Below are 65645 nucleotides of genomic sequence, written 5' to 3' on the forward strand. Positions count from 1 at the left end.
AAAGTCTCTTTACCTGACAATGTTTGAGGAAACACAGTTCTGATGGGACTGGGAGTACGCTCAAGCTGAGGACTGTGAGATGCAGGGATCTTGGAATCTTCGGGATCCTGAGAAGTTTGGGCACCCTGCATCGGTTGCCCGATTTCCTCAGCCAGACCACCACTAGGGGGCTCCTCCTCCATAACGGGAAATGCAATAGAAAGGGTTGTAACAGTTTCTTCTTCCAGAACTTTGCCGGTTATAGGAGGGGACACCTCCACCTAAAGAGAAAAGAAAGGAAAAAGCAAATGGTAATAAGTGAAGACAACGGGGTGATACAGACAACACAGTACCAGAGCAAACGAAGAAGCATGAACAAGGGAAATCCATACCACATCATCACCAGAATATTGACTTTTGCCCTTCTTGAAGTCCGACTTGCGTTTGGACTGCAAATGAAACAATCATTCGTTAGCTAAAAAAGAGGAAGTAACTGCAACAATATGAACAAATGAAAAAGAGAGAAGAAGGAAAGAGGTCTTGCCCTTTTCTCTCTCTCTACAGATTCTTTGGAGGTCTTTTGCTTACTACGAGTATGCCCAGAGGGTCTTAAGGGGAGGTGGGATACAAAATCAGAGGATCCTAAAAGACCATGGACTGAAGAAGTCATAGTAACCTGGGAAAAAGAAAACTCTACCTTGGTCTTCTTTCGGGTCCTTAAAGGCAAAGGTTGCCCGACTTCCTTGTCTTCCTGGGATACCAAATGTGTCTGGGATTTCCCAGTTTTTCTCCTTTTCGCCTCAGGACCAGTCTTTACACCTTCTGTACTTTCCTCAACATCAACTGTTTTCGTCTTTTTCGGCCTGACATCCTTGCCTTTACCTGAAGTGGTGGCAGCACCTATTGTCTCCACTGCATCTTTCTTAATAGGTACTCCGAGGGAAGTACCAATAATAAGACCGCAACCTAACCAAGTTCCGGGAAAATCTTGTGCATATGTCACCCAACCTCCCCTGGAGGCATGCCATTTTGCAAACCTAGTCTTGCTACTTACGACAGCAGAAACAATCCCAGCAGCAAGCAGGGATAAACGTCTATTGGATGTCGGAGCAGAGACAATACTAAGACTAAGGGTTTCCCAAACTGAACCAGAGCCAACATAATCAACAAAAGACTTCTGTATTCTTCTCCAGTAACCAGCATAACTGTTAGAAGCAAAAACTCCTCTTTGAGAGTTAGGCACTACAAACTGAGGGCTCCTCCGTGACCAATAAGAGAAGGCCTGCAGTCTCAAGAAAGGATCCAAAGAAGGAAGAGACGGCACTATATCCTTAAAAATTGGTGGAATGTCCTGGTCAAAACCAGACTGCCGGAGCACCCGGTGTGCTGAATAATGGGTATATCTTGGACCACTCAAAGAAGCCACAGGAAGCCAAGAGGTGCTAATGCAAGCAAGATAAGCTAGACTGCCCTCATCACCATGACGCAGATCAAAAGTATTACCTGTAGAAGATAAAAAGGAAGACAACACAGAGTTGCACGCAAAGCCAGGATCAAACTCACGAGGAGATCTCCAACATAAATTTCCTGCTTGATCAAATAACTCAACAAGGTTGAGGCCACCCCCTTTCAATTGATCCAACGAAAGATAATAGGGAAAGCATCAGTCAAATTACCACAAAGACCCTTCACTATATCAGGGGATCCTTGGAATTTATCCTTTACAAACTTCAAATTCTTACACTTAGCCAAAGTGGCTGAAGAACGGTCCCACATGAAAATTTGAAGAATAGCACAGTGAATAGACGAAGTAATCACATAACAAGAATCACCCTCGGCCTCATCTCCATGAAGCTGATCCAATTGAGAATAAACATGACCCAAAAACAGAAGGGCTAAAGGGTATTGAGTACCTCGAGCCAACTTGATTGCTAACGGAAAGAAGGAAGATTTAACCCCGTACCCAGGGAACTCATTGAACAAAAATTTGCTAAGCCAAAATGCTAAGAAACCAACCCACCTAACTTTTTTATTTTTCTCACGGGAAAGGGTCATCACCCATCTCCCCATTCTGGCCGGCTTACCACCGGGAGAGGCAGTGTGACCACCGAAATGGCTAAACAGTTTATCTTCCACCGTAAGATCCTCTTCAGAAAGGCTGATATCAAAAGGACTCTCATCACCAAATACTGGGAGAAGGAAGTTATTAACCACATCCACCAGGGTAATCGTCAACTCACCAACAGAAAAGAAAAAAGTATGAAGAGAAGGGCACCAACGGCGTACCAGATGCCTGAGCCCCTTGGCATCTCTGAAACCCTCAATATTTCTGGAAATTGCCATTGCTTTTAGGATACCAGCACGCTCCAGGCGACCCACAAACTCCGCATTAGATAGTTCCTTATCTACCCAGATGGGCCAACCTTGGATTTTCCCAGGAACAAAATCGAAAAAGATAGGTACCGCCTCTCGAATTCCTTGTCTAATCTGAAGGTCAAAAATCACTCTAGGGTCTGGAACCTGGGCGGAACTAGCAAAACCCGCCTGGCCAGAAAACATCCAGGCATGACGAGACGAAAGAGCCTCGCCATGAGATACCTAAGGAAAAAATAGACTGGGAGAGTACCAGGGGTCCCGTAAAGGAAAGGTCGGACGCTCAGTGACTTTGTGAGATTCACTCGGAGCAGAACTAGAAGAACCTTCGCCCTTAGAAGGGCTTGGGGTGCGCTCTCTTCTTTTTCGAGAAGAAGAAGAAGCCATTGGAACAATGAGAATAATGAGAAGAAAAGGGGATTGAAAGAACGAAAAAGGGAAGACGGGAATAACAGACTGTCTGATAAGAGAGAAAAGAGACCCAAGAATGAAAGACTCAGAGAAGCAAAGTGATAATGTGAAGTGGCCGCAATAAAAGCGCAAAGAGCAGTTGGAGAAGACAGTGTATGGAAAGATGTGCCAGTTGCCAAAAAATTTAATTTTGAAGAAAAGATTAATTAGCAGTTATTAATGGAAGTTACGGGGAACGAGAAAGGTAGGTAAAGGAAATTTTACTCCAAATACTCAACTGCCACGTCCTGTGTAAAGAGGAAATTGTAAAATGAGGGAACATGACACACAGCAAAAGACTAAGATGACAAAAAAAAAAAAAAGCAGCAAGAAAGGCTGGGATCCTGAGTAAGAAAGAAGGGAGTCCAGGGGTAATTAAAAGAAGATCCTACAAAATCTAAGGAACCCTGAATTACTCACGCGTGGGCTTCAGGCAACCCACGAGCTCGGGGGGCTAAATATTGAGGTCTAAAAAAGATCACAGTGCCCAAGCCCAAAGAAGTGAGCCAAGCCCAAAAGAAAATAAGCCAAGCCCAAGGAAGCAGGTGCAAGGGGACCACAAAAGAGAAGGAGTGGCAGGTCTAAGAGGCTTGAAGCCTAAAAGAAGCATCAAGAAGGAAGAGAAGCCCACATCAAGAGATTGAATAAGAAATAGCCAGGATCCTCAGCGACCACCAAGAGGGGCGGATCCTCCTAGGCGCATAAGCAAAGTCAAAGAAAGATTAAGATAGTTCGAAAGAAAAGGACAAAAAGAAAAAATAAGAAACAGAGTAGAAGCCACAAGCACCAAACGACCTAGGAAGAAAAGAAGAAAGAATCAGCGACCTCTTATGGTGCAAGTGGGAAGCGCCTTGGGGAACCAGAATGGAGAAGTACGAAAAAGGGAATGGCAACAGACGACTTTCAAACCAGCAGAATGGGATTCCGCCCGGCTGGGAAAAAAGGCAAAAAGGAAGAACTACCAAACGGTGGGATCGAGAAAGGCGTGACCTTAACATATCTCGAAATACGTAACCAGCCATGGACTTTCAAAGAAATCAAAGCTGAAAAGAAGGGAAGGATGAAAAACAGGGAATAGAACCTGTTGAGTGATGGGCACGGTACATGCCCAGTTAACTAGAGGACAAAACAGGAGAACCAATGGTTCCCCTGGGACTCCAAAATATCACTATAAAAGGGAGGGAAAGGTTGCAAAGAAGGCAGAGATTGGAGGAGTGAAAAACTATTGATGAAATTCTGTAAAGAAGAGAAAACTCAGGGAAAGTTAGTAACAGTACTTCCCGGTATCCTATAAAAGCCACTATTGCACATACTCGGATTAAAAAAGAATCAAACTTTGCAAGTCTTGAAGGTTGGAATAGCCATTGAAGACTGTAATTTTTGAGCTTGCTTGAATCTTGTATCACGTCTTAGTGAGCGTATTGTAACCATAACAAAGAAAATTTCAATGAAACATTTCTCACTGATTTAAGGATCCTTATAACGTTGTTTTGTGCTTTTGTTATTTTGATCTTTGCATTTACCTTGCTGTTTTTGATTTGTCTTTCAATACAAATATCCCTACTTGTCAGTTTACATGTATTGTAGGAAACATGCCCTGTGCATTACTTGATTCTTAAACAGCCTGTTAGCTGCGGTGAATCAAAGCCCGGTCCATCAAACCACAAACTATTCGGCCCGAGATCCTTGGGCCTGAGTGTCACAAAAAAGGCACTCTCACACCCGTTTATATGATATTTAAGGCACATAAGATCTATAGTATAAGAGTTAATGGTGGGCTTAAGTAAACATCTTTTTTTTTCCTTTTTCTTTTTTCAGAAGATGACGAATGTGTTATAATACCATAGTCTGTTGAATAATTTTTCCTTCTTGCTTTTGACATTTGTTACATGATCAAAATGAGTTCAAAGATGCCTTCAGAAAAGTTTATATTTATATTAACAAATTGTATCGATTGATTTGTAACTATAGCGTGAAGACAATGATTTATTTTACTAGGTAAGTTATGGAGGGAATTCACCCACTAAAACATGCTCCTCCAATTAAAAAGAAATGCCAATTAACCTTTTTTTTTTTTTGAGATCAATGCCAATTAACCTTAAGATTATTCATAACATGCAAACAATAATTCGAAACTTTGTAGGACCGCAATGTTATATTTTGCCATTTGTACGTACCAAGGTAAAATCAGTGTCGATTCTAAAAAAAAAAAAAAAGGTAAAATCAGTGTCCTACAGAGAGAGAGAGAAAAAAAAAAAAAAAGAGTAAAATCAGTGTATTAACGTATAGTTACTGTATGGCATATTCTATACGTCCAAAAAATATAGTTTGAAATAATACAATTCTCAAAAAAAAAAAAAATAATAATAATAATACAATTTTTTTTAAAGTAAAAATATATATTTCTAAAACTTCTATAGAATTATTTTATAGTACAATTATTTTAAAGACAGAGTAATTCTTAGGTACTCTTAGAGTACGAAAAATGGTATTGTTTTTTCCTCTCACATTCATGATGAGGTCCAACTTTAATAAAAATCTTATTTATTTTCTAAAAAAAGTAGAGGTAATTTATTAAACTATACAAGTAAGAACTTACATATATTTTGCAATGTCTCATAAAATAAATCAAAACATGTAAATTGAGACAAATAAAAAATATAAAACAATAAAGGAATAATGCACACCACAGGTGTAGAGGAATCATTTGCTACTTACTTCTTACAAGCTACAACATGTAAAAGTTCCTAACTTTAAACTAATTAAAAATTTATCAGATAATGGCTGCCATCTGATTGAGAGCAAAGAGTAAACCTTAAGAAAGAAGATGATGGGATTGGATGATTAGAATCAAGGAGTCACAAAGCATTCCACACTTTATACTCACACATATATATATATATATATATATATATATATCATGTGATGCACCTTTGCCATTATCACCAGTTGCCACCCCAACCTGTGCAGGCTGGATACCTATTACCAACCATTTATGATATATATAACCCACCACCAGCCAAAACCAGTGGGTGACCAAAATAACCTATACCTTTTAATGTTTCAAAGATAGCCAAGCTTGTGATGGAGGTGATGTAAATGTCGTTATAACTATAGCCACATGGACCAATGGTGCCATATGGTCAATTGCAATTTTCCTTTTATTTATTTATTTTATTTTAGTTACAATATAATTGTAACTTATAACATCTGCTTTATGATGATACTAATTAGTTTTTTGTATAATCGGACCAGACCTCAAATCTTAATTATTTTATTTGATAACAAGAGACTTAGGGGGTGTTTGTTACTTTTGTTTAAACAACAATTTTCAGTGTTTAAACAACATTACACGTATATTCACACTTTTTTTTTATCCATATGTATTTTCACAAAATAACAACAACATTATTAAAAATCTCTTACCAAACGGGCTTTTATTTACAATTCTCAATTAGAAGTCATAATTTAATTTTAAGAAAAAAAAAAAAAAGAGAGGAAAATATTAATAAATTTAATAGCTGGAGCTCCTAGGCCAGCTATGGAAAGACCAAACTACCTTTCGTGGGGAGCACGATTGTAGATGCTGATTGCTAATCATATTCATATTTCCATCATATTCAAATCAAATATATGTCACCAGTTTTACCCTCCATCTCCATGAGAAATTCCGCCCCAGAAATTCCGTTGTGTGTGCGACTCAGTCCTTTGGACTTTTAGCCTTTAGGCCATGCAGATGGAATGATCTTTGTGGACACTAGCCAAAAGGTAAATAGTTAGTTATTATAACAAAAGATAACAATATCAATAGTAATTAAACAACATGCTTAATTGCCTACCATTAATTATTCTCCAAATCAAATAACCTTGAATTGCTGTGTATCCTGTATATATATTATCATCTAACTGATTAAGTTTAGTTTTAGTAACTTGTCAAAAACCTCTTGGACTTGGTTCAATGGCATATCAGACTCTTCCCATGAAGGTGAATTTGGATTTGAAGCCCGTGACAAAGTTCTTAATTGACCTTATTTATTCTAGTAAAAGGAAGGAAAAAAAAAAAAAAAAAAAAAACCTTGTCTATTGGGTTTGTTCTTCTTCTGTTTGATACCAATAATATTGTTAATTGTAAATCTGTGTTGAACATAATCAATCTTGTATGAATATTGAATAGACATCACTTGACAAAACCTTTTACTTTGTGCACCATAAATACCATTAAAGAGGGGGGAGGGGGAGACAATGGTAGAACCATCACTTTGACATTGTGATGCATGTTAATTATCATGTATCATTTGCCTGTGGCATCAACGTAGACTAAGTACCTCTACCAAGATAAAAGCTACAGGCAATAAGCGGATTTGTCGCTAAGAATGTCAGGACTGATTGTGGCCAAAATCAAAATGATTTCGTACCAATTTATCTAAAGATTTTTTTTTTTTTTTTTAATAATTTTCTTTTATGGGATATATAGGATAAAATTTCAACTTGCAATCATTCCATGATAACTTCTCTTTATCATTAAGCCAATAATTTAATTGGTTCTTTATGTAAATAGAATTCTAACTCAGATCTCTTATTTAACCACAAAAGTCTTTACATATTAAACACTTTATGTATTATTATATTTGTGCAAAAATATTTCACCTTAACCAAACACTAATATTCTTATTGATGGTATAATTGTTTATTTTCCACGGTTTTTAAAATTTTGGGATCGACTATGAATTTTTTACATACTAATTATGGTTGGCCATATGTATTTTTATTGTCATTATATATGACAATAAAATGATCAAACTTAATATTTTTAGTTCCATGTTTACTATTTATTTTAAACATGAACATTTTCATATTTTTGTCATAATTCATATTTTTTTCTTTGAACTATTAATAATTTTCTATAATTTGGATTATTAGATTTAATTGTCATATATAATAGGGCTAATTACAATTTATCCACCTATGGTTTGGCCGAAATTTAAGTTATCTAATTGTAGTTTAAAAGTTAGCACTTTGCCCACCTGAGTTTTACTCCGTCAAACTTCCGCAACCCACATTTTTACTTTCACCGTTAAAAATACAAAAAACAGAAAAGTCAAGATCTAAAAGTATATTTCTTAAAATTGTGAAGTTTTGGCTTAAGAACATTCTTCCTTTTCTTAAGAACATTCTCAAGCCTATCAATCCAAACAAAATTGTTTAGGGGATAGAAAAGATTGAGAAAGAAATTTGAGTTGTGTTTGATTTGGTTTTAATTTTAATTTGCAGTAGTTGTGGGTTTATGTTCAAAATTAATGAGTTTAATTTTTGGTTTATGTTCAAGATTTCTGGGTTTATGTTCAAAAAAATCTGAGTTTAGCTTTTAGTTTTGATTAATTTTGTGGGTTTAGCCTTTAGTTTCTAACTTCTTAATAGAAGCTTGGTACAAATAGCTATAACAATTGTTGATGCAAGAGTCATGAAATGCCGCATTCATGATTGTTTCCAAGTCGAGACCTGAAAATTTTGCAACAAAAGCATGTCTAGAAAATGCAGGAGGCGAACAATCCAACAAAGTTTAACAAACATAATACCAACATAATTGTATCTCATGTTTGCTCTTTGCTTGTATTTGGAGTTGAAGATCTGCCATCTAAGTTGTCCATTTCAAAATTATTTCATGCTAGATTCAAGTTGCTCAAGGTGCTGGATTTGCAAGGAGCTAAAGTGATTGAACTACCACAAAATTTCAGTAAACCTAGTGGATCTGAGAGCTTCACAATTATTTTTAAAAAGATATTCTTTTAGATCTTGATTTTTATGTTTTTGTTATGTTTTTTGTGTTTTTAACGGTGAAAGTAAAGAGGGGGCTTACGGAAGCTTAACGGAATAAACCTCAGGTGAGCAAAGTGCCAACTTTTAAACCACAAGTAGGCAACTTAAATTTTGATCAAACCATAAGTGGGTAAGTTGTAATTTACCTTATATAAAAAGTATGTGTGATAAATTTTACATAAATGAAAAAATAAATTTAAATAATAATAATGTGAGATGATAAATAATTTTCTTATTTTGATTTATTTTCAACTAAGTAAACGAATGAAGGAATATATTAAACAGTATCCTCTTCATTTACTTATTTGTTATATTGTTCGAAAAATAAAGCCAAAATTTTAAAAACATTCTAAATATATTAAATACTTACATAGATAATTTATATATATATATATATATATATATATATAAAATACCTTATGAAATTATAATTTTTTTTGGGGAGAAGATTATGACGTTTTACTAAGATTACATAAGTGTACCATTAAATTGTAATTAAAAAAAATTCAACATATATAGGCATTTTATTTTATTTTTGAATTTTCTTTCAAATCCCTAATACACTTGTATGCAAGCCAATTTATGTTTTTTTATGCTGAATTTTTAAATCATTTTTTTTAGGAATTGCAGACCTGTTTGTTTGAGTTGAAGAGATTCCTTGAACAAGGTCTCAACCAGGATGCAATTGTTATCCCTGCTGATTAATAAAGTTTTGATGTATTTCCCATTAAAAAAAAAAAAAAAAAAGGTGGTGTGCTTTTGTGTTAAAACTATTTTCTCTTTCATTGTGTGTGTTTGTTTGTCAAAAAAAAAAAAAAAAACCTTTTTGACGAGAGAAAACGTACACAAGTGATGAATTGGATTATTGGTCCCACGAAGAAAAAGATGTGCAGTATTCTGCCTCCAAAATGATCAATTATACATCCCCATTATTTCACTTATTCAATGGAAAATGGAATACTATTGTTATAATTATACCGCTAAATGAAAATAGAGAAGATTAGCTCAACATTGTTGTGGGGATGGGTTTGCTAGACACATGGAAAACAAGGAAGATGCCTAGAGAAAAAGAATATCATATATCAAAATATTTAAGAGGGGCATGTACAAAGCTTAAGAAATCCTTCACGAAAGTACTTAGTATTGATTCACATTAATATTCTTATTATAACTTAGAGTAATGATATATATATATATATATATATATATATAAAATTTTGACAAATTTTTTAACACCTATTGAGTTGACAAATTTTTATTAATTATTATTTGGATCTATTTTTGATATTACGTTTTTATTTATCACTAATAATCTGCCGCATTAACAAATGTTTTTTTTTTTTTTTTTTTCATTTGTAAAATTTCTGTAACTTCTAACGTCACATCTATAGAAGAAAGTTTGGAAGAGGATAGAAACTAGAATTGAGCCGTAATTAATAATTGTATCTAAAAAAAATTGAGAATTACAGGAATATAATTCATTTATCGCTTACAATGCCCCTGGGGGAACCAAAAAAAAGAAAAAAAAAAGAAAGAGAGAAGAAGACCCATTTGGACACGTGCTATCATGGTTGTCAAAATCGCGATCCGGATCGTAAAATCGCACGATTTTACGATCCCACCTCACCAAAAAGTTTAAAATCGTAGCAGGATCGCAAAAATGATAGGATTGTATGTAGGATCGTGTAGGATCGTATAGGATCGTATGGGATCCTACCGATCCTACCATTTGGCTTTTTTTTTTTTTTTTTTTTTTTTTTTTTTTTTTTTTAAGTGTGATTCATTTAGGTAAGATAATCCACCTAAACTCACAAGCCCAAGAATGAATTGAAGTCTCAAATTTACCCCTATGTCAACATAAAATCTCAAAAAAAACTATAGTACTTAAGTTTAACGTTTTCAAAAACAAAACCTAAAATATTTAGATGATGAAATGAGATATGACAATGATAGTGATTAGATTAGAAGAACCTTAGAATGAGAATTCTTTTTTGGATTTCATATTTGTAATTAGCTAGTTTACTTTAGATTGAGAATTCTCTTTTAGATTACATATTGTAAATTTGTAGTTAACTAGTTTTTATATGCTAACTAGCCTAACTTATTTTGGATTTGGAACTTAGAATTTGGAAAACATTTTTCATATGTGTAGATAATATTTTGGTACTTTTTTTTTTTGAGACATAATATTTTGGTACTTAGTTGCTAATTAAACATGTACTGAACTTTTTAGATACATTATGTCAAAAGTTAAATATATTTTGTTTCGTTAGAATGACATAAGAACGATGTAGTGCATGCAAATTACATTTTATTATGCAATTTTTTTTTAATGGATGGATTTATATTTTAAGTGATTATATAACATACAAAGTCACTGTTAATAGGTTTTTTACTTAAAATCTGAAAATAGGTAGAATCTTACGATCCACGATCCGATCCTACGATTTACGATTCTACCTACCTCCCACGATCCTACGTAGGATCCCGATTTTGACAACCTTGCGTGCTACACAAGCTTAATGGTTAAGAATCAACCAAAGTATTTGTCCACTTTGCAAAGTATGAACTAAAAAAAAAAAAAAAAAGGTCTATAGTGAAGTCTAAGGTCTAAGCTTTAAGTTCTACACTCTCCCCTAGTCTCTCTATCTTTGATTGGATGGAGAAGAAGGAAACAGAGGTAGAGAAGACTAGAGTACATTTTTTTTTTTTTTGGCTGAAGACTAGAGCACAATTGGATCATTAGAGTTTAGGCCTTAAGAGTTAATGCTAAGGTTTTTTTATTCCAAAAAGAAAATTATGAGATAAGTGGTAAAAAAAAAAAAAAAAAAATTTACATGGCATTTGTTCTGGTATTTTCCCAATAGTTGGTTTTTAGTATAGAAGGAGGTAAAACTTCAAATATCTTGTTATGGAAATAGAGAATAATAGAGTTTTTTTGGGTGGTTTGACTTGATTTTTTATTATTTTTTATTTTAGTTTGAGTAAGAAACTGAGATATAATATTTTTTCACCGACCGAATGTGTTAAGCATGGTCAAGATATGTTAGGAAAGCCACACCCACATATAAAAACTCCATATTGTAAGTATGAAAACAAAAGTATTCTGAGCTTTCAGTGAAAGAAAATTGTAATAATTTTTTTTTTCTCAAATCATTGTCTCCCATTAACAGTAAAATTTTTGCAGAGAATTTGAGAAAGGTTTTGAGTTTTGACATCATTTTTGTCGACTGGTGAGAGAATCAACTCTGACTATTTTTGTTTCCCATAATGTGTTTACAAAAGGTAAAAGAATATTCATACCCATATATTTTCTATAAATAATTCACCGAGCAACATTTATATTTTACACTCATGGATCAATCAAAATCGTTGAGAACAATCTTAGCAATAAAATCAAATAAAAGTCAAGCTAATAAACGGTTTCAGATCAATTTGTCTGATTTTGATCAAATATCCATATGCTTGCAGAAAAAAAAAAAAAAAAACATATATAATACTTCTTCCAATAATTAGAAAAGGAATGAATGAAAAATGGAGGACCAGCAAACATTTCCAATATATATAAACCCAAATAATTATGTTTTGAAAATTTTAAAGCATAATTTTCTTCCAAATCCCTGTTTATTGTTACAAAACCATTTTCATAAATGAAATTGATATTTACAAAAATTAAGAAAAGAAAAACAAATCATTAAAAAAAAAGGAAAATCTTCAACTTCTATTCTCAGAGAGAGAGAGCCGGCTATATAATCCTCACAAAGAAGACATCTCACCCCTTCTCTTTCTCTCTCTAAAACCTCTCTCTCTAAAACATATGTTAGAAACATATTTGTTCCAATCTGTTTGTAACTGAATTTGCATTTGCTAATCCAATAAGAACCACAACAATTGAAAGAACAAAGAAAAAAGGTTGTGGGGAGGCATAATCTGCTTTCTGTTCTTATTCATTATTGTGCCTCCCCTCTCACTCAGATCTTAGTTTTCTGTAAGATTTGGCATCTGGGTTTTGCTTCAACCGGTGGGTTTTGTGGAAATTTCGATCCAAGTTTGGATCTTTTCTAAATTTTTTGTGGGCTTTTTTTTTTTTTTTGGATCTTGATGAGTTTACTGATTGAAATTGTATCTGGGTTTTTTGCCTTTTTTGTTTTTTGTTTCCAGGTTTGGTTAATTCTGGGTGCGTTAATTGATCGATGAACGATCCGATGTTTTTGAATTGAATCCAATAGTATTGATTATTTTGTTGGAGTGAGAGTTGGTGGCTTGTAATAAATATACAAATAAGGTATTGGTTTTATTGCCTGGAATCTGGATTGGTTATTCATCTGCATTTCAATTCATTTGCTTGGATTCTTATAGTCGATGTAAACCATAATTTATATTCCTGGCAATGCTTTGAATTATGGATTGTGATTGGAATTTTAATCTGACTTTCATTCAATCCACTAGCATGGAATTTTAATCTGCCTTTCATTTAATCCGCTAGCGTGGATTGTTCTAGATAATTTTGGTGGCTATGCTGTTTTTATTTATTTATTTATTTTTATTTTTTATTGTAGAATTGTGTTTAATGGATTGGATCCAATGTATTATATGTTTTTAGAGTTGAATTTAGTGTTTGTGAATAAGGATTTACGTTTGAATTCCTAATAGTGCCATTGGCATTTGTGAGTTTTTGAACTTATAACTGATGGAAGTATCTTTGGCATGTAGAAAAATGCAATCTGATAGTGGCAAGTTATTTATTGGTGGGATATCTTGGGACACAAATGAAGAGCGTCTCAAGGAGTATTTTAGTTCATATGGTGAGGTGGTAGAAGCTGTTATTATGAAGGATCGGACCACAGGTCGTGCTCGAGGTTTTGGCTTTGTTGTTTTTGCCGACCCGACTGTTGCGGATAGAGTCATAAAGGAGAAGCACAACATAGATGGAAGGATGGTAAGTTTTCTCCCTTAATTATACTTTTGAGATTTTCACATGGCATTGAGGTTTTCTATTTGAATTGCTCAAAATAGAAAGGAAAATCCATTTCCTTATCGAGTTATGGGTCCGGAATTGTAATTGCAGGAATTCGTTTTATTGTGGTAATTTCAAATTGGGCCAAGAGTAATCATGTCTTCTCTTCTCACATTGATTTCTTTTAATCGGTTTTGTTCATGTATGTCTTAATTGTCTTGTGATGAGATCTTAGAATTCATAGTTTTGCTATTTGATCGTGTTTTCATGATTGTGCCATCTCTATACTCAGGTTGAGGCAAAAAAGGCTGTTCCTAGGGATGACCAAAACATTTTGAGTAGAAGCAGTGGTAGCATCCATGGCTCTCCAGGTCCTGGCCGCACTAGAAAGATATTTGTTGGAGGTTTAGCATCCACAGTCACAGAGAGTGACTTCAAGAAGTATTTTGATCAGTTTGGCACAATCACTGATGTTGTGGTGATGTATGATCACAACACCCAGAGGCCTAGAGGCTTTGGATTTATCACTTATGATTCAGAGGAAGCAGTGGACAAGGTTTTGATCAAGAGTTTTCATGAACTAAATGGTAAAATGGTTGAGGTCAAGCGTGCAGTTCCCAAAGAGTTATCACCTGGTCCCAGTCGCAGCCCACTTGGTAACTACTATGGTCTGAATAGGGTCAATAACTTACTTAATGGCTACCCTCAAGGATATACTCCAACTACAGTTGGAGGATATGGACTTAGGATGGATGGTAGATTCAGTCCAGTTGGTGGTGGCCGAAGTGGTGGTTTTCCTCCATTTGGTTCTGGTTATGGAATGGGTGTGAATTTTGAGCCAGGGTTGAGCCCAGGTTTTGGGGGGAGTGCAAATTTTAGTAGTAATCTCAGCTATGGACGGGGATTGAACCCTTATTATGGTAATTCAAATAGGTTTACTAGTCCACTTGCATATGATGGTGGTAATGGAGGAAGCACTTCCTTTTTCAGCTCTATGACTCGGAATCTGTGGGGGAGTGGGGGGCTTAATTATGGCACAAGCTCTGCAAGTTCCAGTGCATACCTGGGATCAGGAAGTGGGAGCATTGGGGGAAGCACATTTGGTAATGCTGGAGTAAATTGGGGTTCTTTGGGAATCTCTGCTCAAGGTGGAAGTAACAATGCCCCTAACAATAGTGGAAATTTTGGTTATGGAGGTGGTGAGGACAGTTATGGCTTGGGAACGGGAGGGTATGGAAGAAACAGTGGTACCAATACGGCCCCAACATCATCTTATGCTGCATCAACAGGTGGTTTTGATGGGGACTTTGCAGACTTCTATAATAGTGGTTCTGTATACGGGGACACCACTTGGCGATCATCAAATGCTGAACGAGATGGGTCTGGTCCCTTTGGTTATGGACTTGGCAGTGCAGCTCCTGATGTTTCTGCTAAAACTTCTCCTAGTTATGTTGGTGGTTATAGTGTTAATAAGAGACAGTCAAATAGAGGTAAGAGCCAGTTAATTAATATCTTCACACAAACTCAATAATCCTTTTTTTAGTCACTCACTCAAATATTATCAAGTTTGGGAACTTTACTATCGCTCTGTTTGTTTCAGCATTAACGTTTTCTGGAAAATGATTCATTTTCCAAAGAGCATTTTCTAGAAAACTGTCTTATTTTCCAGTATTTGGTAACGACCTTGAAAATGCGCTTGAGAATGTTTTTTGGTGTTTGGTATGCAATTTTTTAAAAATATTTCTCGTATAATTTAAAACATGTATATTATGTAAACTAACTAATGTAATCATTATAAATAAAAAACCAAGAATGAATTTGGTTTTCATACTAATTAATCTAAAATTTTGACAATAGATACAATCAAAATTAATTAGTTGTCAAATTTTCATGATCTTTACCACTCATCTTGCTCATATATATAGACAATAACGTACGTACACACACACACACACATATCAACCATTTGTCTACTATGATCAACCACAAGTCTTCAATATTACTCTAAATTATGTATTTACATAATGTATTGCATAATATATCATCACTACATAATATTTGCCAACAAAAAATGTATTTGCCAACAAATGCAATTCTCCTAAACAATTATCATTCATTATATAACAATATTATTAGTCCACGGTAAAGATTGTCCCATGTAAAAGCAATTTAGAGCAATATAGGTACTATGTTTAAAATTTTCATCTTTTACTTCTTTCATTCTTTCTTCTTCTTCTTCTTCTATTATTTTTTTTTAAATTTTATTTTTTTGCACTTTATGTACGAAAAAGAAGTAACTTCTTCTTAGAATCCATCAAACCTAAAATTTCTTAGAAAAAAAAGAAAATCGAGCTTGAAATTCAAAGCAAAGAATTGGGATTTTGGTAGAGAGGAATGAAATAATAACCGCTGCAAATTTGTTCTTTTTTGCAAGTCGGAGCTATTAATCGATCAGTAAAGTAGAGAAAAATCTAATCAAAGAATTGTGTTACAGAGGGGAAGAGAAACATGGAGAAAAGAGAGAAGAGAGACAGTTAAAGAGAGAGATCTATGGGAAGAGGAGAGACTAGAGTTAGTGACGGTGAGGGTGTGAGGAGAGAAAAAGCAAAGTGAAGAGAGAAAAAGTGAGAAAACTTACCATGAGAGAGAGAAGGCACCAAAAAATTATGTTTCCCACGGCTATAGACGAAGATAATATTTATAGGAGATGCAACACATGAGAGAGAGATTGTTTTCCAAAAAAAAAATTTGGAAAACAGCTTATAGAAAATAAGCCTTATTTTTATTAGAGTTTTCCATTGACCAAAGATAGTTTTCCATTGATCAGGTTTTTTTTTGTGCTACCAAACACTGGAAAATGTGAAAAATTATCTTTACAGAAGGTTTTCCAGCGAAACAAACAGAGCGTATATTGAACAATAAAACTAAATATATTTTTGACATATGGTAGAAAGAAATAAATATCTTGTGGGAGCTGTTATAGAATCTGGCTCATTTTTAATCTTTTTGCATGATGATCTAAATCCTTGCCTTTCACTTGATGAATTTGGTTGTCTTTGTGCAACATTCAAAAGCTTCACCTCATTTATAAATGGAGCAATTTTTTCCTCTACCACCAGTACTTTTAGCTGACTACTTTGTTTTGGACCATAAGTTAAGTAGCTTTTTATAGAATACTAGAGATAAATTAAGGTGTGGTGTATTGGTGTACTGGGAACTACTTGAGTACTTTATTTACAGAATAATGTGTATACCAAAATCCATTTAGCCCATAGTTTTGGTGCAATGTCCAGCCGAATAAAATGGTTCAGGTTCAAGCACGTTGTTCAATGGATTTAACAAGCATGCTGTTGTATGTAACTTGATGCTTTGTATTTCCTACATTTTGTATGCACTTGTTCTTCTCAAAATTTTGATTAGTCAAGCTGTGAGCTACATAGAAGAATTTAAACCCAAAATAAAAATAAAAAGAAAAAAAAGGCACATTAGTCTATTCTCTGTTTTTTTTTATAATTATGTTATGTTTAATTGATTATTATGCTTTGAGTATTTTAACAGGTCATGGACTAACATGTGACACTAAATGAAGTTGGATGGTTAACATCTAGTCATTGTTATATGTAAGATGAAGGACTACGATTCTAGGGTTACTAAAGGTTATCATAAATAGTCTCTTTTGAATATTTGCTTACTTTGAGCCTAGTTGTCGATGTTTTAGTGTTCCAACTTGAATCCTATTTTCTTCTCCTAGCTGTAATCTTGTTTTATTGCTGGAAATTTCTTGTTAGACCCTTCTTCTAATCTAAACCTAAATTCTCCTCATCAAATCGTTTTCTTTAAACCTCAATTATTGAGGTTTAGAAATATAAAACTAAGGCTCTGTTCGCAGAAAATTGTTTTTTGAAACTTGTTTTTGAGAACGAGAACAAAAACAGCTTATCCAAAAAAAAAAAAAAAGAGAATGAAAGTAAGAACAGTTTAACAGAAAATTGTTTGGGTTAATTGTTAAAGAAACGGTTTTTCGGGAGCAAAAAAAAGCTCTTTGGATTAATACCCATTAATGAAATTTCCATTTAAAGTTTTTCCAACCATTATTTTATAAGTAGCTCTATTCTTGCATTGCCCCAAATAGGTTATTTTAGGCCAATAATATCCAAAGCTATTATCTGGAAGGCATTTTATTAGAAATCAATAACTACTTACCGAATAATGGATAAATGGACATTATCAGTAACATGATAAATTGAAGGTTTCCATAGATAAAATACATAAATATTAGCGTGTTCCAAGGTTCATATTAATGTCATGGGATACAAAATGATGTTAAGATTGATAGTGATGCCTGTCTTTTTTCAGATGACCTCCACACTTTGTACCAAATTAGTTAAGCAGAATATTATAAAATATATAGAAGTCCTTAGAATTTCAAGATATATCTTCAAACTTGGAGCTAAAGGTCGAAGATAACAATTAGTGTACTAGTGATGATTGGGGGTAATTGTTACATAATTATGTTATCATAAACAGTTATTGAACAGCTGGAAATACCAAATATGTTCTTCAGGTTGTTCTACGGTATTGGAACATGTTCATCCACTCAACCATTTGTGTCCTTGCACTTCTGCTGCACATGTATGCTTCGCCCAGTTGCTCACAAAAGGCTTATATTCCAACTAATTGGATTGTTGCAACTATTTCCCTCTTCAATTACAATGCAAAGCATTGCTTGTCACACAGATACATGCTGATATTGATATAGATAGGCAACAATATATATTCTTTATTTATCCTGTTCTCTAATTTCTAGGTCATATCATCTTCATTCTCCCCTTATGGATTATTGGTTGTTTGTTACAAAATCCTTATATTAAAAAGAAGAAAGTTTTTTTTTTTTTACTGAAGCTGTGGCATCTTTAGTGGTGGTTTGTATATGTCAACCTAGAAGTGCATTGTGTTGGACCTTGATTATTAGGATTGTCTGATCTGTTGATATATTAGATTATTATGCATTGCACCAATAAGAAAGAGCAAGTTTATCCAAGTTGAGGGTACGAGAAAAGGTAGAGGAAGACCAAAAATCACATTAGTAGAAGTAATAGAAAATGACATGTCAATTAAGGGAGTAATAGAGAGTAGACTAGGGGAAAATATGGCTGACCTTAACTAATTTGTCGAGGATCCATAACCCACCCCAAAATTTGGCACTAAGGCTTTATTTGTTGTTGTTGTTGTTTGGTAAAACTTGAACCTAGAACCTATCCCTAACCCCATCTCCCCTATGGGAATTTATAGGCTGTGGACACCCCTTAAAGAGTGCTTTTTTGCTCTTTTTATGGGGTGGAGCTCCCAACGAATAAGCTTGAGTTTGTTGTCTTGAAAATTGTCTCAGTTGCTTCTGGGATTGGCCATTAGCTCTTTTCCTTTCTTGGTTGTTCTTAGATATTTTTGGATGAGTTGTTTTTGAAGTGGTGCTCTATGTTTTCACTTTTTATTTTATGGTAAGATTCCTCCTGTACACTGTGAACTTGGGTTGTGCTCCCTATTCTTTTTTAAAATTATTTCCTTGCTTCTGTGCTGGTTATCACTTATTCTGCAATTCCTTAGGTTGATGTCTCGAGTTGACAGCCCATGCATGAAAATCCTTGACCCTGTCTTTGCACCGACCCTGCAACATATGCTTTTGAAGGTTAATAAGCACCATATTTATGATCTCTCTTTTTTTTTTTTTTTTTCATAACTTTATAATAGTTGCTTAAGTAAATAGCCTGTTTTGTTTTGGCAGTGTAGACTTGAATGTGAACTTTTAATCTTTCACACACCAATAGTCACTCCTTTGGTGCATTGAATTAAATGTATAGCTAAATTTGGTGTTCTGAGGTTCCCTCTCTGAATTAAAAATTTGTCCCTTTCAAAATTGGTTGGTCTAGGCTCTTCTCTGCTATATATCCATTAGTTTTGCCATGACTTACCTTTTCCAAACATAAAAGCTAAGTTGGAAAGAAAAGAGTTTGGACTGACGATGCGTGCCTCTCCTATGTACTTACAGAGGCATTCTCATCACTGTTTTTTGTCAGCAAACTTATGTATTAAAAGTTAGATCATAATAACTGGGGTAGTCTTTCTATATTCCTCCTGTGTACTTAAGTGTTTTTGTTTTCCTATTTTCTTAATGAAATTCTTTACGCACACTCACCCACATATATATAATTACATATATTGTGGTGAGCCTTACAATCTCACTATATGTGTATTCAAGTTCTCCTTTTCACTAATGATATTCTTTTCATGAAACATGTTGCTTGTCTTGATTAATTTTGAAACTTACAAGTTCCTTTTCCCACTTGCTTCAGGAATTGCTGCGTAGGAGGATCATTTGGATTTCACAACATTGTAGGTGAAGCAGGTGAATTGTGAATTTCACACACCTTCCTCGTTAATATATTTCAGTTAAAACTTAAGGAAGTTCGGTTATCTAGATCTAACTGGAGTGCCTCTGTCGAAGAATCAAATTTAGAGATAGAAGTTACAGGAATTTTGTGTTAAGACTTGGGTTTTGAGTTACCATTTTAGGTTTTTTGTTCTTGGTACTTGAGTGAGATGTAAAATCAGATTGCGGGATATAGTCAGAAGTGTATCATGCATCTCTGGTGAGGCGGCAATACATAAAAAGATAGACATGATATTTTTTTTGTTTTCGTAGATTTTGATATGGTATCTCTGGCAAAGTTGTGGGTTCTGGTCAGGGATGCTTTGATTTCTCTTTGTTTCCATCATTTTGGTTTGTTTTTGGGCAGATTGTACCGAGGCTTTTGTTGTTTTCCTAGTGTGAAACATTTAAGGGATACCTATCTTGGAATCCCATGAATAAGTTACTACAGATGCCGATTCTTTTTCCATGAGAATATTTTATGCAACAAGTTCGAACTCTTCTTTGGTCTTTTTGTGATGGAATATAATTTTTAGTGTTTTTATTTTTTATGGAAGAGACCAGATAAACACATACAATCCTTTGATGAATCTTTATGTTGTGTTAATGACTGGTAACGTTAGTGTTCAGGTTTCTTTCGACAAGTTAGATAAGGACACTGATCAAACTTGGTGGAATATTGCACTTTCAACCATGTTCTTGCCATCATCACATTGCACTATTAAATGGAAAATTGCTTTTCATATTTCCCATCAAATGTAAAGTCCATCATCCATTTTATCAGTTTACTCCTATGCCAGCATACTCTGCATCCTGTTGAGCTGAATGGCATAGTTTGCCTGTATTTGGAAGAAATTATTTTCAAAATTGTATATTTGTCAATATCTATTTCAACTGTGTCGGTGGCTCGGATTAGGATTATTTCTGTTGTATGTCTATGGATGGTTCATGACTCTAAGCACATCAATATATTTGGCCTAACCACAGTATATAAGCATCTTATATTGTTTTCCCCAAAGAAACTCTCTCTCAGGCTCCCTGACTTCAAATGAATAAAAGATGTATTAAAAAATTATCTTGAACTCGACAATGAAGGTTTTTTAGGGAGACAGGGTAGGCTGTCCATATTTGCCTTATTCAACAAAAGCCAACGTCACTTAGAGTCGCTCTTTCCTGTAGTAATAAGTTGAACTCACAAGTTACAACCCTTAGTTGTAGAATTTGAGGCCACTTTGTGTATTGTATGTGGTAGGTATCCTCTTTATCTGTCTTGCTTGAAGATTAAGAGGGAAAGTAAGGTAAAGTTGTTTGATCATATAGAGCTGGTATAAACTAAGTCATAAAAGTCAGGGTGAATGAGACGGCCACATTATTTATTTATTTTTTTGAATAAGATGGCAGATTTTGCATCGTAGAAACACACACACAGAGTCTCCATAACAGGGATGTCTGAGAGAGACCAGGCATAGTGTGCCTTGAAGTAGCATGATTCAAGGAAGTAACCTCACTAACTGAATTTACTTAAGAAAACCACAATGTAATGATAGAGACACATTAAAGAGAGACCAGTTTGCCTAGTGCTCTCATTTGCCTACCCCTTTGCTTTATGTGATTCTTTGATATTTCTGATGATATGAAAGACATTTAAAGTGGGAAGAAACTGGAATATATTATAACTAATGGCCCAAAAGTTCAAAAGTGAAGAAAAAAAGGATTGGAACATTGCCTTTTTCTTGACTTTGTTTTCTTCATACCTGTGCTGTGACTCTCTCTCTCTCTCTCTCTCTCTATGAAATGGTGGGGATCAATCAAAGTCCTACTTTTACAGGCTGTAAATTCTGAAGATCTCAAATTCTCAACCCCACACAAGCAAACACATGATACATAATGAGAAATCAATGGAGCGGTGAGCGGAATTTTTTCCATTTTGACTGGCCTGCCAATGCACTAACTAATAGATGTCCCACTCCAAAGAAAAATATATGAAAGTAGAGAGTGTGTTGATTGTGATATCAGAATTGTCAAATTGCTAAGTACCTTGTACATCATCAACCAAAATATGAACAAGAATAAACTATAACAATGAATGTTGTCCGTTGACTAGATGACCCACAAGTGGCTTTTGATTGCAATTTTCTAGTATGAAAGAAATTTTTATACTAGTGAGGCACAGGGTTAAGTTTCCAAGACAAAAATATAGGAGTAAATTCAGAAGGAACATTCGTCATATCTGCTAGAAAAAAAGAAGTTTTGGACAATAATGCCTTGAGCTTAATGAGCATGAACACCTTGACAAGAAAGCAACCAGCAACAAACACCCTGCACAACCTGGATTTATCAGTTCCAAACCACAATTACAAGTTAACGTTAACCTACATATTAATAAGCATGTTCTCTTTCAAAAAGAGGTTTCATACAAGCTTATGCAATTCTATAGTCCATAGGCCCATACAACGTTGAATACCCATCAGTCTCAAAAGCTTTAATCTTTTATGGTCCCAACAATGTGTATCAAGATAACGTACTCTGGGATTTGACATTATAAGAAATAGGGACGGAGTCAAAAGTTTAAGTTAGAGGGGTGAAGTTTAAATTAATAAAAAGGCACATAACAACACTAGGCACGTAGCATAACACTACAATTAACAAACTTTATTAAATATTAACAACTAACCATTAAAATTTCAAATCATGTCAACTAAAAAAAAAAAAAACAAAAAGACAAGCACCACCATTAATTATTTGTTGCTCCTTTATTCATTGATATTGTTGCTCCTTTATTCATACGGGCATATGTTATAAAAATACAAAATCACCCATTCAGCATATGGGTAGTTCATAAAAAAATATATAAAAATAAAAAACACCCAATGGGTCCAAACTCCAAACAGTAAAAGAGTCAAAGTATTGACAGTGACTCTTCATTTAGCAACAAAACAGGAAAAAAATTAAGAGAGTTCTCCACCTTCCATTGAAAAAGAGAGAAGAACGTAAAACAGAGCACAAGCTACAGAACAGAGCACAACCTTCAGCTCTAGCTGTTATGAATGAAAGGTTCAGTTTGTTTTCAAAAAAGAAAAAGAAAAAGAGAGAAGAGAGTTAGAGAGAGAGTGAGAGAAAAGAGGTTCTGCCTTTGCTCAACTAAGATGAGAGAGGGAAATACCGTGCTGGTGCTTTCTTGGTCTCTCTCAGAAGTAGATCTGCTATCGACGTGCCGTGCCATGCTGCTGTATTTTTGGTCTCAGTCTTCATTCCCTTTGCCCCCCTAAGTCAAAAAAAATGATGATATGGAATTGGATGACGAGGTCGAATCCTTTCAGCAAGGGCTTACAACAGTGAAGTTCTCCAAAGAGTTCAAGCAACACATTCGGACTCCTTGGTCGAAAGCCCTTATTGTCAAAGTTTATGGCAGAACAATTGGCTTTAACTTTTTGCATTCAAGAATCCATTCGTTCTGGAAACTAGCTGGACGTCTAGACTGTGTAAACCTAGGTCATGATTTCTTCCTCATTCAATTCTCTCTAAAAGAAGACTTCGAAGCTATTTTGAAGAAGGGCCCATGGTTCGTTGGGGAGCACTTTCTCTCCATTAGGAGCCTAACTTTAAACCGTCCACTGCAAATGTTCCGTCAATAGCGGTCTAGGTTAGACTTTATGAGCTTCCCATTGAATACTATAATGCTAAAGCCTTGCAACATATAGATAAGACCATTGGTAATGTTCTGAGAGTGGATACTCACACGGCAACTGAGGCTGGAGGCAGGTTTGCACATTTGTATGTTTAGATAGACATCGATAAGCCACTTATTACTGCTGTTATGATTGGGAGGTTTAAGCAGCCAATGAGCTATAAGGGAATCCACAAGCTTTGTTTTTCTTGCAGATGAGTTGGCCATCGGCAAGAAAACTGTCCGTACTCCATCCGGGTTGAGAAGATGGAGTGGAATGAAGATGCAAAGTTGGAAGGAGAGAGGGTAGTTCATGCATGCGATAACCATGAACCTGGCAATCCTAAGCAGGGAAAGGGGACCATAGTGGGAGTGCCTGAGTGCACCTATGGTCCATGGATAGTGGTTGTACGAAAAAAGAATGGGACAAAAATCCGAGTGGGCTTGAACTTGGCAAGACACAAGGCCACCATTTGAAGGTACGTGATGTATCAGTGAATGAGATAAGATTAGGTGTTGACGTTAACAAGACGACTTTTAGTAGTGGATCCCCAAGAGAAGGGAAAAGGAAAATGTCTCCCATCAAAGCACCAACGGGCCTTCAGCTATTAGAAGCCCTACAAAATATTGGCCTAGGCCTAAAAGCTAAAGCCCTAACAGGATCAGGTAACAACCATGGTTCTTTGAAGCCCAATGCTAGCCCATCTATCAAGGGCAAAAAAGTAATTTCTTGTAGTAGGACAAACTAGCTTTCCTTTAAAGGACCAGTGTGGGCACAACGCTTTCCTCTCGGAGGGGGGTACGCCTCGGCCGAGTGGACCGGGGTGGAGGAAGGATGCTTGGAGTCACCACCTAGTTTAGGCCTAGGAACCATATATATAACGCCGTTACGTGGAAGGACTGGTCTTACTACTAGAGTATGGGTTTAGAGTTTTGGTATGGGGATGGGAAGATGTTAGACACCTAACCTTACCCGACTCGTGGGTTAGCTTCTACCCATTGTGTCTTACATTTTAATCTCATTAAAGGCATAGCCAATATTGCATTCTATACTTACGCACACACTAACAGTCATCTAACAATTAACATTGCATCAATCATCTTAAAACCCTAACATACATCTATCATGCATACCATATTATCTCGTCTAAGATAGCAAATAAACAATATATCACAAGGGCAGAAACATGGTCATATCAATAATCAAACAAAACATGTTGTCATATTTGAAGCATGGCACATAAACATGCATATTCATTTCTAACAAAGCAAAGTAAGATCATATATCAAACCAAATGTGTGTTTATGTGAATACATGACTTAACTCCTTACCTCACTGCATCACAGCATCTATGCATCAATGCATGATTATATCATATGCATGCTCATGGAAAAACAAAGAAAGCATTGAAGTTAAACCCTAATCTAACATGTTAAGGATAATAAAGCAAACAAATAAAGAAACAGAGACATATACATGTGGAAATAAGCTAGAACAGAGACATATTAAACAAAAGAAATAAGGAAACAGAAGCAGAAAATGTTAAATTAGGGTTTCTGGGCTCAAGTATGCATGCGTATACATAGGGCCTGCGTATGCAGCCTAGTTATATGTGTACACATACTTCAAGTATGCGTACGCATGCAGAACACATGTGTATGCATATACGCCCAAACTCTTCTCCCTTAAAAGTTACCATGGCTTTTGAGTGAAGTTGTGGTGTACTTTTATGTTAGAACCCATTTCCCTCTCCCTTGTGTGTGTGTGTGTTTGTTTCTTAAAAAAAAAAAAGAATGGGTAATTGTCCCACATTGCTTAAGAGAGTGTGTTGTGTGTAGAATAATTTGCACCACCCTCCTTTTAAAGTTACCATGGCTTTTAAGTAGAGTTGTGGTATGCCTTTTTGTTAGAACCCCTTTCCCTCTCTCTTGTATGTATGTGTGTGTTTGTTTCTCAAAAAAAAAAAAAAAAAAAAAATGCAACATAGAAAAACAAAGCAGAACTTAAAAATTATAAATCTAACAACCTAGCACGCTTTAAAACAGAAAACTACTAAACCCTAGGCCTCCTAAACATAAATAAAACAAGAAAACAAATAAAAAGTAGAATTAAAACAAAGAAAGGAAAAAGAAAAGGTTAGAACTTAATACCTCAAACACAAAACTTTTCAAACTTGATTTTGAGCATTCTCCTTAGTCAATCTATTTACAACCAAACAAATTGATTAGTAAACTTCAAAACTCAAAGATCAAGGCCAAAAAAGGTCTCAATCATAGAAATATTGACTTGAGGATGTTTTGTGAAAAACTCCCTCTTTGATCTACTATTTTTAGTGAATCGTAGGTTTTCTCTTAGGATTTTTTGTGTGTTTCTTGAAAAGGTACCATGTATAGCTTTTTATATTGAGAAAATGAGGGTTTGGAATGGCTCCCAAATGATGTGGTATTCATTCCAAACTTTAGCTTTAATGCAGAAAACTTGTCTTTCATAGTTTCTAGAACCCTAACATGCATATGCATGCCCGTGTATGCGTATGCATGCATGCATGCACAGGTCTAGAGCATGGGTATGCATACGCGTGTCTGCGTACGCATGCCCTAGGGTTTCCATGGCCTTTATTTTCCAAAAATAGTTTTATTCAGCTCATAAAAGAGTTATATCTTCCATAAAAAAACCTTCCTTAAGTCAATTTCAATCTAATCGGGCCCTAAACCAACCTTGAGCTTTAGAATTTTACCATCATTGGTGATTGAGGGCCCAAGTTGTAAGAATACAAAATGCGATGTTTACAACCAGCTACTGCTGCCTCACTACAACAAAATGTATTTTTAGTGACGAAAATTAGTGAGGAAATATTTTTCGTCACTAAAAATACAGCTTTAGTGACGAAATATGAATTTCGTCACTAATAATGAAAAAAATTATAACATTTAGTGACGAAAAATAAATTTCGTCACTATTGTGTTCTGAAAAATGGGCGCCAATAGAAGGAAATTTTGGCGCAAATTTAATTAATCTATAGTGACGAAATATTTCGTCACTAAAAGTTGAAATTTTTAGTGACGAAATATTTCGTCACTGTAGGTATTACTATGGATAGTATTAGTGACGAAAATCCTATCGTCACTATAAGGAAGAATTAGTGACGAAAAATATTCGTCACTAAAAATAATAATAGTTGTGCACTTATATGTTTTTAGTGACGAAATCATAATTCGTCACTAAAAGTATAATTTAGTGACAAAATATGAATTTCGTCTCTAAATATCTTAACAAAGCCCGGTCTTTAGTGACGAAACTGGAATTCGTCACTAAAGACTTCAAGCCTAATTTCAATACCCAGCACATGCACCAAAAGCTTTTAGAGTTTTTTTTTTTTTCAACAGAGCACTATATCTAAATAGTTGAAACTCTCTTCAAAGCCATATTTCAGTCAAAAAAAAAAAAAAAAACAAAGAGCCAAACAACCTCACCGTCGCGATTAAGCTCAACGGCACCGTTGAGCTCCCACCGTCGCGATTAAGCTCAAACCGTCGCCGATGAAGCTCAAACCGTCGCCGATGAAGCTCCGTTAAGAGCCAACCGTCGCCGATTATGCTCAACGGCGACCATTCGCCTTCCTTCGAACCGGCGACCATTCGACTTCCCGGCGACCCTTGGCATTCCTTTGAACCGGCGACCCTTCACCTTCCTTCGAATCGGTGACCATTTGACTTCTCGGTGACCCTTCGCATTCCTTTGAACCGGCGACCCTTCGCATTCCCGGTGACCGTTCGCCTTCCCGGCTTTGATTTTTTGGCGTCCTAATGCGCATGGTGGCGTTCACTCTCGCCTCAATACGTCGACGCTTCAGCCTCTCTCGAATCGGAACTAGAAGTTTGCCCATCACATTCGAGCTTCGCCTTTGGAGGTATTCAAAGTTTTTTTGGTGCAAATTTTGAGCTATTGTGAATGAATTTCAGGAAAAGATGGTGAATTTTTATGATTTATTTATTGAATTTTAGAATGTGTGAGTTTCTTATGTTAAATTTTACCTTTTTTGGGTTTTAGATATAGAATTAGTAATTTGAGAAGATATGCATAGTGTTAGTTTTGAAAGTTTTGATGAATTCAGTTAAAATTGAATGATTCTTTAAATTTAATGGGGATTCTAATAGTTGATGGGAACATTGTAACTGCGCTATTGTTTAAGACTTAAGGGGAGGAACTTGTAATCAACTTTAATTGTACATGGCTTTCTTATCTATTCAAGAAGCTCACAATGTGGGATTTGTTTTAGACAAGTAAAACTATGAATATTAATTTGCTTCCACTTTACATGCAGAACTTTCTGTTTTGATTAAAATGTCTTTTTTTTTTTTTTTTTTTCAAATTTTGAAAAATTGTCTTCCATTTTCTTCCCTTTCGTATGTGGGATTGCACAATTTGGCACAAAGTTTTGATCTTCAATTTAGGAAGTTCGTCTTTGCATAACTGATTTGGAGATAGATTTAACTTCCAACAATTTTGGTGGGCTCAGTGTATCTTCGCCGTTTCCTACTTCTTAGCTCGTAAGTGCTTAGTTTTGGCCTTTTCTATTATGCCCATGAGCTGTTTGATTATATTTCACTGACTAAATCATGTAATTATACTATAATTTTTGGAATGGTTTTTGTTTGGGCTTGCTTTGATTTGTATCTAATATTGGAAGCTTTTAATAGGAACTTTGAATCATTGTGGGAAAATGGTTTGTTGCGTTTAAATCACTTTCTTGTATCAACTGCTGGTTGTTTATCTGTATGCAGTAGATGGAAAATGGTTACTAAGGAAAGAAATTTAGAAACTTCCACCATTATGTGACATAGAGAGAAGATGGAAAAGTCTGCCAGCAATAGATTATCAAAATTTTGAATAGGCGAAATCAGCTAGCAGCTAATACTTTTTAAGGGCAGTGTTCTTTATTGGAATTTAGTGAGCTTTTTACCCTTTAATCTTTTATGATAATAATTTTTTTCCTAGCTTCTTGCACCTCCTTGATTTTTGTTAAAGTATGCTTCACACCATAATTTCTTGTTATTGTCAAAGCATCTTGAAGGTGAAGGACATTAATAAAGTAGCCCTTTACATGGGTGGCGGTTATTGAAAAGATTCTTAATATGGACAATTTGAGGAAGAGAAGTATTTGTATTGCAGAATGGTGTTCTAGATGCAAAAACAGTGGGGAAATCTATGGATCACTTTCTTCTCCTTTGTGCTTATGTATAAAGTTTATGGTCCTTGGTGTTTTGTTTGTTCGGCATCACGTGGTGGTGCCTAAGCGAGTGGTGGACTTGCTGGCATGTTGGAAGGGGTTTTTGGTGGTCATAATTCTGCAGAAGTGCAGATATATGGGGTGCTATCCCACTATGTATTATGTTGACTATTGTGCAGGGAACTAAGGCCATATGCTATATCTAGTAGACGTGCTGTACCTGCTCATATTGAGCTTCCTGACTGGGCAGCTGATGTGAGTTTTTTAACTCATTTCTTTTTAAATGTTGAGTATCATTTTTTACACTCATATGTGTGTCTTTTTCTTCTCACTAGAGGATTTTTTGTCCACAAATATGGATTCACTCAATATTTTAGATGGACTTTGTCCTTGCTGATTTGATTGTAGTTCGGCAATTGCTGAAGCTGGATTTTGTCTTTTCTAGCTAGAGTGCTGTGGGCACTGTCCACACCCACGCTCTTTATATTGAGTCAAATGTGGTTTTCATGCAGCTTTTCTTGCCGTTTAACTTGTAGGGTATCCCAAAAACTGAGCCCAATAGTGATCTGCAGCATGTTGTTGAGGTACACTTGTACTTAACACTTTTTAGTGGAATTTAATGTGTAATAAAATTGGAGTGGTTCATGATGCAACTATTGCAGCTGCTATGAGCTTTTTCATTCTTTAGAATATGTTAGTACTTTTATTTTTTCCATTTTTTAACCCTTGAATCAAAATTTCCTTTTAAGCATGCAATATATGATCGATTAGATTATTTTAGCAATGATATGTCTCTCGAGGGGTACTTTCAGATATGATCTTTTAAGGGTTGCCATTATTTTTGTTTAATTTACCTTTGTTTGTGTTGTATTTTAAATTTGTTTTTTGATGAGTGAAACTGAGTGGGGATTGATTTGTAAAGTCCTCCATCCTATATGACAAGGGTGTGGTGTTTCTATCTTTATCTTTTTGTTTAATTAGAGATTTTTTTTGGTGGGGAGGGGGGGCGTTGGGGGATAAATAAGAAATGCTTTATTAGAAAAATAAAAATGAAAAGAAATTATGTAGCGTTCACTGCTTGAATTTACGAGGAGTCATGGATTCTAGGCCAGCAAGCCAACTATTCCACAGGCCACTGGGCCAGAAGTCCAATTCTCCCAACTATTTCAAGCTCACTGCTTGAATTTTTAATTTATAAAACCAAGCCTATTGCCCAAAATTGACAATTTGTATTATGAATTTTTAATTTATCCTCACTGTTTGCTTATTGGATCAGTAAAGCCCAAATTGCTTTTTTCTTTTTCTTTTTTTTAAGTAGAGCCCAAATTACTCAATGATACAAATTGATGGACACTTATTGCACTCATTAGTCCGGACCGTACCTAGTCAGTAATATTTCTAACCAAGCTAAAAAAAAAAAGAAAAAGAAAAAAAAAAAGAAGGTCAAGGTCAAGGTGTTTGATACAATGAAATGAATTCCATGCTTTCTGGTAGCTGGCATATTTAAAGCTCCCAATCTAAAATAAATAATACATACAAATTGTAGTCATTCTACCTTGAGAAGGGATGGGTTCACGCATATTGATGATTGCCAACAGAATATTATTATTATTATTATTATTATTATTATTATTATTATTTGCTAAACCAGTACAATTACCATGCAAAATTTCTATTCTATTGTTGGAGAGAAACTTTTGAGTTATATATAGAGGTATGCATCAAACTCTTTGAGCCAGAGATCATTCGTGAAATTTTTGCTTTTTTTATTTTATTTTATTTTTTTAATTTGGAACCTATGCCTTTGTAATTTATGAAAGGATCATTTGCAAGACTGAAGTACTTATAAATTTAACTTTCCTTTTGCAAGGTAAATACACATTGTTTGCAATAACTTTGGATTTTTTTTCTGAAAGTTGTAAGCTTAACTTGAGCAAAGTAATAAAATTTTAGTTAAAAACTTATAAAACTCTATACTTGTAATATTAGAAATTGGATTTGTGGTGGTATGTTGTGTTGAAGCAAGTGGGTGGCTTACATGGTGTTATAAGGTGATTTAAATACATATTCGGAGTGTTTTTCAATTCTTGCAAATGTGAATGAGTATTGTTGATTAGATGTGATGAATAATATTTTATTTGGTTTAAATACTTGTAAGCATTATAGTTGTGATGTTGAAAATTGGTTTTGTGGTGGGTTGTTGCATTGAAGCAAGCGAGTGGCTTGCATGGTGTTATAAGGTGACTTAAATTCATATTGGTAGTGTTTTTAGTTTCTTGCAAATGTGAATGGACCTTGTTGATTAGATGTGATGAATAGTACTTTAATTGATTTCAATACTTGTAAAAACTCTATACTTGATGTTTGTGATTGGTTTTGTGGTGGATTTATAAGGTGATTTAAATTCATATTGGGAGTGTATATTTGTGTGTGCAATGTATATTTGTTTAAGTATTAATATAGACTTGTGCATTCATGAATGGGATAGAACTTTATCTAAGTAACTTATAGACTTAGATGTTAAAATACATTATGCATGAATTGTCTTTATTTTATTAAAGTAGCATTCGCCTTGCAATTGTAGTCAAACATGGATAAAGCTATAACATATGTAGTATTAATATTGTGATTGTTTGTTTCTTTCTCTCTTTCAAATGATAGGAAAATATTCTCAAAGTGCAAGAAGATCATTGTCAAGATCCTAATGCAATTCCCCTTATACAAGAGGAGATCTTAAACTTGGTTTTAAGAAAAAGTCCGGTATTGTAAAAGGACTTGGCCTGAGACCTTCCTCTTCTCTAGTAACCACCGCCTCATCTAATTCCTCGGTGGATTATATCTAACGGCTAGAAAATGAGATAATTGAGCTCAAAGAGGCAAGAGTTAGGGATCAAGAGGAGCGAGCTAGGGACCAAGAGGCACGAGCTAAGTAAGAAGAGGTCCAAAAGAATTTTCTTAACTTTTTGAGGAGTAAGGGTTATGATGAAGCTCTTACCAATAGGGGTGGTTCAACTTCAAGTTAAAACACTTATTGTATGTGTTGCAAACAATTATTGTATAGAAGAAGTTTGAATTGCATACTTGTTTTATTTTTTACTTGTAGAATGTATGGATCTTTTTTTATAAATGTGTTGTTGAAATAAATGTGTTATTCAAATGTAAGGTTTTAATAATGTAATGACAGGTTACAGGTTAATATCAAAGCCATGAAAAAAAAAAATAGAAAATAAGTTTTAGTGACGAATTTTTTCGTCACAAATATAACAACAAAAAATTGTTTTAGTGACGAAATATTTCGTCGCTAAATGTAGCAAAATTTTGTAAGAAATGATTTTAGTGATGAAAATTTTTGTCATTATATGTGCCTAAATTTTCTTAAAAATAGTTTTAGTGACGAACTTTTTCGTCACTATATGTACCCAAACATAGTTTTAGTGACGAAATTATTCGTCACTAAATATGATTTAATAAATTAAAGTGTTTTTAGTGACGAAATATTTTCGTCACTAAATAGTTCTTTTAGTGAGGAAAACATTTAGTGATGAAAACGTTTCGTCTCTAAAAGTTTTTTTTTTAAAAAATCAAATCGGACTTTTAGTGACGAAATTTTTCGTCGCCAGGACTTTTAGTGACGGGGCTACAGTGACGAAATGATTTTCGTCACTAAAAGTCCAATTTCGTCACTAAAGGTCCTTAGTGACGAAAAACTGGACTTTTAGTGACGAATTTTTTCGTCACTGAAAATACATTTTGTTGTAGTGCCTCCCCATAATCTCTATCAAACTTTCACACAAAGGTATCCCACAAAAATGCCAAGCCACAACAGAGAGATTCTCATGAATTTTAGCTCTCAACCCTTTCTTGGCCAGAGGTGGGCTGTCAATTTAGAGGGAATTGTGGTGGAAATTTTGGAGGTGGTAATAGCCAAAATCTGTGCAAATCCAACCCATGTAATGAGGTGGTTCAATAAGAAGTTTTGAAAAGCATGGAAATTCATTTTTTCCACTGACAATAGTGAGCACTAGAGAAGCGTTGACGGACCCAGTATGGCAAGAAGCCCTCAATTCCTAGTGGCACTTCCTCACAGATGTTCCATCTCTAGAGGAAGAACGGAGAAAGAAATGGGAGACGTTGTCCCAGATATCATCAATTCCCCTTCTATGCGAGGTGAATCCGAGCAAGGCTTTTTTAAAGTAGCGTTTGCTAGAGGGTTAACCAATCTTATCCTTCATCATAGGGAACAAACCCATATCAAACCTAATACAGGTGTTTCTACCTACGGTGGAGTTCAATTTCAATGTGATGACTCAAAAGATAGAGGTGGGAGTACTCTAGCACAACCTGACTTTAATTCCCTAAAGGGATAGACAACGGAGATGCTGAGAAGGATTTGATGGAATTTGAGAGAGGAGGTGAAGTCACTACCTCCCTATGCTGAGTGCCCTACCCCAATCCATACCACAGTCATGAATATTATTGTTTGGAACTGCAGGGGCACTTTGAAGCCCTCCTTTCAAAATCATGTTAGGGATTTGGTGAACAACCACGAATCGGTGATTCTAATAGTTATGGTGACCAGGATTGGAAGAGATAGGGCTCGTGAAATTACGGATAGGCTTCCCTTTGATGGAGACATCCATGCTGATACAATTGGGTATACTGGTGGTCTCTGGATGCTGTGGAACTCTGATAAGGTGGAGATCACCCCTCTCTCCAACACAGAGCAAGAAATCCATGTAACCATCATGGTATGAAGCTCTAACTCTTCTTGGATTCTCTCTACCATTTATGCTAGCCTTAGAAGTGTTGAAAGGCACATTTTATGGAACAATTTTTCTTAAGTTGCAGACCTGCATAATATGTTGTGGGTCATAATGGGTGATTTTAACGAATCCCTAATTGGCGAGGATAAGTTTAGAGGCAGACCTGTGAGTGTGAATAGGTCCTTACTTCTGAAAAAGTGCTTGGATAAATGTAATATGATCGATTTGGGGTTTTCGGGACCGCGTTTCACTTGGACCATTCGAAGAGAAGTTCAGGGTCTAATCGAAGAAAGAATTGATAGATTTTTTTGTCAATCCAAGCTGGTGTTTGCTTTAGCCGGAAGCAAGAGTAACTCATCTTACCAAATGTCACTCAGACCACTGCCCAGTGCTTCTTGAAATGCAGTCTAGAGCCCCTTCGTTCCAGGTCAAGCCTTTTAAATTCCAGAAATTTTGGCTCTCTAATCAAACCTTTCTCGAGGTGGTGGCTAATTCTTGGAATCAAGCCCTATTGCTTCGTGACGCCATTGATAAGTTTCAGAAGGAAGCCTCCCTCTGGAATAAATCTCACTTTGGAAACATTTTTGCTAAGAAAAAGAAAGTTATGGCTAGGCTGAATGGGATCCAACATGCTACTACTATTAGACCTTTGACTTTAACTCAATATTGAAAATGAGCTTCGTCGCGAGCTAGATGTGATCATTGGGCAAGAGGAGGATTTATGGGCCCTTAAGTCCTGAGTAAATTGGATGATTCAGGGAGACTAGAATACGCCATTCAATCATGTGTCTACGTTAGTCAGGGGGAAGAGGAACCAAATCCTAGCCATAAAAAAACTCTGTTAAGGGATGGATCCAAGAGGAACATGAAATCCTAGATTTTATCAGGAATGGGTTTAGGGACATTTATACTTCTTCCCTTACCTCTTCTTCCAGAGTTATGCCTCCTTACTCCCAATGGCAAGCTTGGCTAAATGAGGAAGAAAAAGAGAGTATAGGAGGTCAAGTATCAGTGGAAGAGATTAGAACGACCCTTTGGTCGCTAAAAGCTTTTAAAGCTCCATGTTCGGATGGTTTGCATGCGGGCTTTTTCCAAAGGTTTTGGCCAATAGTGGGAGATTTTGTAGTGGAGGAAGTTAAAAGAATATTCATAGAAATAAAAATCCCTGATTACCTCAACCAGATCCTTGTTGCCCTTATTCCGAAAGTTTAGGGGCCTGAGACTCTTGGAAATTACCGCCCGATCAGTTTATGTAATACAGTTTATAAGGTGGTAACAAAAATCATAATAGCTAGACTTAGGCCTCATCTGGGGAAACTTATATCCCCTCTTTAAACAGCTTTTGTGTCGGGGCAGAAAGGAATTGATAACGCCATAATCATGCAAGAACTTATCCATTTCATTACTAGAAAGAAGGGAAAGGTGGGTTATATGGCAATTAAAATCGACTTGGAGAAAGCATATGATAAACTTGAGTGGAGTTTCATCAGGGACATGCTTTGGAGGATTAATCTTCTAAGGGACCTTATAGATCTTATTATGAGTTATGTTTCATCGGTATCCACCTCGATTCTGTTCATCTGCAAAATCTAGAATTTATTTTTCCCAGAACGTGGATAGAGATACAAGGGAATCCCTATATGATATTCTTGGGTTTGCTTCCACACCGTGGTTAGGAAGTTATCTTGGCATTCCCATTAAACAACTTGACATCTCTCCATAAGACTTTAACTTTATTCTGGATAGAGTAAAGCAAAAACTTGCAGGATGGAAAGCCAACCTGTTGTCGCTGGTGGGAAAGGCGATCTAATTCAGGCCTTTCATCAACCATTCTGTCTTATGTCATGCAATGCTCCTATCTCCCTAGGAGAATACTTGAAGGAATGGATCGAGTCAATAGAAATTTTCTTTGGGGCACTACGGAGTCAGTAAAGAAGATTCATTGGGTTGGCTGGCATAAGGTAGTCAAACCAAAAAAAGGAGTCCTGGGATTACAAGCAAGAAGGGGCAGAAACATTGCCCTTCTCTTAAAACTAAATTGGAGATTTCATGTTGAAAAGGAATCTTTTTAGGCGCGGGTTTTAAGGTCAAAATATTGTACTAACCGCAGGATGAACTTAAGCAATGCTAACAGGTTCCTTTACTCTCAAATGTGGTTTGCGATGAAGAAAGGAATGAAAATTTTTAACAAAGGTATTAAATAGGTAGTGGAAAGAAATAACAATCTTAACTTCTGGTTTGACCCCTGGATAAATCATGGAGTGGTGTGGCAAATGATTCACAGTCCTCTCTCTCGAGAAGCATCTCAGTTGAAGGTCCTAGATGTTCTTTAAGATAATGGTTGGGATTGGAATTAGCTAGGCTTCAATCTTCCCCAAAAAAATCAAACTTATAATCCAAGCTACCCCAATGCTTTGGTTTCAAGAGTTGAAGACACGTTAGCCTGGTCAGGATATCCTCAAGGAAACTTTGATCTCAAGTGTGCCTACAGGATGGCCATTAGGGACGACTCAAAGGCAACCTTCTCGGCCAGCTGAATTTGGAAATTTGACATTTTGCCAAGAATCCAAACTTTCACCTGGATGTGTGCTCACAATAGCATTGGAGTTAGGGAATGCTTTGGGAGAAGGGGAGTTCTGGAAGAAATAAATTGTCCCTTATGCAATAGGGAGACTGAATTAGTCCTTCATGCCTTCCATGATTGTGAAAAAATTAAACCTGTTTGGATCTAGTTGGGGATTAAAATGGACATATCCCTATTTTTGGACTAGGGATCTCCAAGATTGGCTAGAATCTAATGGGAAAGCAGTAGAATGTCTCTTCCCTCAAAACTCTCCTTGGAAATTTGTCCTTCTTCTTTTCGCTATTTGGATTATTTGGAAGAATGGGAACCAAGTGGTCATTAAAGGGAAAAGCCAAAACCTAAGCCGAGCAACAGAAACTAAGAATCGAGTTGCGGAATATCTTTTTTATGCATCCTCACCCAGAAGTGTTAATCGGTTAGTCCTGAGGCAAATCCGATGGGAAAAACCCCAAGCAGGGTTGAAAAAACTGAACATTGATGGGTCCTCTATTGGTAACTTGGGGTTAGCTGGTTGTGGAGGTATTATCAGAGATGCGCATGGTCACTAGGTTAAAGGGTATGCTAGAAAAATTAGGATCACCAATAGCTTTATTGCTAAGCTCTAGGGTCTCAAAGATGGCCTTCTTGTTTGCAGCAATTGTAACTTTGATTGTGCTGAGATTGAACTGGATGCAAAAGCTATTATAGATGTCATAGCCAATCCTAATTATGTAAATAACATTGTGTCTCTTATCTTGGATGATTGTAGGCAACTGATTTCCAATCTTCCTCAGGTTCGGTTTAGTCATTGCCACCGTGAAGCGAATCGTTGTGTTAACAAACTTGCCAGGATAAGATCTAGCCACAATTTAGATTTTGTTATTTATGACAATCTGCCTATGGACTTGCTTTTTGTTTTTGAGGATGACCTCCATGGGATGTACCTAAACAAGCTTTGCCCTAATATTCATGTTCTTGTTTAGTTTAAATTTATCTCCTTTTCATCAAAAAAAGAGAAAAGAAAAAAAAAAAGATCAGATCACCAAAAAAAAAAAGTGCATGTGGCTTTATGTTGGCCATAAGAACCATAATGAGTTGTAGCCATCTTTGCCACAATCTCCAAGGTGCTTTTGTCAATCATCATTTTGCAAAAGAGATAGAAGGTGTGCATTGAAGTTTGAAGGTTGTGAAGTTAGAAAAAAATTAGAAGAAGAAGAAAGCATGCAAAGATGCAGCCAGCCAGAGAAGAAGATGATGGTGGTGGTGGTGCCCTAAAGGATTATTTTGCTAAGGATTTGTCATTTGTAATATTCTTGTTGGTTTCTAATTATCCGGGTTTAAGAATTATTTTGTTGGTTTGTCTAATGGATTTTCTTGATTTTTTGGGGTAATACAGCAAAGGGATGGTTTGATTAAAACAATTTGGGAAACTTCATGGGTCAATTTGTAAAAAACTTTTTTTGGGGGGGGGGGGGGGGGAGGACAAGTATATACAATTTAGGGTCAAAATTTATAATTTTGTGTGTATACTACTTGTTATTTTTTCAAAATCTGGGGGGGGGCCATGACCCCCCCCCCCCCCCCCCCCCCCAACCAACGTGTAGTTCCGTCTCTGCTTTGATAGCAAGTTCACTTTGATTCAAAAACAAAGGGAATGCATATAATTGGTATTTAAACAAAGCCAATGCTACCCAAGACTTTTTAATTTTTTAAGTTTGTACCTACAAGCTTATGTTGCAATCCATTATAACTGCTAAGTAAAATGCATGGAAAATGCTAAAAATACATTCTTTTTTACAAAAAAAAACTTTACAAATTGCTGACGTGGTGAGTAGTTATTGGTAAATGAAAAAAAGATGTTAGCTGTGGGCCCAAATAAAAACCAATAAAAAGTTGGCCACAACAATAGTTTGTAAAAATATAGTAAAATAGTTTGTGACTGTAGCATAACTTAAAATGAATTTAGAACCCAAAAATCCAAAAGTAATGGACCAAATACCCATGCTCAAGATTCTAACTTTAGCTAAAATAAAGTGAAAATTCTTAGGTACTCCTAGAATACAAAAAAATATACTGTATTCTCTCACATTCATGGTAGGTCTCACCATGAATTTAATGAGTAGACCTTACCATGGATGTGAGAGGAGAGAATACCATTCTACGTGTTCTATGAAAATTTAAGAATTACTCAAAACAAAGAAAAGATTTTGTTTGAAACACACCAAGTAGGAATGACATCGGGTTTTGGGACACAAAAATATTCCAAAATCAAACCTACGAAATATTTAACCTACCAAACTCTATTAAATATTGGGAAATGTATCATAAACATATCTTATTTGATATATGAAAAACTTAACTTGTTCACCAAACCCGAAATATTTAACCTACCAAACTCTATTAAATATTGGGAAATGTATCATAAACATATCTTATTTATATATGAAAAACTTAACTTGTTCCCAAACCCGCCTGTTTATCTTGCCATAAGTCCAAACAAATGGGTGGATTAACCCAAAATTAAACATCGATAATATTAATTAATAAAATTTAAGAACTTAGTAAGGCCATGTTTGGTACACTGAATGTAGATTACGACAGGAATATAATCTTTATTACGGAAAATAAAATTTGTTGTACTAGAATAACTAAATTTATTCATAAGTTTAGTTTTGAGTTGTAATATTAGAATAAAACTTAAGATATATTTTAGGAAATATCTTACTTATACTATTATATTTTGTAGAAAATAATATTTTTTAAATTGAGAGAGAGATGAGTTATTTTTTGATAATTTTTTATTTTCATAATTGCTATGTACATATGGAAAGATTGTTTATTTAGAAATATATTAGATTAGAAATTATTACATTTACTAAGGAATAACTATTACAATCCTTTTAGAGAGGAATAATAATTCCTCATTTTAAAGAAGAGTAACGCTACAGACATAAACTATTTTATAACATTTTTACAAAATGTTGATGTGGCAAGCTCTTATTAGCAAATCCACAAGCGGATTTTCAAACAGTATAAAATTAGCATTTTGCTTAGCTCCCTTTCTAGCTGGATGCAAAAGCTATTATTGACATTCTTGTAAATCCCACCCAATCAAACTCTCTCGTCTCCCCTTTGTTGGATGATTGCAGAAAGCTGGCATCCCAGATCCCGCAGATTCAATTTAAACATTGTTATCGTGAAGCGAACAAAGTTGCTAACCATCTTGCTAGAAAGGGAGCTAAGCAAAATGCTGATTTTATACTGTTTGAAAATCCGCCTGTGGATTTGCTAGCTATTTTTAACTATGATCTTACTGGGTTGTACTTAAGCAGGCATTGCCCTGTTGAGACTTTGTCTATTTAGTTTTGTTAATGCAATTCCTTTTTACCAAAAAAAAAAATCACTCACTACATCAATAGTTTGTAATTTTTTTTTGTAAAATAGTTTGTATCTCTAGCATTATTCTTTAAAGAATAGCTATTCATAAGGATTAATTATTTATTGTAATAAAAATATAACTAAACTATAAAATAACTAAACTATAAGAATATCTATTTTATTATAGTCTACCAATCATGCCCTACATAATTTTATAAAAAAGTAAATCATATTTTAAAAGAGAAAGAGGCACATACTTGTTTAGTTATTTTTATTTATAAAAATGCTATTTTATTTTTTGTGAAGAGAATATAATAATAAAGGTATTTTAGTATTTTAAAAACGTAATTTAGTTGGGTTCAGGTACTCATGGGCCATTGCATAAAATCTAAATCTTTCCCAAACTTGCAAGCTAGTTTAAATATATGAGCTCAAATCCACCCCAAAACCATTAAAACAATCTCAAACCCTTATTATTAAGGTCGGGTTGGATTGAACAACCCATTAAACCTGACTCATTGCCATTACCATCCTTGACTACAAACTGCAAGTGCTTACTATCTTCTATCTTAACCTTGACCTAAAGTCAAATCAAGATTCCAACCGTAGACGAAACAAAGACACATTTTCACACTCCTTAAAGATAATAATAGAAAAAATAAATTGACTATATTAGTAAGCACATTCTTATATTTTTGGAGAGATTATGGCTAACTTTAGAAAAATAACAAAACCATATTGGTAAGTACAATCTTATATTTTTAGATAGATTATGACTAACTTTAGGGGTATTTTCTAAAGTTATTAGGCGAAACTACATTATTAGTTCTTGAAGTTTACCTTATGTGTGCAATTGGTCCCTCAAGTTTTAAGTGAGCACAATTGGTCTATCAAGTTTTCAAGATGAGCAATATAAGTCTTTTGATTAACTTCCGTTAGTTGTGTTACTTACGTGATTAACGGAATAATGACCTAGCATTTTTTAAAATGAAGTGGAATTTCTTTTTATTAAAAACGTCAACCACCATGGGTGAACTGCAAGTAGGTCGTGAACATGCACTGGAGCTACAAGAGAACAAGAGAGCACAGAGGCTACTACTGTTGCTGCTGGTGACTGTAAATATTGTACTGATGAATGAATCAGATTGCAAATGGAGTTTTTTTTTTTTTTTTTTTTGGTATCGGGTTAGGATAAAGATATGAATTGGAATGGGTCTAGTTTGTAAGTTTAATTTTGTAAGTTTTTAATAAAAAGAAATTTCAAATCTTTAAAAAAAATGTCAAGTCATTATTCCGTTAGCTACGTAAGTAACACCACTAACAGAAGTTAATCAAAGGACTTGTATTGCTTATTTTGAAAACTTGTTGAAGGACCAATTATGCACATAAGATAAACTTTAAGAACTAATAATGTAGTTTCGCCTAGTTATTATTAGAACCATATTGAATCAAAGGTTGAATCATCAAATGGGTGAATTGTATGAAATTATAAATAAGTACAAAGGAAATGATAGATTTACAAATGGAAAAAAAAAAAAAAAATTATTGAAGCACAAAAAAGCAACAATTTTTTAGAAAAATATTGAACTGCAAGGTTAGGTGTGTTAATATTATGTTAATTTGATCAAATACTATATATATATATATATATATATATATATATAATTACTAATTATTAATCTAATGGTTGGATTGTAAAAATAAAAAAATAAAAAATAAAAAAAAGAAGAAAAAAAGAAGAAGAAGAAGAAGCTAATGGTTGAATTAATGATTCCAAAGTGGAACGAGTGAACCATTATATAACTTCTTTAACAGTTCAATAGTTAGTATGGTTTGGTGGGATACAGTTAACTGGTAAAGTTTCTGATGGTTGAATAAAAGATCTGGAGTTCAATCTTTGCTTACACCAAAAATCAATTGGTATCTTAATTTGATGATAAAGAGTTATCATCAGGAATGGATGTTTGAAACTCTCAAAAAAAAAAAAAAATAGTTAATATGGTTTGGAAAACGATAATTATAAATTATTCCATTCACCTAGAGGCTTGGAAGTAAGGTGAGGCATTTTTGTTTGTTAAGTAAGGAAGGAAGGAAAAAGGAGAAAAAAATGGATGGATTACTAGAAGACAGTTGCAGCAGCCAATAGACATATGGTGAAGTTTTGTCCACGGCTAAGGCTAAGCCCATATTGGTAGGGGGTACGTAGCCAATTAATTAGACAATAAATTTTGTTTATAGCGATTGAAGAATTAATGAGTAGAGATATTTCAGACAAAGCTTTATATGCCTTCAGATAACAATTTAGATATTGATACCCAACATTTGTTAATCTCTTCATCTGTTCTTTATGTTGCTATCTATTATTGTATAGATTAATTATTTATTTGACCCAAGCTTCAACAAAGTCAAGATGGCCGAGTTGGTCTAAGGCGCCAGTTTCAGGTACTGGTCCGAAAGGGCATGGGTTCGAATCCCATTCTTGACATCTGTATTTTTATTACTAGTATTAGAAACAAAATATTGTTTTGTTTAAACCAACATCGCTTTGATAGTTTTTATCTTCGAATCAAGGCGATTATTATAGAAGAAGATAATCATGAATTGGGACCAATCTTGTTTTGTTTGTGAGAAATCCCACCGCAACTTTATAAGCAAAAGAAGAAAATTTTGAAATTGTAAAGAAGTTCATACATTTCTGTTGGTGCAATATACAAAAGAAACAGAATAAAAATTTTACAATAAATTTATTTGAGGAATATCAACAACACAATTGGACTTGGACTGACTCACATGAGAAATATCTCCTCCTTTTAGCTTTCTCTTTGATTGGCTCATTTTCTTGTACATTATTACATTCTAATCCAATATATATATCTTCGTGCTCATAAATTAATATATACTCATGAATTGGGACCAGTCTCACTTCTTATTAATATGGAATTCCAAATTTGAACACACTAACTCCTCATTTATCGCATTGATTAAACTCCAATATCTTTTTATTAAATTTTCCAACTTACCATTTAATTAATTTGTTAAAATATTATTTTACTATTAAAATTCTACAGCAATTCCCAAATTACCAAATCTGCTAGGTGACAGTATAAATTTGCAATTTAACAAGAATTCCAACTCTGTATTGAATAAATTTGGATAAACATGGGCAATATTGCAACACTAAGAAACAATATTGTTTTAACCTGTAATCTCAACTGTGGATTCCACTCCCTTTATCAGATCCCCCAATTAGTCCTTCTCTCCTCAGCTTCTCTTCCTTCGATTTCCTACAGAAAATGACCCAAGAATTTACCTCCAAAGCTATACACACACCAAGCAAGGTAGAGAGGCCCAAACAGTAGCCCAACTTAGCATAAGACCTGCCTGCTCCCATTACTTCAAATCCTTGAAAAACATTCACAACCCCAAGAATCACACAAGAATATCCAACAAAATGGTGGTAAGATTTCCAATACTTCCTAAACTTGTTTGTAGTTTTAGGCCTAAACAATAGTGCAAGTGTTTGTAGCGCTCCTAAGCAAAATGCTGCAAACCCAAGTTTCCTGTGAAGTCCATATTCCACACCAGGTGACAGCTCCCCAAGCCTAATTCCAATTGCAAATCCAACAGTTCCTAGGAAAAATGCAAACAATTGCATGCCTGCATGAGCATAAAACCATGCAGGGCCTAGTGCCTGAATGTGCCTAAGGTAGCGTGCTGTCACGGCTCCAATAGGCAATATAAGGCCCCATGAGATTGCATTTATGATACCATGCACGGTTTTGAGTGTTTTGATGTTGTCATGTTGGGCAGTAGCTGAGCCTGAGAGGACATCTATAGTGGCAAAGGAGGAAAGGTCGTTAGAGGTAGTGGGATGAATGGTTGGTGAGTAGCCTTGGACATAGAGTCCACGGTTCCACACATGGTTGATCTTTGTTTTATTTGGTACAAGTTTGAATGTGGCATAGATTTGGATTGTGGCACCATTGTGAACTGTGGCCATTTTGCCACCATATAAGGTGGCAGAGGAAGAGAGGAGGTGGACGTCAAGGGGCCGAGAAAGGAGTGGGTTCTTTTGGAGCTTTACAGTTGGGTCTAGGATGTATGGCAGTAGGACAATTTGGCCGGAATTTGGGTCTGGAAAGGCGATTAAGGCACGGGTTCCGGTCATCTCAGGGGAACTAGGATTGATGCCCCATCCAACCCAGCCTGAGGGTGAAATGAAGGTACCAAAGAAAACAAGGTCTAAAGTGGCATTGTGGGGGTGGAAGGTCCATGCTATAGAGGCTTGTTGGGTAGGGAGTGTCGTGCATTTTTGGAAAGTTTTGGTGGCAGTGGTGGTGGTGCAATGGGCAGAAAATGCAACATGAAGGTTAGAGGATAGGAGGAGGAGGAAGAGGAAGAAAACCATGGTGATGGTAGCTAGAAGAGTGGTGAGGAGTAGAAGTGGCTTGAATGGGGTGGGTTGCTTTTGTTAACATTTATGAGTTTGGTAATGATATTTTTGTGAGGAAAGGAGAGTGATGGGTCATTATGGCTATTATGCATTTTATGAGAATAAAGTGTGTGTGTGTGTGTGCTTATCTTTGAAGTAAAGGCAGTACTTAGTGTTTGTTTGGTGGAAATAGGAATGAAAGTTTTGTGTTGTAATCGATTTTAAGTAGTGGGTACATAATGTGGTTATACAATGATGTGATTATACATGGGTTTGTCCTTTGCGCTCCTGCTTATTAAAGACTAAAGAGATGTAACTTTCTATATTTTTGTTGGCTAAAATGGGTAGTGGAAGATTCTCAATATATTGTGCTTCGCTTTGAAGCTAAGTTACCGATGGTGAGTAAAATAGTGCAAGTCTTGATTCTATAGTGGGGGTAGCTCTCACCAATGGGATTATGTCTATGAACATTTGCAGTGATAGATGCCCAGTTAGGAACTCTTACCAATTACCGCACACTGCTTAACTTGTACTTACTAATATTTCCTTATCTTATAATTTTCATGGTAATTAACTTCTTGTTGCAGTTAATTTGTATGCCGGTTTTAACCTCAGCTCAAGTATAATCATTTTATGATAAATTTGTTTTAAGCTCGTCTTAGTTATAGTGATATAATAATAAACCTTTATTGGAGCACTGAATGGGTGCCAAGGGATGCCCAACTCTAATTATTTTTGAAGGAACAATGATCACATGTAACCAACATATTTTGGTTACAACTTACAAATGGATTAATTTATATGTTTTATCTTATTATTTAAATTAAATAACGGGTTTTATATTGATCCAGGTTGAGGAAAGATGTTCAAAACGCTTTTAAATAAATTAGTTGTGCCAGCGTTGGCTCAAATGATAGATGCAATGAAAGGTAATTCTCAAAGTGTGTATAATCTATAGTTAGAGAAGAATTAATTACGTAAAATTTCTTTGCACTACATCAGCTAGAACAGAGGGGAGTTGCGTTAATTTGTTTTGGCAAAAAATACTTTTTAGAATGATCTAGAATATATTTATATTCTTCAGCTTGCTTATAATTTCGTTAATATATATTAACCTCTTCACATGTTCTATGCGCTTATCAAGATGGGCTTTTTCTTTTCTTTTAATTTTATTTTATAGTAATAAAAATAACATTTTTAAGTTGTTACTGTACATGAATAATTATAGTTTAAGACTGCAAGTATAAAATGTGTCTTAATGACATTAGGGTTTTTTGGTGTGCAACTATATAGGCATACATAATCCCTAAGTGTGTAAAGCTCTCCGAATATACGTTTCATTTAGAAAATAAAGAACCACACACACTCTCATTAGCACTCTCAAATCTCAAGGTTCCATCACATGAGCTCTGAGTCCTGGCCTACGAACAAAGAGTAGAATACCCTATTTGTGGTTTCTATCCACTAGGAAGCCATTGGAGATTGTGGTGGCTGTCGAGGTTTGTGGGAAGAGCTATGGTAGACTTGTTTTTGCTACACTAAGGGTTTTGGTTAGGATTTAATAGTAAACCCAAGTGATATGAATTGAAACTCTTAGAGTATGTTTGGTAGTTGTTTTTTATCTATGTATCATACAATACAGACAATTTTACAATATGATACAATTCATGAGCACTTACAATACATTGATATGATACGAAATTTTTTACGCACGATATGATATGTATCGCACAATACATAATATGTATTGTGTATTGTACAATACAGACAACTATGCTCACATCAATGTGTGAAATAGTCAAGGGTGCAAATAGTTTATTGGATTTTTCTTTTTTTTTTTAATCCAAAAGGCGGAGTGCTCCTAAAAGACTTTCATAAAATAAGGAACTAAGTTGGCCTACAAACCAATGGTTACAAACTCTCCTTTTATATATATATATATATATATATATATATATATATATATTTTTTTTTTTAAATGTAAATTTTGACAAATCCATCGTTAGATTGCACTTTCTTAATAAATCTTCTATGTTTGTAAAATTTCAAAAAAAAATAAAAAATCTATATTTATGTCATTAATCAAATGTTTTGTTTTCAAGTTTTTAGTCTTAGGGTGCATTTGGCTCAAAATTAAAAAGCCAGCTTATTTTATTATTTAGCTTATTTTTACTACTATTCATGGGCTCCATTACACTTTTTGGTACTATTCATGGGTCTCACTATATTATTTTAGCTAACTTTTACCTTTATCTACAGTACTTTTAGCAAAAAGTTTTCAGTTTCAGCAAAAAGTTTTCAGTTTCAACAAAATAAACGGATTCCAAACAAACTCTTAAATTATGCATAAAAATAAGTTTATGGATCAAATAATAAATAATATCTAATTTGAATGAAATTGGACATGCATGTTGAGAACATAAATAATATGCAATCTAACGAGTAGATTTTTAAAATATGTAAATATGATAATTTTTTAGTGGGACTTTGTATCCATTGCCTACAAAGTTTGCAGGCAAACTTTGTTCTATAATAATTTTTCTAAAGTTTGAAAAGTGTTTGGTTTGACGAAAATTGATTTTAGGAAAATATTTTACGCATTTGTGGGTGTTTGGGGCGACTAAAAATGTAAGTCAATCCGGTTGATTGTAAAATAATTGCATTTATGACGAAAATTGATTTATGCTTTTATATTTTATAAAACTTTTTCCACATCACCCAAAACTCATCAACAAAACTTCTACCCACCATTGTCAGCCACCCAATCACCACCCCTACTAATTAATGTCTCCAATCTCAAGTTGCCAACCACCGCTATTGCTAGACTCCGCCACCGCTAGTTGCGGATCTCCACAACCATTGGTTGTTGGCCGTCGGTTTTCTGTAGCATTTTTTTCAACACAACCAAATATTTGAAAATATTTTCGGGAATATAATGCAACCAAATACTTGAAAATTTTTCACTTGAAATTAGTTTGTGGTCCAAAACTATTTTCTGTCAAACCAACCATAGCTAGAGTAAAAAAGAGAGGGTAAAATACAGTTAACACCCTTGAGATTTTAACTAATGCTAATTAAGTCCAAAACTTTTTAAATTTGACAAACTTAGTCCTAAACTCAACTTGGATCTTAAATCGTTACTTATTTTTCTCATCTCTCTCATTGTGATTTGGGACCAAGTTGATTGGTTTTGGATTTGGCTGACATTAGTCCAAACCTCCACCACCATTGGTTGTCGATCGCCGGTTTTCCACATCATTTTTCTAAACACAATCAAATACTTGAAAATATTTTCATTTGAAATTATTTTTTGGTCCAAAAATATTTTGTCAAACCAAACATAACTAGAGTTAAAAAAAAAAGGGTAAGATATAGTTAATACCTTTGAGATTTGAACTAATTCCAGCCTTTTTAAAAGTGACAAACTTGGTCATAAACCCAATTTGGAACCTAAACCGTTACTCATTTACCTCTTTTTTCTCATTGTGACTAGAGACTTAAGGGCCTGTATGGTTGTGTTGTTTAAACATCAATTTTCGTTGTTTAAACAACAGAACACGTATTTCTACAATATTTTTTCACCTATATATATTTTCATAATATTTAAACAATGTTACTAGAACAACGTTATCAAATAGTCGCTTAAGTTGGTTGGTTCGAAACTCCCGTATTTAAAAAAGAAAAAGAAAAAGAAAGTGTTAAAAAGGTAGCGTCGTTCTGAAACGGCAGTCGTTTTGAGGAGAACAAAACAGTAGCGAAGAGGCAACAGAGTGAAGATTGGCGTTCAGATAAATCTGTGTGGGAGACAAAGAGTTAGACAGAGAGAGCAGTCAGTGTGGGGGAGTGTTAGATAACAAGAAAAAAAATGGAGAAAAAGAGAGTGAGTTTGGAAGGAAAGAAGGTGATAATGGTACCGTACATGGAGGCACACGTCCCAAAGTACCATGAGTGGATGCAACACCCGGCTCTCCTTCAAGCCACTGCCTCTGAGCCCCTCACCCTTCAACAGGAGTTCCAGATGCAGCTCACCTGGACCCAAGACCCTAACAGTTCTCTCTCTCTCTCTCTCTTTCGTGTGTGCGTCATATTTGATCTTTCTGTGCACCGACTCAATTTTTTGATGAATGATTAAGGTTTTGGATATGGGTTTTCTAAATTTTTCAGCTGGGTTTGTTCAGTTTTGATTGTACATGCATATATGTATCTGCTTGTGACACCAACTAATATTGGAGGTGGGTTTTGCAGAGCAGACTTTCATTGTATTGGATAGGGAGATGGTTGTTGGAGAGTTCATTCATGGAGATCCCCATGTTGAAGGTCAGTTAATCAATTACCCGTAGTTCGTTTGCTGAGAAAATTGCGGTCGGAAAAAAAAAAAAAAAAAAAAAACTGCAGGATACTAGGTCTTTTTAAATAAACAGAATTAATTTGGCTTCCCATATACAAATATAGTAAAATTCACTTGAACTCTAAGTAGCTTGTTTCCATGATAGTCTCTATTAATCTATTATAAGGGATTGACAGCATGCCCTTTTCCAGCCATGGTCGGTGATGTGAACTTATACATGAACAACTTCGATGATCCCAATATGGCAGAGATTGAGATAATGATAGCTGAACCCAAAAGGTACACTTACCCTTACTTTTGGGGATAAACTTTCAAATGAGCTCTAGCTCTACTGACACCTCCTCCACTTATAAGTTTTAGGTGGAGGCTGAGGTATTGGGCTCAAGACCCATCAGGTGTGTGTAACTTACCAATTAACATAAGTTAACAAAAATTCTGATGATAAACAGATTTTCATTTAGTGGTGGAGGATTGTGTGATTGCCAAATGCCTCTTTTCATTATTTTTTATTTCATTTATATGCATATTAACAACGCTTTTGCTGGGATTTGGGTTTCATTCATTTTCCTTATTGTTTTTGCTTCATATTCAATTTTACAAAAGGGAAGCTGTGAATATAACATATGCATATAATGAATTGAGGAATGCAGCTAGTGGAGTGTGCTTTTATATGCACGAACTTCATATATATGTAGTTAGTGTGTGTGTTTTTCATGATGAGCTTGGGGTTATGCATATGGATTTCATATGCATATAGTTATATGAACTTCATTCACACATCCTATTCTACTTATTAGAGAAAAAAAGGGAGGGGTGGGGGGTAAATTACACCAACCTCCCTTGAGGTTTCAAGAAATGACACTGCCTTGAAACTATTGAAAAATAGTACTCAACCCCTTGAGGTTTGTGATGAAGTTAATAGATAAGTCCTTTCACTCTGACGCCATTACTTAAGCAGAATAGTTCAAAAAATGATTCCTACTCAAACTAACTTTACTCTGTAACCCTTAAACTATTCTTACTCCTAGGATTCTCTCTCTTCTATTTCAACCCCACTATGCACTTAAAAAGTTGTTGGTTCAGTCTTAATTATAAGTGTGCATTTGGCATTAGCTTATTTAGCTTTTTGTTGAAAGTGTGTTAAAGTATACTTATACCTTGAAAAAGTGAGAAAAAGTAAGGTTTTAAAAAGTTGTACATAAAAGCTAAAAACTAGTAAGTAAGCTGGACACAAACAGACACTAAGTTTAACTAGAATGAGAGCAATCTGGTAATTTTCAGATTTTCTGGAACTCGCTGTCTGTCATTGGCTGTAGGAAAGGACCATGAGTATTATTCAAAGTTTTGAGTCTTCTTTTTTTAATATTTGGTTTGTTTCCTTTGTTATTAAGATCCTAATCTTTGTAGTAATAGGTTATTTAAGTCTCCTAGTCTTTCGACCAGAAAAAGGTTTAGAAATAGGCTTTATAAAGTCTTTTTTGTAGTCAATAAGACTCATAGAGTTCTTGAATTTAATAAAATTCGAGCAATATATTTTAAGCTATGAGTGTGTGATTGCCTAGGGTTTATCTTTCTTTGTTTTTAATTCAACTATTCATTGTTTTAACCCTAAGAAGCCATCAAATTTCTTCAAAATCCAATCTTTTTATTACCTAAGTCTAACCCTACCTAAACCCTTAGACATCAAAGTGTATTCAAGAAGCCTTCAAGATCTCATCAAGAACAGTGGTGATTCCTAAAGATTCTACATCAAAATTGGTAGCAGAGCCAATTAAGTCCTCTATCCTGTATCAGTTTGGTATCAAAGCCCACTTTAATTGTTTGTATTGCGTCAGTTTGGTATTAGAGCTGGTTTTTCCATGACGTATCCACACCATGGGAGATAATATACTAGTGGATTTACTTGCTAGAATGGTAGAACAGCTAAAGTGCCACAAAAGGAAGTTGGAAAGCCACAACAGGATGCTGACAAATCAGAATAACTTTCTAGGATGGTAGAACAGCTAGAGGAGCAAGTAGTAGACTCTAAATGGCAAGTTCAAGAGTCAGACAATATTCAAAAAATCCTAGACAGCCGGAAAACAAGCAAAAGAACCTAATGAGCTAGCTGAAGCGCCTAGACAACTTGAAGATGAGTCAAAACAAGCGATTTGAAAGTTTAATGGAGGAAAGTTTTGAAACTCTTGAATGCGGAAAAATAATTCGAAAAACCAGCTACTATTCAACTATTGTTGTGCCAAATACATCTTAGCAAGCCACACATATTTTTCTATAACAAGCTAAAGCTAAAACAAAGGAAGATATCATCATGAAAGAAGAGATGAAAGAGATGGAGAAGCTTTTTCCAATACTTCAACATGTTCATAAAAAGTAAGGATGTGTCACTTGCAATGATGGTTCCCATTATTAAATTGTAATTCCTAAAATGTTTAATCCCACTAGAGAAAAAGATGTTCCACTGTCATCATGATTTTAAGGAACAAAGAAAAGAAAGGAAACTCAAATTCAGCCCTTTTATCATATGTCAAGGATGCTAGTGATTTTATAATTGGTTGCAATTATTGAAGGGCAAAATGGTGATTTCATTAATAAGGTAAAGGTAAGATAGAACCCTTACTTTAACCAAAGGCAAGTTTGTCCCCCCACCCCCTATTAAAAAAAAAAAAAAAAAAAAAGAGTCTAATGTCCTGACAAAGTTAGGTCAAACATTCGTTTTAATGTTGAATGTCAGTTATCTAATAGTTGGAGGGCGTGTTTTTTCTTAATTCCTCAAGGGAGGTTGGTGTGAGGACATTTTTATAGTCCTTAACTTCCCTTCAGTGATTATCACTATTTGTGTTAGAGATTTAATAATCATGATCGTAGTTATTATCTTGTCTTTGCAAGTCAAATTCTCAAGGTTTTAGAAACACAAATGTCATCCAAGTATATTTAGATCCAGTCTTATGATCATAGCAGATACAGCTATAGATGAGGTAGCAGAATTTGCTATATTAGCCTTTTGGGCCATTGGCTGGCTCCAAAATATCATCACTTCAAATTTGTGTTTTGGATTGACCCTTCTACATTAACCCAGACCAGATCATCAACTAGTGATTTAACAAATCATCTACTTTAAAATATATTTGTCAATTAATCTGTGGCCAGTGCATTAGGAAAGTCTGATTATTGACACTCCATTTTGAATGTTTTGACTGAAATGAATGCTAACCTTCATCTTGCTCAATTTTCTTTTGGATTGGCTGTGAACTTTATAAACTCCTTTACCTATTAAAAAAGGGGAAAAAGCTCAATTACTTTCCTATACTATAATATAGTTCTCAAGCTTATATCTTATCATTTTGCTCTTGCTAGCATAGTCGTGGGAAAGGACTTGGAAAGGAATCTGTCTTGTTAATGATGGCCTTTGCAGTTGAGAGCTTAGGGATACACATCTTCCGCGCTAAAATTGGGGAATCAAATGGAGCATCTCTTACCTTGTTCCGGAAATTGGTCTCTCTCTCTCTCTCTCTCTCTGAAGCATGCTTTTAATTATATATCTACACATTCTTGCAATGCTGGCCATTCGTTTGAACAAAATTTCCCTTGTTCTTGCCTACATATGAATTGGTACACATGTACTTATGGTTGATATCAGTTTGGTGTTGAGAGCATTTTTTGCACTGAACCAGTGCTGTTGGTTTTGCAATATTTGGGAACAACATTGAACTGCTAGGAAGGACAACCGGACTGGGCTGACTGTACTTCAGTTGGTTCAAAAGAAGATAGTTTTCACTCATATCAACTGCCACCACTACCACTGAAATAGGGAAAAAAGAAAAAGAAAAAAAAAAAAGAGAGAGAGGGGGGGGGGAGAGAGAGAGAGAGAGAGAGAGAGAGAGGGTACAGCAAAGTCAGAGTAATGTATGTTACCTTGAGCCAAAGCTAACATCCCATAGAGAAGCAGAAGCGCAAGACCTATCATTACAATTCTCAAACCCCTGATTTGGCACTTGAAGTAACGTCCATGTTGGCTTGTACTCTATTTAATATGAAATTTAGCTCATTGTACTCCCTTGACGTTCATTTGAGAGTGAGAGAGAGAGAGGCTTAACGTCCATGTTGGTGGGGGAGGAAGGGTTGTGATGCTAGGAGAAATTAGAAGTAAGATTAAGGTTTTGGAATGTTAATATATAAGGTCTATGCCGGCACCTGTGTGGGGTCAAACCAAGGACTCTTGATTAGGATACTGGTGACAGAACCACTGATATAGGAGAAGGTACTCATGAATGGGCCTCCCTCTCACTTTGTAGGGAGGATGCATATATCCCATGCATGAGATAATTATTGAGGATATAAGTGCTATGGTTATAAAATTACATATATATCAGTTGGTGTTGGCATAAAGAATTCCAGTAATGATACCAAAAACTGATTTTTAGAACCAATACCCAAAAAAGGCCAAAACCAAAAATTCTGATAGGTTTTTTTTTTTTAACATTTTTTTTAAACACCCATATGTACTTACATGGTCTGCATTTTATCCCTCCTCACCCCCAACACCTTTCTTGTTTGTGTGCACGACAGATGACACTTGCATTTACGCTTTGTCCTTAACTAAACTCAATTGTGATTGGTGTAGGGATTCGAAGAGGCTTCTTATAGTGAAATCTTTAAAGAGGTAATATTTTCGATCCTTACAAACACCAGTACACATAGCTGTGCAGTTGTGTAATTGTATTGGCTTATAAAGAAGTTAAATAGACTACAACCAGATCATTTATATCACCAAGTGTTTATGCATGCATTTTTTGTCATTGGCTTATGAAGAAATAGAAGCTTCTTGATTCTTGATATTAATGTGAGGAAATATTCTTCCCCCAGCATCAACCTTGTAATGGTGCAGGCCTGGTAACAATGGAATTCCTACACAGTTGAGCTTACGGATTATTTGGCTGCTCCAGCCCGTTTAGTATATAATTCTTAGTAATTTTATGACATGTAAGTTTGGTAAATAGTTCAGGATCCTGTTATCTAATGGGTTGGGTCTATCTAATCAGATGAAATCAGCTTAATTGGATTATTTTGACATTTAATTTTTATCAAATTATACTGGAAAAAAAATTGTCCAAACTGGTTGATTGACAGTTACCAGGAAAGTTGTCAAATATTGAACTGGATCTATGTGGTTATGTTCTTTTCATTGTTCTAATGGGGAATAAGACTTCTATAATTATGAACAGGTTGAGCTGTAAGTTTTTGCTGAACTAGTTGCCTTATTTTTCATAAGCATCCAAGATAGCAAAATTTTACATTGGCGGAATATAGCTTCAACTGTCCTCTTCATAATCCTGCCACTTAGCGTATATTGTTCCTTATTTGACAGGTGACTTTGGAGTTACAAGTAACAAAGCCCAAGCATGAGGAGCTCCTGCATTTGCTGGGTAATGTAGTTACTCATGCATAACTTTATCTGTGTAGACCAAGCAAGTATATTGGATTAACTATGGTTTGAGGATGTACTTACTCATGAGATGGCATTTCACTTGAATGTAGGGGTTATGAACTAAAGAAAGATATTTTGATAGATTATTTTTGCTAGATTTGTAATTCCTGATCTTTTGGCCCTTTTCATTCTTTTTTGTATAGACCAAGTAAGTTTATTGGATAAACTGAGCTTGTAAAAATCTTTGCAAAATGTGGAGCATCCATGGGTAAGAATATTTGCAAGTAGTTGATGGTGAGATGTAGTAGAATGGAGCCAGTTACATTAAAGTAGACGTCACTGAAAATTCTTATATATGCAGTCTACATTAACGATCATGTGAAAGCATGTAATGTTGGTAAACATATTCATAGGAAAATTAAAGTATTGAAGGAGGCAAACTTGAGGACAGCCATTCTAGAGTCTAATTTTTGTTTCTACCTTGAAAGAAAATCTAGAATACCTACCGATTGAATGTTGGGGCCTGATGTTGGATGCATCTGAGGGATACTGTTTACAACTGAACTTCCAGCTTGCCAGACGTGATTAACAGTTGTTCCATTGTTTAGTGGGCCCACAACACCAAAAATAGTCATTTCATTTTTGGCATATGTTGCTGAGATGATTGAAACCCGGAAGCTAAGAGCTGCTTGTTTCATTGAAGGGTTGTAACTGGTTATTGGTGTTGTATAAGCTGACATTAGTCCCATTAGCATTGAGAAAAGCAACAATAGCCTGCGATCCAATCATGCTTGTTCCAGTTGGATTGATTGCCCATGCAATCCATCCTGTAGAAGTTTGAGTTGCTCTGTAAGCAATCTGAATGCTTCTGGTGGATGGAATGTAGTTCTAGTGCGGATGGCTCTGTAATATTGGAAGGTCAATGCAGGAAATGAGTACTTGGTTAGTTGAAAAGGTGTAGTTTGAGCAAGTTTGAGCAGAGGAAATGTAGACTAGAGAGATGAGAATGCAAATTATCAGGATGGGTGTTGAGGTCAATGCCATGGGATATTGATGAATATCTAGGAGCTTAGGATTACAATGATATTCTGCTAGGGAAGAGGGTTTGAGGATTTGGAGTAAACTGTTGGGTCAAATAAGCTTTAATGCTGAAATATTTTCCAAAGAGCTTGAATGGAAACAAGAAATTTTTATCAAATTTAGACAAGCATTCGATCCTTGATTTTGTAAAAGCTAGCGGCTGTTTTGATAAAAGCGTAAAAGGGTTTTTCTCCTTTTTAATAGAAGAGTGTAAAATATGGTTGGAGTGTGAACTTTTGTGAATTTTTGCAATCTCAGTGTGAACTTAATGAATTGAAGTAGAATAGTCATGAGAGTTGTCTTCATTATAGCATCATGAATTCTTCATTGACATTTCTCCTATGTTGTAACTGATTTTTTCCAACCCAACACCAATTCAACAATAAAGCCTAGTCCTAAAAAGTGGGCATAATTGTTTGATAAACCGACAAGGGATTAATGGGAACTTATAGGTGAAATGAAATACAAGTTTTTTGCATTAGACATAGTCTTTTCTTTTTTCATAGACATAGTCTTTTTGAAACGTCGAAGTAGCATTTATTTATATATTAATCTTTAAACTTTGTTCTTCACAAGAACAACATGTGCTAGGTGCGTGTCTATGAAGCCAAAACAAAAAGATAAGATAAGAATACAGAACGAAATATGTAATAGAAAGCTAGTGAGTTTTAGCAAAAAAAAAATAGAAAGCTAGTGAGACAACCTATTAATAATTTAAAAAAAAAGGTCTTGTGGAGTAGAGCGGAGGAGGTAACTTTTATAGTAATAGACTGAAATCAAATGTGCAGGTAACTAAACTTATTAATTGCACTGTGCTCCAACTCCATCATCCATAGTTATTAAATTCGAGGGATCAATTTGACTAGTTGGACCAGTAAATTTTGATGATTCAAATCCTATATCGGCTGTTTAAGCGTACGAGCCGATTAAACCTAGTCACACGCACCTGGTGGGTGTTTTTTTTAACTCGTTCAACGCGAATGAGTTCTTTTCTAACTTGTTCAACCCGAACAGGTTCTTTAAAACTGACCATGTACTCTAAATCACTCATATACTTCTTCTTTGTTTTTTTTTTCTTTTTTCTTTTTTCTTTTTTATTTTATATTACAAATAGTTTGGCATTTTGGTCTTTTAAAAGAAAAATGTTATATTACGAAAATAACATCTTCCATTATTTATTTACAATTATTTCCACAATTACATTTCTTAATTTATATAAAGTTATTATGAAGAAAATTATAATTTTCAAAATATGGTTTAAATTATTCTCATTCAATTTTTTTTTTCAATATTTTACTTTAATTTAATTATTTATACTTTTATCTGTGTTGAACTTCTTAACATATGTATTTATTTATTTATTTTTATTTTTAATATTTATATGTTTTGTTTGGTTAAAATTTGTATCTTTTTATTATATTCCTTATTATAAATGAACATTTTAAGGACCTAATTTGAATCTCAAGCCCAAGTGTCAAAAGGATCTTGGCCCAAAGAGCCCTATACAATGAATTTGTAAAGAGTGGATCAGAAAACTAGGCTCTAATGAATTGGACAACAATTATGGTGGGTCTAGATGACCTGAAAGCAAAGATAAACAGGTTTTATCCACAGAAAATCGTCATCGGCCCAATTCGAGGATATGTGTTCTTATATATATCTCTTTTGAATTTGATTATAAGTCTAGTTCCTGTTGTAACACTATTTTTCCTTTCTTTTTCTCGATCCCCTTCTCTGTGTATTCTTTCTCTTTTATACTGTCTTCCTTCTTTCATCTCCACCCTTCATGTGTAGACCAGGTTTTTGATGTTGATCCCTGTCCCATCAGTATCTTCCTAAAATCTCTGGGAATAGTTGTAAGGTTGAAAATTACTGTTCAGGTATCACTTCCACATTAATACGGCCAGAGAGTTAGTTATAGAGCATTCAATGCAATGGTAGCAGCTTTTTCTTAGATATTTCATAGTTCTCATTTGTCCTGTGCTTCTATGATGTGTATCCTTATCAATAGAATCTTCCGAAACGTTGCTCTGGATGGCTAACTACACCTTCTGACCTTTGCTTTGCTTAGTCAAGGAGACATTCTGTTGAGGTACAAATTTTCGGGCCTTAATTTCATTAGCCCACTCACAAAAATACCCATATGAGCCCACATATTATTTTCAACCCACATAAATATTCCCCATATATATTACCCAAAATTCTCCATGCTATTGGGCCCTTACAAATACCCCATACACAAGCTCATAAATTGCCTTGGGCCCTCTCACAAATATTACCCATTATAGCCCACATATTATCAAAGTTGGGTGTTCACAAAAATGCTCACCATATTGCTACCATATTGAGCCACAAAATTATACCATCTCTATAAAAAGCCCAGAAGCACTTACCTTGTGGGAAAATCCAAAAACCCCAACAAAACCCTCTACAAAGCTCGTTGCTACATGGCACCCTAAAGCCCGTTGCTACACGACACTCTTACAAAGTCCGTTGCTACATAGCACTCTTACAAAGCCTGTTGCTACATGGCACTCTTACAAAACCCGTTGCTACACAGCACTTTTACAAAGCCTGTTGCTACACGACACCCTTACAAAGCTTGTTGCTGCACGACATCTCTAAAGCCCATTACGATGCGGCACCTCTAAAACCCACTATGATGCGGCCTCTCTAAAGCCCGCTACGATGCGGCGCCTCTAAAGCCCACTACGATGCAGCATCTCTAAAGCTCGCTACGATGCAGCACCTCTAAAGCTAGTTACGATATGACACTTCTACTAAGTTCGTTGCTACACGGCAATATTTTTACAAAATCCTACAAAGCCCAAATACTAATTTGGCACTATTTTACAAAGCCCAAATCTCATTTTGGCAACTATTTCATAAAGCCCAATTGCTATTTTAGCACTATTTTTATAAAGCCCAAATATTATTTTGGCAACTATTTCATAAAGACCAAATGCTATTTTGACACATATTTACAAAATTCAAATATTACTTTGACACTTGTTTTACATATACTAAATCTCTCACTCATGGGAAATATAATTATTCATCCCTCAAGAAATACCTCTCTTACAAGATTTATAGAAGCCCATGTATATCCCATGGCAAAACTATTCATTTTATAGGAACAACCAAGCCCAAGGAAGTTTAACTACAAAGTCCAGCTGGACCAGCCTAGCTCACACACAAATTCCAACAGCTAGAGGTCACGTGACCTGACCAGCCAAAATTCAACACAACTAAACAGCTGGAGCCCATTCCTAGTCCTAACTTGTCCAATCAGATCAGAAGAGGACACGTGTCCATCACCCTTCCTTCACAAGCTGAAATTCCATAATTTCTCATGTGACATAAAGCTGAAGGCGATGTGACCTTCAACCAACTGTCACTAGCTCACACACAAATTCCAACAGCTAGAGGTCACGTGACCTGACCAGCCAAAATTCAACACAACTAAACAGCTGGAGCCCATTCCTATTAAGTCCTAACTTGTCCAATCAGATCAGAAGAGGACACGTGTCCATCAGGGGTTAAACCCTTCCTTCACAAGCTGAAATTCCATAATTTCTCATGTGACATAAAGCTGAAGGCGATGTGACAGAAAGCTGGGAAGCTTCAACCAACTGTCACTTTTTTCTTCTCCAACCCATTCAATCAAAAACCAGAAGCAGCCACGACCAGGCCATTAAAGCTCCTAAAACAACTTGAAATCAATTCATTTTCATACTAAAAACGTGTATTCTCTGGTTCATGGACCAAGCACATGAACCTCAAATAGGGAAACTTAGGGAAATGTGATTTAGAGGGCACTAAGGGGATCCTAGCAGAGTTCCCAATAAGGGCTCCAAGATTGACACTTGGCTTAGGGTGATACAATCTGCCTAGGGAGCTCTGATTCTAACAACAGCATAACCAAGATCATTAGCCTAATGCATGCTCTAATCCCATCAACCAAGACCAATCAGCATTCAATGCTGGGTTAGAATCCCAGCTGTTATTTCCCAAAATAGCAAGAACCTTCTAAAAGTTGAGCTTACCACTCTTAGCTAAAATCCTAAGAACGATTCTCTGAGGATTTTCTGAAGATTGAGAAAGATTTTGCTGAGATTATTTGCGAATTACCCCTTAAAAAACCCAGATATAAATGGAACTCTTCATTAATGCTTAAGGGGGAGAACACACTAAGACATACACTAGGAAAGATTTTTCCTTAACCTCTCTGTTTAAGCCTCTTCTAAGCTTTGAAAAAAAAGTCACTGAGTTCTTAGTTTCAAGCTTAGAAACTAAGTCCCTAACTCCTAGTTCAAAAACACTTATCTACCCCTAGCAGAAAGCTCCAACAGCTTTACTATAAACTTTCACTCATTACTCATACTACTCACAAATGACTCTCTCTACTCATTACTCACTATATTCATAAGCATGTCTTGGCACCATAATGATCTTGTTGCGCTAGCTGACTTCTCTCTCTCTCCCTTCATCTCACACTAAGTTTTCCTTATTATTTGTTATAATGGAACCCACGATATTTACTTATTATTTTACTATTAATGGTTATGATGTAACTGTTACTATAGAATTTTTCCCTCATATTGTTGTATTAGAAGACTTTTATCCAGAACTAATAGATGATGAGTCTGAAAATGTAGATATTTCCCTTAGTTTGTGAAATAGCTAACGGCTGGAGGTTTATCCTATTTTATCTTACTTTACTGCTGGGCTATTTTCTGCAGAAACACCTTACCGCTAGGCTATATTCTACAAAAACACTTTACTACTGAGTTATTTCTTACAGTATGTTTTTTAACCATGCCCGCTGTAGGGATTGTTTATGGGCCACTCTTGTCAGTCTCAATCTAGGCCCAAGGCATAAAATATAGTGGATTCCTTGGATCTTCACCGATAGCCTTTGGGCCATGCATCAAGTCCATCATCGAGTTTCAGTTTAGACCCCCCAAACCAATATAAATCTCATTTGTCAGAAAAGAAACTTTTTCGCCCCCGACACATTCGTCCTCTAACCACCATCTCGAACCCTCATAACCAGACCCCATGTCTTCATTCACTAATGTGGACTTCCATGATAGCGTTTACCCGTCCTCAGACTACTAGATGTACTCGGATTGGGCCCCCGACCTAACATATATATGGATATATACTACTGAGCCTATCATACCTACAACTAATATTCTCTGATATATTATCATGATTTTTTAATAGAGTTTGTAGTATGTTTTTATGTTAGAACCTCATTTTCTCTTCTTTGTATGTGTATTTAAAAAAAAAAAAAAAATTAATTAATTAGATCATTAAATTTTTTTTAAAAAAAGTTGACTTTTTATGTTGACATAATTGGTAGAGTATAAAATAAAACCCAAAAAATGGGATGAGAATAGACAAAGAGTTTTTAGTAATTACTATTGCGTAAAACATGCTATTATATGCTTAAATATTTATTATTATTATTATTATTATTATGCTTTAAAATTGGTTTATCAAATTTTAACCCTTTTTTATAGATTTTTTTTTGTTGGGTAAAATATTGTTAATTTTTATATAAATTTTAGTTAAACATGTGGTTTGATTTTGTAAATATATAAAAGTGTTAATTAAATTACAAGACTCTTAGCAATGTTGTATCATTTATCTATGATTATTTAAAAAAAAAATTAGAAAATTTATTTAGCTAAAGTTAGCAATGTTAGTATTATCTACCTATGATTACTATTTTTTCTAAAGGAAAAAAATTAGAAAATTTATATATATAAAACTTTATAGAATGATGTAAATATGACCGTTTTATTCGGTTGATTAGCTAAACTAGAAATCCTTCTTTGAATTATCTAGAAAGACGAGAAATTTGTTTTTCTCAAATAAATTGTTTTCCTCCAATCGTACGCTTGGTTTCGTCATGTCAATTGTCAAGTTTAGGGATTCGTGGAGTTGAAGGGGTTAGAGCTGAGACAATTTGGAATTTTGACTAGGCATTTTGAATTTAGATAAGAAAAATTCGGCTTGACTTTATTCTGATAGGTTGAATTCTTGAAGTAAAGCTAAAGAACCTGTAGTAGCTGACGACTTTACGGACATGCCCGTAAACGACTCTAAAAGCTAACGATCCATCTCAAGATTGATGGGTATTCCTGAAGGCCGTTAGTGTATGGATTAGAGATGACTAGAAGGCATTGATGGAAGGAGAAGTTGACAGGATGAGGCTGACGGGTTCAACATGATTTTACTTGATCTACACGTATAAGTGTATAAGGAAATATCTTGCGCCCCACACTTAACCCTAATGAAGAAGACTCCTACAAGGAAAGAATTCCGTAAGATACACAGATTAAAGAGGTTCTCTCCCACAAGGAAACATCTTTTTAGCCAAGAAACTAGTATCAACCCTATGCTACCATAAAAACCCCAAAACCCTCAAAAACCAAGGTACGCATAATTTACCCTAACTCTGGCACTCTAGAGTTGTGAAAAGTTCTCTGACTTAACCTTTAGAGGGTCTTTGGCCGGTACCGCACCAATACTCTCCTAGGGTTTTCTTTGTCTTTGTTTCGCAAGTCTTGTTTCGAGCATGTGAATATTGTGCGACTTATTAACGATTTTTGGCATCATCAGTTGGCATCGTCTTTGGGAAGCACTTACAACTGGTAAGCCATATTATCGCTTCCCAAACAAAAAGTTGCATGATACTCGCTCAATGGTTACCACTAACAACGCTTAAGGACACGAACCACGCACGACCGCCCTCGAGAGACAGGTTCAAGCTCCCGCTGCTGCCGTGGAGCGCCTCACCAAATAAAACCATGACCTGGAAGAACAGTTGCGCCAAAAGAATGCAGACCTTAATACTTAAAAGGAAGACCAAGAAGGCACCAGTGGTGAGAGAAGGAACCAAGCTGGGCCGGAAGGTAGCAATGCCCTAAGCAGACCAGAACGATGGAACACGAGCTGGTCATCCATCACCGATACGGTTCCGCCTCACATAGTTGCCGAGATGCAGATGATGAAGGAATGGATGGACTTTATGATGAATTGCCTCAGAGGACGGGTGTCTAGCGACCTCAATGACTTGGTCCATTGAACTGATTCGCCATTCATAGCGTCCGTCACCTCATTCCCCGTTCCACCGAAGTTTCGTATGCCGCCAGTGGAAAATACGACGGATCCAAGGATCCCTTGGACTACTTGGAGTCTTTCAAGACCTTAATGCAGCTTCAAATGGTGCTAGATGAGATCATGTGCAAAGCTTTCTCCACCACGTTGAAGGGACCCACAAGGATCTGGTTCAGCAGGCTGACGCCTAACTCCATTAGTACCTTTAAGGAGTTAAGTGCCCAGTTCGCCTCCTACTTCATTAGGGGGCACAAGTATAAGAAGTCCACTGCATGCTTGATGAACATTAAGCAGCGAGAGGACGAGACGCTGAGATCTTACATAACTCGCTTTAACAAGGAGGCCTTCTCGATCGACAAAACGAACGGCAAGATACTCGTGGCGGCATTCAACAATGGGTTATGGAAGGGTAAGTTCCTATTTTCTCTGTATAAGAACGATCCAAAGACTATGTCAGATGTGCTTTACAGTGCGACTAAGTACATGAATGCGGAAGATGTATTATTGGCCCAAGAAGAGAAGCCCAAAAAAAGGGAAAGATAAGAAGACATACGGCCGGACAGGGGGTAGAAGGTGGCAAGGATCGCAGAATGGCGGGAGGACAAAGGCTTCAAGCCCCCCACAGGGAAGTTCACAAGTTTCACTCCACTGCCTGCCCCGATCGACCAAATCTTAATGCAAATTAAGGATGAAGGAGCTTTGACCTTTCCTAGCAAGCTGAAGGGGGATCCTAATAAGAGGTTTAGAGACAAGTACTGCCACTTCCATCGTGATCATGGCCATGACACAGCTGACTTCTATGACTTGAAGTAACAAATTGAAGCCCATATTAGGCAAGGAAAGCTGCAAAGGTTTGTCAGCAATGAAAGGGCGGATCCACCTCAAGAGCAAGCTCCCTGACAAGAAAATGAGCGTCCTAGGCCACCATAGGAGATATAAGAATGATTGTAGGGGGCATAACGGCTACTAGGTCGTCCAAAAAGGCCCGTAGGACTTACCTCAGGATGATTTAGAACGTCCAGTTGACGAGTTCTGTACCAAAGATGGCACGGATCGACAATCCTATCATCGAATTCTCGGAAGAAGATGCCCGATGTCTTCACCACCCATATAACGATGCATTTATCATCAACATATGAGTAGAAGATTACAACACGCACTAGGTTTTGGTTGACAATGGCAGCTCAGTTGACATCTTTTACTACCCAGCATTCCAGCAGATGAGGATTGCTAGAGAGCGATTGGTTCCAACGAATGCTCCGCTCGTTGTTTTTGGAGGAATAAGGGTATTCCCCCTTGGTGCGGTTACATTATCCATGACAGCGAGCGATTACCCCTAGCAGATCACTGAGGACATAACATTCCTTGTGGTCAACTGTTCGTTCGCTTACAATGCCATCCTAGGATGACCTACCCTCAATTCATGGAAGGCTGTAACCTTGACCTACCATTTAATGATCAAATTCCCTACCGATTATAGAGTAGGAGAGCTTTGTGGAAATCAGGTGGCCGCACGCGAATGCTACATAGCTATGATGGAGATGGATGAACACCTCCAAGCTATGAATATAGAAGAACATCAGACAATAACAGAGCCCGTTGAAAAGCTTAAAGAGATACTTCTCGACGACTCCGAGCCTGATCGAACAACCAAGATTGGTACCCTTGCCAGCCCGATGGTCCACCAAGCACTTACAACTTTTCTCAAAGATAACCGGGATGTATTTGCTTGGAGCCATGAAGACATGCCAAGAATCGACCCTTCGGTCATGGTGCACAGGCTAAATGTGTCACCCTCCTTTCCACCTATTCATCAAAAGAAGCGAGTATTCACCCCAAAACAAGACCAGGCTATAGCAGAAGAAGTTCACAAGCTACAAGAGGCGCACTTCATCAGGAAGTTTACTACCCTGATTGGTTGGCAAACATTGTGATGGTCAAGAAAGCCCGCGGAAAATGGAAGATGTGCGTAGACTTCATAGACCTGAACAAAGCATGCCCCAAGGATAGCTACCCTCTCCCACCGGTTGACGTCCTAGTAGACTCTATGGCTCAACACCAGTTATTAATCTTTATAGATGCTTTTTTGGGTTATAACCAGATCAGAATAGATGAAGCAGATCAGGAGAAGACTTCGTTTGTTACTAGCCAAGGCCTTTTCTGTTATAAAGTAATGTCATTTGGCCTCAAAAACACATATCAGAGGCTCATGAACAAGATGTTCGCATAGCAGATTAGGAGAAATGTCCAGGTCTGTGTTGACGACATGCTGGTGAAAAGCCGAAGGGAGGAAGATCACTTGGAGGATCTCAGGGAAACATTCAACACTCTTCATTCCTATAACATGAAGCTCAATCCAGGCAAGTGTGCCTTCGGAGTAATGGTAGGAAAGTTCCTGGGATTTATGGTGTCTCAGAGGGGTATTGAGGCCAACCCAGACAATATCCAAGCCATAATAGAGATGGTACCCCCAAGGAACGTGAAAAAAGTACAAAGCCTCAACAGCAAAGTAGCAGCACTGAATAGGTTCATGTCAAAGGCAATGGATAAGTGTCTACCTTTCTTCCGCATGCTAAAGAAATCTTTTGAATGGACGATCGAGTATCAGCAGGCATTCGAGGACCTGAAGACGTACCTCTCGTCCCTTCCGTTGCTGAGTCTTTCCTAGCCTAGGGAAGAACTATTCCTCTACTTAGCAATATCCTCGGCGGCCGTTAGCGCAGCCTTAGTCAGGGAAGCAAATAGGGTACAAAAGCTTGTGTACTACACAAGTCGAGCACTCCGAGGCATAGAGGAAAGATACCCACCAATGGAGAAGCTCTCCTTCGCTTTAGTTAAAGCAGCTCGTAAGCTCAAGCCATACTTTCAAGCTCACACAGTGATCATACTAACTGACAAACCCCTACAGCGAGCAATGAGTAATCCCAAAGCTGCCAGACGAATGGCATTATGGGCAATAAAGTTGAGTGAGTTCGACATACAGTATTGCCTCGCGTACTACCCTGCATTGCCCCGCGTACTACCCCGCGTATTGCCATTAAGGGACAAGTGGTCATTAACTTCATTACAGAATTCACTAATGTAGAATGCTAGGGGGTAGGAGAGTATCCTCAATGGAGTATACACACGAATGGATCATCCAACAGACGGGCTAGCAGAGTATGCATTATACTTCGTTCTCTAGAAGGGGACGAGATCAAATGCATGGTTCGTCTCGACTTCCCTATGACCAACAATGAAGCAGAGTATGAAGCTCTAGTAGCGGGGCTAGATCTTGCTAAAGCAATAGGAGCCGCAAGTGTGATTATTCATTATGACTTCCAGGTTGTCACAAACCAAGTAAACGGTGATTACGAGTGTAAGGGCGAAAGGATGAAGAAGTACTTTTAGCAAGCAAAGATAAGGGTGGATGATCTACAGGCCAAGATTATTCAAATCCCCAGGAAGAGAACGAGCAAGCCGATCGTCTTGCCAAGGCCGTATTAGCAGAACACATGGTCGTTCCCGACAAGGTACTCTCCTTTATTCAGCCTTTGCCATTGATAGCTGTCATCAATGTGCAGGAAATAGGTTCCGAGAGCAATTGGACCACCCCTTTAGTCTCTTACTTGAAAGACGACACAT

At 35.8% G+C, this 65645-nt stretch overlaps 3 protein-coding genes, 1 long non-coding RNA gene, 1 other non-coding gene and 1 pseudogene across 12 annotated transcripts; 4 read left to right on the forward strand and 2 right to left on the reverse strand.

The window, feature by feature from the left end:
* The first annotated feature begins 12332 nt into the window (after window positions 1–12332).
* LOC115955590 (heterogeneous nuclear ribonucleoprotein 1) lies at window positions 12333–20513 on the forward strand. 2 transcript variants are annotated; one of them, XM_031073778.1, is made up of 6 exons: window positions 12333–12640; window positions 12781–12904; window positions 13333–13558; window positions 13869–15066; window positions 19181–19262; window positions 19927–20513. In XM_031073778.1, exons 3-5 carry the CDS (start codon window positions 13337–13339, stop codon window positions 19183–19185), a joined length of 1425 nt encoding a protein of 474 aa, XP_030929638.1. In that variant the 5' UTR covers window positions 12333–12640; window positions 12781–12904; window positions 13333–13336; the 3' UTR covers window positions 19186–19262; window positions 19927–20513. The 2 variants fall into 2 exon arrangements, with proteins under 2 accessions (XP_030929638.1, XP_030929637.1); XM_031073777.1 differs by lacking the exon at window positions 19181–19262 and having other exon boundaries at window positions 12335–12640.
* Window positions 20514–26972: 6459 nt separating this feature from the next.
* On the forward strand, window positions 26973–31802 carry LOC115957831. 5 transcript variants are annotated; one of them, XR_004084407.1, is made up of 5 exons: window positions 26973–27581; window positions 28108–28221; window positions 28456–29156; window positions 29438–29485; window positions 31563–31802. It is a non-coding gene; the product is annotated as an uncharacterized LOC115957831 (long non-coding RNA). The 5 variants fall into 5 exon arrangements; XR_004084408.1 differs by lacking the exon at window positions 28108–28221 and having other exon boundaries at window positions 27041–27581; window positions 28456–28621; window positions 28736–29156; XR_004084409.1 differs by lacking the exon at window positions 28108–28221 and having other exon boundaries at window positions 26985–27581; window positions 28459–29156.
* Window positions 31803–42009: 10207 nt separating this feature from the next.
* Window positions 42010–42090, forward strand: TRNAL-CAG. The gene has a single exon. It is a non-coding gene; the product is annotated as a tRNA-Leu (tRNA).
* Window positions 42091–42713: 623 nt separating this feature from the next.
* LOC115955598 (cytochrome b561 and DOMON domain-containing protein At2g04850) lies at window positions 42714–44135 on the reverse strand. The gene has a single exon (XM_031073788.1). The coding sequence runs from the start codon at window positions 44011–44013 to the stop codon at window positions 42814–42816; it is 1200 nt and encodes a 399-aa protein (XP_030929648.1). The 5' UTR covers window positions 44014–44135; the 3' UTR covers window positions 42714–42813.
* A 3621-nt stretch (window positions 44136–47756) lies between these two features.
* LOC115955599 (N-acetyltransferase 9-like protein) lies at window positions 47757–53998 on the forward strand. 3 transcript variants are annotated; one of them, XM_031073789.1, is made up of 6 exons: window positions 47759–48086; window positions 48283–48354; window positions 48562–48664; window positions 51745–51877; window positions 53007–53045; window positions 53751–53998. In XM_031073789.1, exons 1-6 carry the CDS (start codon window positions 47903–47905, stop codon window positions 53829–53831), a joined length of 612 nt encoding a protein of 203 aa, XP_030929649.1. In that variant the 5' UTR covers window positions 47759–47902; the 3' UTR covers window positions 53832–53998. The 3 variants fall into 3 exon arrangements, with proteins under 3 accessions (XP_030929651.1, XP_030929649.1, XP_030929650.1); XM_031073790.1 differs by having other exon boundaries at window positions 47839–48086; window positions 48577–48664; window positions 53751–53976; XM_031073791.1 differs by lacking the exon at window positions 53007–53045 and having other exon boundaries at window positions 47757–48086.
* LOC115955600 lies at window positions 53770–55178 on the reverse strand (annotated as a pseudogene).
* Window positions 55179–65645: the final 10467 nt, after the last annotated feature.

The sequence above is a fragment of the Quercus lobata genome, chromosome 8 (genome assembly GCF_001633185.2).
Source record: "Quercus lobata isolate SW786 chromosome 8, ValleyOak3.0 Primary Assembly, whole genome shotgun sequence".
NCBI lineage: Eukaryota > Viridiplantae > Streptophyta > Magnoliopsida > Fagales > Fagaceae > Quercus > Quercus lobata.

What these genes read in the sequence shown, in the direction of transcription:
- LOC115955590 (XM_031073777.1), top strand. Translation starts at nt 13,337, where the DNA reads ATGCAATCTGATAGTGGCAAGTTATTTATTGGTGGGATATCTTGGGAC. An exon ending in ACAACATAGATGGAAGGATG is followed by an intron (nt 13,559 to 13,868) that starts GTAAGTTTTCTC and finishes CTCTATACTCAG; the next exon opens with GTTGAGGCAAAAAAGGCTGT.
- LOC115955599 (XM_031073789.1), top strand. Translation starts at nt 47,903, where the DNA reads ATGGAGAAAAAGAGAGTGAGTTTGGAAGGAAAGAAGGTGATAATGGTA. An exon ending in CTGGACCCAAGACCCTAACA is followed by an intron (nt 48,087 to 48,282) that starts GTTCTCTCTCTC and finishes TGGGTTTTGCAG; the next exon opens with AGCAGACTTTCATTGTATTG. An exon ending in TTACCTTGTTCCGGAAATTG is followed by an intron (nt 51,878 to 53,006) that starts GTCTCTCTCTCT and finishes TGATTGGTGTAG; the next exon opens with GGATTCGAAGAGGCTTCTTA.
- LOC115955598 (XM_031073788.1), bottom strand. Translation starts at nt 44,013, where the DNA reads ATGGTTTTCTTCCTCTTCCTCCTCCTCCTATCCTCTAACCTTCATGTT.